At 44.6% G+C, this 72,089-nt stretch overlaps 1 protein-coding gene across 1 annotated transcript; it reads right to left on the reverse strand.

Moving 5' to 3' along the window:
• Nucleotides 1-30,515: 30,515 nt before the first annotated feature.
• On the reverse strand, nt 30,516-48,083 carry LOC123154180 (mediator of RNA polymerase II transcription subunit 15a). Its single transcript, XM_044572965.1, has 10 exons — nt 47,814-48,083; nt 47,011-47,122; nt 40,900-41,002; nt 37,740-38,975; nt 36,859-36,929; nt 32,834-34,279; nt 31,652-31,993; nt 31,275-31,469; nt 31,114-31,202; nt 30,516-31,008 (listed from the first exon to the last, which is right to left on the reverse strand). Exons 1-10 carry the CDS (start codon nt 47,954-47,956, stop codon nt 30,807-30,809), a joined length of 3,939 nt encoding a protein of 1,312 aa, XP_044428900.1. The 5' UTR covers nt 47,957-48,083; the 3' UTR covers nt 30,516-30,806.
• Between the last annotated feature and the right edge of the window lie 24,006 nt (nt 48,084-72,089).

Genomic DNA, 72,089 nt, shown 5'->3' on the forward strand with positions numbered 1-72,089 from the left:
CATCCCGAGATCTAGAATGGCACCGGAGGGAAACGGAAGAGGAAGAGAACATGTAAAACTAAGTTGCTTCTTTGACAAATGAGTGAGACCAAAGAACCTTGAAAAGGTTTGAGCAAAATGAAAGAAAGAAAGCAACGAAGAAGAACAAAGTTGAAAGCACTCCGTTAAGAAAGAGGAATAAGAAAGAACCGATTCGGGTAGTACTTCGGTTGAAAAGAGATGAAGACTTGATAAAATGAGAGAGCTTGAGCAAAAAGGGACACAACAATCCGGTTAAATGGATAAACCAAGAAAAGAACACGATCCTGACAAAACAAAAAGATGGGTTGAAGAGAGCAACATCACAATGTCTCCGGAAGAAAAGAATAGAAGATAGATAATTGAAATAAAAGAATGGAGAAGAAAATGCCATCTTATGCCACAAAAGAGCTTGAGAAGGCATCCTTAGGAGATGGGTCGAGCGGAGTTGTTGGAACACCAACAACGAAAAGAATACACTTGATATGGTCTTATGGAATACATCTCAAATTATGAGGTGACAACCTGCCACTCACGGAAAAGATTTGATTGGATTTATAAGAACAAGGAGACGAGAAACTTATTTCACCGGGAGGATAAATGAAGAACTTGGGTCATTATGAGCACCATAGATAGCAACAATCCTTCGGGAAGGCTGTAGGAGAAATATAACCCAAGATAACTCCAATGAAGAGATTGATGGATTTAAGATACCTCATTCTTGACAACATGTGAATCATGAAACATGAACTCAAGTTATGAAGAATGACATAGCACCACCTCAAATGATACGGTAGAAGGAATTGCACTCCAGATTGCAAGAAGAAGAAAGCTTGAGCTCCTGTGAAAAGAATCTCAATGGAAACTTCGAGAAGGAATTAAATCCTTGATGAACCATCATGTAGCACCTTCATGAAGAACTCCGTTAAACAAAATAATGATCAAACGGGAGGAAAGAAAGGTTGAAAACACAAGGTGAAACCTTGTAATGATTAGATGGATCTTCACGACGATATAATTGAGAGAACTTGGAACTCCAGGAAAGAAAGATGAATAATTGAGATCAGGAATTTTATGAGCCTCCGGAATAGGGAATTGAGTTCACTCGATGAAATAAGAATAAGAATTACATCATGCTTATCCTTCACCATTTTAAATTGATGACTAGCAGCGGATTTGGCATGCCACTTATTCTCGTAGAAAAGATTAAGAGAGATATAACATAAACTTGAGAATGTCTTCCACGAAGCATCGGTAGAATTAGGAAACAACGAATGAATTGATATGATAAGAAGAAGAAAAAAATCTTGAACGAACCACCGTAAGCATTGAAAATGAACGAAGAGAAGATAAAGAAACACCGGGAAGAATTATAAAATGAACGAAGATGCTTGAGAGGATTAAGATACATGAGAACGAAGAGATCACGAGCCGATTAAAGATCACTTGAACGAAGCACCGGTAAAGTTGGAGAATGATAGCTGAAAGCTGAGAATGAATAATCCCGAAATGATGGCCTTCGGAGAATCAAACTGAAAAGACTCCTGAATTACTCCGGATGGGTGAGAAAGAATTCTGACAATCGAAAACAGTTATGAGAGGATGGCAACAATCTCGAATGACGAATCTTGAAGAGAATGGAGCAAGGTTGAAAGAAGAATCTTCTTCGGTCTTCCAAACTGAGAATGACGACGAGAAATACCATCATGACTTATTTAGGCACTCCGGAAGAACCAAAACAAAGAGGTTGAGCCAACGATGAAAAGAATTTGAAAGATCTTGGAGAAACCCTCTGACTGATGAAAATTCATTCTTACGTCACACTTCGAAAAGAAATTTGGATAGCTCCGGGAAAATAAGAAGAGTCAGGTAAGATCCTGGAAAAAGACCCGTGGGTTAGGGCCCACTCAAAAGAAACACCGTTGAAATGATTACTTGAAAAGAGAGATTGCACCGGTTGAATTAAAATGCTTGAATGAGATAACAGCCTCGAGATAGGTTGAACGGATCTTGAATGACAAGACGAGCCTTCTGAGGTATCTTCAGGGCACCGGAACAATTGAATAACGAGAAGTGGATGATTATGAGGTGCAACGGCATGAGAAAACATTTGAAACGAGGAAAAGGGGATATGGTCCACAAAGCTTGACTTGGTTCCACCGGAGAAGAAAAGAATGAATAATGGTGAACTAGAAGCTCCGTTAAAATCTTCATGAGAAACACCGGGTAAGAACATAGACGGAAAAGGATGGAGAGACTTCACAAGAATAAAAGGATACTTGATTAAGATATCGGATACCTTGAAGAAAAAGGGTGGGTGGGCGGGAAAAACAAAGGCAACTTGGAGACGGATGAAACAAACAACGTTGATGAAAAACTAAGATTGGATTTTGCGGATGTTGAAATGATCGGATCCACTTGAAGAGAAGCACACCGGTTGACAAGAAATTGAAATGACAAACTCGATGATCGAGAAGGATTAGTATTCACATCGAAGTATGAGAACACCATTTGGGGGAAGGTATGGAATCAACATTTAACATTGAAGCAACTCGAATACCACAGCTCAAAACAAAACAAAGGATTGGCTTGCAGAATAAGCCGGAACAAACATATGATAGAGATTTCATCTGAAGTTTTCGTGGTGGGGCCTACAAGGGCTCTATCGTACAGCACCATCATGTACAAGGTAGTGCACATGACATACGAAGCGTCCCCAAGTCGGCATAGCCAAGGACTCTTTAAGACACAACGAGACCACTATAAAACCAACCGTGGATAGGCGGACCACTAGACATCGAACCCCAATTTGATATCATATATCCGTCGAAAAGATATCCTAAGAGCTACTTGAATTCCCACTTATAAACTCCCGAAACTTTCCGGTTATGCAATCAGGTGTTGGGGATACAGAGGAAGCATAATATCTCACCCAAAACTAGCAATTCCTACATCCAGCTGTATCCATCCTTCAACACATAACCGAGAAACCTTCGGAAATCATCTACCTCAACCTTCGAAAAGCATCTGTTATACGAGTTATGGCAATACTCCCGAACTCCCGCCCCAGTACTGGGTGGCGTCGAGGTTATCTCACCAACAACTGCATAAAAGAGATTTTTGATGTCGGCGAAACTAAACTCAGGTATTCCAGAACTGCAATGATAAAATTGTGACGACAACACCTTGGAGCTCAACTCCCGGGACACTGCCACAACCCCTAAATGATAGGAGGCACCAAGAACAATGTTCTCGTCACAAAACCATCGAAATGATTCCAAGATACCCGCGTGATCCTAAAAAAATTAGTGAAATTTGAGAAAAGAAGAGTCAAAACTCTACGTCAGGATGCCTCACCAGAGCGATGAAGGGACTGGGGAGTAAAAAGAATTCCTAACTGTTCGATATATATAATTCCTAAATGAATCAAAACATTTTTCTAGACTCAAATACACCAGCGATTCGATCAAGCAGGGGGCTCCTAAGGTCGGGGAAGGCTCTGATTACCAACTTGTAACGCCCTCGATGCGGCTATTGATGGGGAACGTAGCAGAAAACAAAAATGTTCCTACGGTTTCACCAAGATCCATCTAGGAGTTCATCTAGCAACGAGTGATTAGATGCATCTACGTACCTTGTAGATCGCGAGCGGAAGCGTTCAAAGAACGGGGATGAGGGAGTCGTACTCGACGTGATTCGAATCACCGAAGATCCTAGCACCGAACGGACGGCACCTCCGCGTTCAACACACGTACGAAACAGCCACGTCTCATCCTTCTTGATCCAGCAAGGGGGAAGGAGGGTTGAGGGAGATGGCTCCAGCAGCAGCACGATGGCGTGGTGGTGATGGAGCTGCATTCCTCGGCAGGGCTTCGCGAAGCACTATGGAGGAGGAGGGGGTGTTGGAGAGGGAGAGGGAGGCACCAAAGGAAAAGGTAAGAAGTCCTCCATCTCCCCCACTATATATAGGAGGGCCAAGGGGGGGGCGCCGGCCCTAGGAGATCTAATCTCCTAGGGGGGTGCGGCCAAGGGGAGGAATCCCTCCTCCCCAAGGCACCTAGGAGGTGCCTTCCCCTCCTAGGACTCTTCCTCCCTTGAAACCCTAGGCGCATGGGCCTCTTGGGGCTGGTGCCCTTGGCCCATGTAGGCCAAGGCGCACCCCCTACAGCCCATGTGGCCCCCCGGGATAGGTGGCCCCACCCGGTGGACCCCCGGGACCCTTCCGGTGGTCCCGGTACAATACCGGTGACCCCGAAACTTGTCCCGATGCCCGAAATAGCACTTCCTATATATAATTCTTTACCTCCGGACCATTCCGGAACTCCTCGTGACGTCCGGGATCTCATCCGGGACTCCGAACAACATTCGGGTTACTGCATATACATATCCCTACAACCCTAGCGTCACCGAACCTTAAGTGTGTAGACCCTACGGGTTCGGGAGACATGTAGACATGACCGAGATCGCTCTCCGGTCAATAACCAACAGCGGGATCTGGATACCCATGTTGGCTCCCACATGCTCCTCGATGATCTCATCGGATGAACCACGATGTCGAGGATTCAAGCAACCCCGTATACAATTCCCTTTGTCAATCGGTATGTTACTTGCCCGAGATTCGATCGTCGGTATCCCAATACCTCGTTCAATCTCGTTACCGGCAAGTCACTTTACTCGTACCGTAATGCATGATCCCGTGACCAGACACTTGGTCACTTTGAGCTCATTATGATGATGCATTACCGAGTGGGCCCAGTGATACCTCTCCGTCATACGGAGTGACAAATCCCAGTCTTGATCCGTGTCAACCCAACAGACACTTTCGGAGATACCCGTAGTATACCTTTATAGTCACCCAGTTACGTTGTGACGTTTGGTACACCCAAAGCACTCCTACGGTATCCGGGAGTTACACGATCTCATGGTCTAAGGAAAGGATACTTGACATTGGAAAACTCTAGCAAACGAACTATACGATCTTGTGCTATGTTTAGGATTGGGTCTTGTCCATCACATCATTCTCCTAATGATGTGATCTCGTTATCAATGACATCCAATGTCCATAGTCAGGAAACCATGACTATCTGTTGATCAACGAGCTAGTCAACTAGAGGCTTACTAGGGACATGTTGGTGTCTATTATTCACACATGTATTACGATTTCCGGATAACACAATTATAGCATGAATAAAGACAATTATCATGAACAAGGAAATATAATAATAATGCTTTTATTATTGCCTCTAGGGCATATTTCCAACAGTCTCCCACTTGCACTAGAGTCAATAATCTAGTTACATTGTGATGAATCGAACACCCATGGAATTCTGGTGTTGATCATGTTTTGCTCTAGGGAGAGGTTTAGTCAACGGATCTGCTACATTCAGGTCCGTATGTACTTTACAAATATCTATGTCTCCATCTTGAACATTTTCACGAATGGAGTTGAAGCGACGCTTGATGTGCCTTGTCTTCTTGTGAAACCTGGGCTCCTTGGCAAGAGCAATAGCTCCAGTGTTGTCACAGAAGAGCTTGATCGGCCCCGACGCATTGGGTATGACTCCTAGGTCGGTGATGAACTCCTTCACCCAAATTGCTTCATGTGCTGCCTCCGAGGCTGCCATGTACTCCGCTTCACATGTAGATCCCGCCACGACGCTCTGCTTGCAACTGCACCAGCTTACTGCCCCACCATTCAAAATATACACGTATCCGGTTTGTGACTTAGAGTCATCCAGATCTGTGTCGAAGCTAGCGTCGACGTAACCCTTTACGACGAGCTCTTCGTCACCTCCATAAACGAGAAACATTTCCTTAGTCCTTTTCAGGTACTTCAGGATATTCTTGACCGCTGTCCAGTGTTCCTTGCCGGGATTACTTTGGTACCTTCCTACCAAACTTACGGCAAGGTTTACATCAGGTCTGGTACACAGCATGGCATACATAATAGAACCTATGGCTGAGGCATAGGGGATGACACTCATCTCTTCTATATCTTCTGCCGTGGTCGGACATTGAGCTGAGCTCAATTTCACACCTTGCAACACAGGCAAGAACCCCTTCTTAGACTGATCCATATTGAACTTCTTCAATATCTTATCAAGGTATGTGCTTTGTGAAAGACCTATGAGGCGTCTTGATCTATCTCTGTAGATCTTGATGCCTAATATATAAGCAGCTTCTCCAAGGTCCTTCATTGAAAAACTCTTATTCAAGTAGGCCTTAATGCTGTCCAAGAGTTCTATATCATTTCCCATCAAAAGTATGTCATCTACATATAATATGAGAAATGCTACAGAGCTCCCACTCACTTTCTTGTAAACGCAGGCTTCTCCATAAGTCTGCGTAAACCCAAACGCTTTGATCATCTCATCAAAGCGAATGTTCCAACTCCGAGATGCTTGCACCAGCCCATAAATCGAGCGTTGGAGCTTGCACACCTTGTCAGCATTCTTAGGATCGACAAAACCTTCCGGCTGCATCATATACAATTCTTCCTTAAGGAAACCATTAAGGAATGCCGTTTTGACGTCCATTTGCCATATTTCATAATCATAGAATGCGGCAATTGCTAACATGATTCGGACGGACTTCAGCTTCGCTACCGGTGAGAAAGTCTCATCGTAGTCAACCCCTTGAACTTGTCGATAACCCTTAGCGACAAGCCGAGCTTTATAGATGGTCACATTACCATCCGCGTCTGTCTTCTTCTTAAAGATCCATTTATTTTCTATGGCTCGCCGCTCAACGGGCAAGTCAGTCAAAGTCCATACTTCGTTTTCATACATGGATCCTATCTCGGATTTCATGGCTTCTAGCCATTTGTCGGAATCCGGGCCCGCCATCGCTTCTTCATAGTTCGAAGGTTCACCGTTGTCTAACAACATGATTTCCAAGACAGGGTTGCCGTACCACTCTGGTGCGGAACGTGTCCTTGTGGACCTTCGAATTTCAGTAGGAGCTTGATCAGAAGTATCTTGATCATCATCATTAACTTCCTCTCTAGTCGGTGCAGGCACCTCAGGAACATTTTCTTGAGTTGCGCCATTTTCCGGTTCAAGAGGTAATACTTCATCAAGTTCTACTTTCCTCCCACTTACTTCTTTCGAGAGAAACTCTTTCTCTAGAAAGGATCCATTCTTGGCAACAAAGATCTTGCCTTCGGATCTGAGGTAGAAGGTATACCCAATAGTTTCTTTAGGGTATCCTATGAAGACGCATTTTTCCGATTTGGGTTCGAGCTTTTCAGGTTGAAGTTTCCTGACATAAGCATCGCATCCCCAAACTTTTAGAAACGACAGCTTAGGTTTCTTCCCAAACCATAATTCAAACGGTGTCGTCTCAACGGATTTCGACGGAGCCCTATTTAAAGTGAATGCGGCAGTCTCTAAAGCATAGCCCCAAAAAGATAGCGGTAAATCGGTAAGAGACATCATAGATCGCACCATATCTAATAGAGTGCGATTACGACGTTCGGACACACCATTACGCTGAGGTGTTCCAGGCGGCGTGAGTTGTGAAACTATTCCACATTTTCTTAAGTGTGTGCCAAACTCGTGACTCAAGTATTCTCCTCCACGATCTGATCGCAGGAACTTGATTTTCCTGTCACGTTGATTCTCAACCTCACTCTGAAATTCCTTGAACTTTTCAAAGGTCTCAGACTTGTGTTTCATTAAGTAGACATACCCATATCTACTCAAGTCATCAGTGAGGGTGAGAACATAACGATAGCCACCGCGAGCCTCAACACTCATTGGACCGCACACATCAGTATGTATGATTTCCAATAAGTTGGTTGCTCGCTCCATTGTTCCTGAGAACGGAGTCTTGGTCATTTTACCCATGAGGCATGGTTCGCACGTGTCAAATGATTCGTAATCAAGAGACTCTAAAAGTCCATCAGCATGGAGCTTCTTCATGCGTTTGACACCTATGTGACCAAGGCGGCAGTGCCACAAGTATGTGGGACTATCATTATCAATCTTACATCTTTTGGTACTCACACTATGAATATGTGTAGCATTACGCTCGAGATTCATTAAGAATAAACCATTCACCATCGGAGCATGACCATAAAACATATCTCTCATATAAATAGAACAACCATTATTCTCGGATTTAAATGAGTAGCCATCTCGAATTAAACGAGATCCTGATACAATGTTCATGCTCAAACTTGGCACTAAATAACAATTATTGAGGTTTAAAACTAATCCCGTAGGTAAATGTAGAGGTAGCGTGCCGACGGCGATCACATCGACCTTGGAACCATTCCCGACGCGCATCGTCACCTCGTCCTTCGCCAGTCTCCGCTTATTCCGCAGCTCCTGCTTTGAGTTACAAATGTGAGCAACTGCACCGGTATCAAATACCCAGGAGCTACTACGAGTACTGGTAAGGTACACATCAATTACATGTATATCACATATACCTTTCGTTTTGCCGGCCTTCTTGTCCGCTAAGTATTTGGGGCAGTTCCGCTTCCAGTGACCACTTTCCTTGCAATAAAAGCACTCAGTCTCGGGCTTGGGTCCATTCTTTGGCTTCTTCCCGGCAGCTTGCTTGCCGGGCGCGGCAACTCCCTTGCCGTCCTTCTTGAAGTTCTTTTTACCCTTGCCCTTCTTGAACTTAGTGGTTTTATTGACCATCAACACTTGATGTTCCTTCTTGACTTCTACCTCTGCTGATTTCAGCATAGCAAATACTTCAGGAATGGTCTTTTCCATCCCCTGCATATTGAAGTTCATCACAAAGCTCTTGTAGCTCGGTGGAAGCGACTGAAGGATTCTGTCAATGACCGCGTCATCCGGGAGATTAACTCCCAGCTGAGTCAAGCGGTTATGTAACCCAGACATAGTGAGTATGTGCTCACTGACAGAACTATTTTCCTCCATCTTACAGCTGAAGAATTTGTCGGAGACTTCATATCTCTCGACCCGGGCATGAGCTTGGAAAACCATTTTCAGCTCTTCGAACATCTCATATGCTCCGTGTCTCTCAAAACGCTTTTGGAGCCCCGGCTCTAAGCTGTAAAGCATGCCGCACTGAACGAGGGAGTAGTCATCGGTACGTGCCTGCCAAGCGTTCATAACGTCTTGTTCTGCAGGGAGAACAGGTGCATCACCTAGCGGTGCTTGTAGGACATAATCTTTCTTGGCAGCTATGAGGATGATCCTCAGGTTCCGGACCCAGTCCGTGTAGTTGCTGCCATCGTCTTTCAGCTTGGTTTTCTCTAGGAACGCGTTGAAGTTGAGGACTACGTTGGCCATTTGATCTACAAGACATATTGTAAAGATTTTAGACTAAGTTCATGATAATTAAGTTCATCTAATCAAATTATTCAATGAACTCCCACTTAGATAGACATCCCTCCTAGTCATCTAAGTATAACATGATCCGAGTTAACTAGGCCGTGTCCGATCATCACGTGAGACGGACTAGTCAACGTCGGTGAACATCTTCATGTTGATCGTATCTTCTATACGACTCATGCTCGACCTTTCGGTCTTCTGTGTTCCGAGGCCATGTCTGTACACATGCTAGGCTCGTCAAGTCAACCTAAGTGTTTGCATGTGTAAATCTGTCTTACACCCGTTGTATGTGAACGTTAGAATCTATCACACCCGATCATCACGTGGTGCTTCGAAACAACGAACTGTCGCAACGGTGCACAGTTAGGGGGAACACTTTCTTGAAATTATTATGAGGGATCATCTTATTTACTACCGTCGTTCTAAGTAAACAAGATGAAAAACATGATAAACATCACATGCAATCAAATAATAATAGTGACATGATATGGCCAATATCACATAGCTCCTTTGATCTCCATCTTGGGGCTCCATGATCATCTTGTCACCGGCATGACACCATGATCTCCATCATCATGATCTCCATCATTGTGTCTCCATGAAGTTGCTCGCCAACTATTACTTCTACTACTATGGCTAACGCGTTTAGCAATAAAGTAAAGTAATTTACATGGCGTTTCTCAATGACACGCAGGTCATACAAAAATAAAGACAACTCCTATGGCTCCTGCCGGTTGTCATACTCATCGACATGCAAGTCGTGATTCCTATTACAATAGCATGAACATCTCATACATCACATATAGATCATTCATCATTCATCACAACTTTGGCCATATCATATCACAAAGCACTTGCTGCAAAAACAAGTTAGACGTCCTCTAATTGTTGTTGCAAGTTTTACGTGGCTGAAGTAGGGTTCTAGCAAGAACGTTTTCTTACCTACGTGAAAGCCACAACGTGATTTGTCAACTTCTATTTACCCTTCATAAGGACCCTTTTCATCGAATCCGCTCCAACTAAAGTAGGAGAGACAGACACCCGCCAGCCACCTTATGCAACTTGTGCATGTTAGTCGGTGGAACCGGTCTCACGTAAGCGTACGTGTAAGGTTGGTCCGGGCCGCTTCATCCCACAATACCGTTGAAGCAAGATAAGACTAGTAGCGGCAAGAAAGTTGACAACATCAACGCCCACAACAAATTGTGTTCTACTCGTGCAAGAGAACTACGCATAGACCTAGCTCATGATGCCACTGTTGGGGAACGTTGCAGAAAACAAAAAATTTCCTACGGTTTCACCAAGATCCATCTAGGAGTTCATCTAGCAACGAGTGATTAGATGCATCTACGTACCTTGTAGATCGCGAGCGGAAGCGTTCAAAGAACGGGGATGAGGGAGTCGTACTCGACGTGATTCGAATCACCGAAGATCCTAGCACCGAACGGACGGCACCTCCGCGTTCAACACACGTACGGAACAGCCACGTCTCCTCCTTCTTGATCCAGCAAGGGGGAAGGAGAGGTTGAGGGAGATGGCTCCAGCAGCAGCACGACGGCGTGGTGGTGATGGAGCTGCAGTACTCCGGCAGGGCTTCGCCAAGCACTATGGAGGAGGAGGAGGTGTTGGAGAGGGAGAGGGAGGCACCAAAGGACAAGGTAAGAAGTCCTCCATCTCCCCCACTATATATAGGAGGGCCAAGGGGGGGCGCCGGCCCTAGGAGATCTAATCTCCTAGGGGGGTGCGGCCAAGGGGAGGAATCCCTCCTCCCCAAGGCACCTAGGAGGTGCCTTCCCCTCCTAGGACTCTTCCTCCCTTGAAACCCTAGGCGCATGGGCCTCTTGGGGCTGGTGCCCTTGGCCCATGTAGGCCAAGGCGCACCCCCTACAGCCCATGTGGCCCCCCGGGACAGGTGGCCCCACCCGGTGGACCCCCGGGACCCTTCCGGTGGTCCCGGTACAATACCGGTGACCCCGAAACTTGTCCCGATGCCCGAAATAGCACTTCCTATATATAATTCTTTACCTCCGGACCATTCCGGAACTCCTCGTGACGTCCGGGATCTCATCCGGGACTCCGAACAACATTCGGGTTACTGCATATACATATCCCTACAACCCTAGCGTCACCGAACCTTAAGTGTGTAGACCCTACGGGTTCGGGAGACATGTAGACATGACCGAGATCGCTCTCCGGTCAATAACCAACAGCGGGATCTGGATACCCATGTTGGCTCCCACATGCTCCTCGATGATCTCATCGGATGAACCACGATGTCGAGGATTCAAGCAACCCCGTATACAATTCCCTTTGTCAATCGGTATGTTACTTGCCCGAGATTCGATCGTCGGTATCCCAATACCTCGTTCAATCTCGTTACCGGCAAGTCACTTTGCTCGTACCGTAATGCATGATCCCGTGACCAGACACTTGGTCACTTTGAGCTCATTATGATGATGTATTACCGAGTGGGCCCAGTGATACCTCTCCGTCATACGGAGTGACAAATCCCAGTCTTGATCCATGTCAACCCAACAGACACTTTCGGAGATACCCGTAGTATACCTTTATAGTCACCCAGTTACATTGTGACGTTTGGTATACCCAAAGCACTCCTACGGTATCCGGGAGTTACACGATCTCATGGTCTAAGGAAAGGATACTTGACATTGGAAAACTCTAGCAAACGAACTATACGATCTTTGTGCTATGTTTAGGATTGGGTCTTGTCCATCACATCATTCTCCTAATGATGTGATCTCGTTATCAATGACATCCAATGTCCATAGTTAGGAAACCATGACTATCTGTTGATCAACGAGCTAGTCAACTAGAGGCTTACTAGGGACATGTTGGTGTCTATTATTCACACATGTATTACGATTTCCGGATAACACAATTATAGCATGAATAAAGACAATTATCATGAACAAGGAAATATAATAATAATGCTTTTATTATTGCCTCTAGGGCATATTTCCAACAGCTATATCTCCCACGTGTCGAAGCACGACTTAGAGGCATAACCGCATTGAAAGCAATGTCGCAAGTGAGGTAATCTTCACACAACCCATGTAATACATAAGGGAAAGAGATACATAGTTGGCTTACAATCGCCACTTCACACAATTACATGAATAAAGCATTACAACATCCAAATACAATCAAGGTCCGACTACGGAACCAAAATAAAAGAAGAACCCCAAATGCGACAAGGTCTCCTGATCGACCCCAAATGGGCTCCACTACTGATCAACTAGAACGAAAACAACTTAAAGGACAAGATCTTCATCGAGCTCTTCCTTGAGCTTGGTTGCGTCACCTGCTCGGTAACGTCGGCACCTGCAAACTGGTTTTGGAAGTATCTATGAGTCATGGGGACTCAGCAATCTCACACCCTCACGATCAAGACTATTTAAGCTTATGGGTAAGGTAAAGGTATGAGGTGGAGCTGCAGCAAGCGACTAGCGTATATGGTGGCTAACATACGCAAAAGAGAGCGAGAAGAGAAGGCAAAGCACGGACGATAAAAGTATGATCAAGAAGTGATCCTAGAACCACCTACGTCAAGCATAACTCCAACATCGTGTTCACTTCCCGGACTCCGCCGGAAAGAGACCATCACGGTTACACACGCGGTTGATGCATTTTAATTAAGGTCAACTTCAGGTTTTCTACAACCGGAGGTTAACAAATTCCCATCTGCCCATAACCGGGGGCACAGATTTCGAAAGTTCAAATCCCTGCAGGGGTGTCCCAACTTAGCCCGTCACAAGCTCTCACGGTCAACGAAGGATATTCCTTCTAGCGGGAAGACCCGATCAGACTCGGAATCCCGGTTACAAGACATTTCGACAATGGTAAAACAAGACCAGCAAAGCTGCCCGATGCGCTGACAAATCCCGATAGGAGCTGCACATATCTCGTTCTCAGGGCACACCGGATAGGTCAAGCTACGAGTAAAACCAACTCTCGAGTTGCCCCGAGGTGGCCCCGCAGGTTGCCTGTTTCGGACCAACACTCAGAGGAGCACTGGCCGGGGGGGGGGGGTTAAAATAAAGATGACCCTTGAGTCTGCAGAACCCAAGGGAAAAAGAGGCTAGGTGGCGAATGGTAAAACCAATGTTGGGCCTTGCTGGAGGAGTTTTATTCAAGGTGAACTGTCAAGGGGTTCCCATTATTACCCAACCGCGTAAGGAACGCAAAATCCGGGAACATAACACCGATATGACGGAAACTAGGGCGGCAAGAGTGGAACAAAACACCAGGCATAAGGGCGAGCCTTCCACCCTTTACCAAGTATATAGATGCATTAATTAAATAAGATATATTATGATATCCCAACAAGTAAACATGTTCCAAACAAGGAACAACATCTCCATGTTCCAACAAGGAACAAACTTCAATCTTCACATGCAACTAACAACGCTATAAGAGGGGCTGAGCAAAGTGGTAACATAGCCAAACAACGGTTTGCTAGGACAAGGTGGGTTAAGGCCTGGTTCAACAATATGGGAGGCATGATAAGCAAGTGGTAGGTATCGCAGCATAGGCATAGCAAAAGAGCGAGCAACTAGCAAGCAAAGATAGAAGTGATTTCAAGGGTATGGTCATCTTGCCTGAGATCCCGCAAGGAAGAAGAACGAGTCCATGAGGAAGACAAACGGGCGTAGTCGAACGGGTCCTCACAAACGCGACATTATCAGAACCAACCCGAAGAAGCAACACCGGAAAGAAGCACACAACATAGTAAACAACCACGACATGAACATGGCATGATGCACAATCAAGTATGATGCATGTCCGGTTTAATGAAGCATGGCATGGCAAGGTGCACAAGCAACCCTACAAATTAAGTGGAGCTCAATATGCAACGGAGTTGCATATTGAAGAAAACACCACATGACTTATTTAGTTCTCTCTCGTTTAGGTACCCAACAAGATTAAATGTTGTTAGCATGGCAAGAGGTGAAGCACAACAAAACTACCTATCTAGGCAAGTTTAAATGAGGCCGGAAACAACAAACAACAAGTCCGGAAACTCCTCATATTCATCTAGTAATTTAAAGCAAACAACAATTTTAAACATCTTAAAGTTGTTAACATGATGCGGATGACATGTTCAAGTTTATGCAACTTTTATTAAAAGTTGATAAGAGCATTAAGAAGCATTTGTCATCGTGGCGGAAACGAAAGGGGTGCCACGACAATGACAATGGAAATGGTGCCATGGCAACATTTCGGTTTCGATAGCTCACGGAGATACTGGTGCAAAAGGAAAAGTGACGGGAGCATGCAAAAGATGGTGGGGTGATCCCGACTACCGGGTTCCCATGGGTTAGTGGCATGGAAAACGAGTGACAATTCGGACACGGTGCAGACAAAGGGTGCACCCCATACGACACAAGCATTCATTCTTGGACGTTCGTTCTCGGCGGTTATACCTTCAAAGCGTGCAAACGGGACGGTTCGAGTTCGTCGAGGGAAGTAGAGGAAGTAGTTGTTCCGCGACTGTAGTCGTTCACGTTCATAGTGGAAGTAGCGGTTCACGCGACGGTAGTCGAACTTGACGTTCGCGTTCCATGGGTCTTCGGCGACGGTCGTCATATATGGTTCGGAGTGGTACTTGCACCTTCGGACTTGACGAATCCGAGGGCTTCGGGGTTCACCGTTGAACTTGACGAAACCCATGACGACGGAGAGGTACGCGTCGGCGGTAGTCGTTCGGGTGCAGAGCGTCGTCGAACTTGGCGTTCTTCGGACTTGCTGGTCTTGTCGAAACGAAGGGATACTTGGTACAATCCGCGTAGTCGTGCACTTGTCATCAAGGGACTTAATGGTCTTGACAAAACGAAGGGGTACTCGGCAAAACCCTGTTCTTCGGAGGTCGACGGTAGTGGTGAAGCACGGAGCAGCATCTCAAGTCACGGGAGCAGCAACTGTCACAGGCGGAGGTCAGGGCCGGAGCTTCTGGAGGGACCATGGACACAGAGGAGTCCAGGCCATGGCAGTCGAGGAGAAGCAGGGCCAGGGGCGTGTCGGGCCGAGGAGCTCCTGGCGCAGTGGCGCGGCGCCGGAGCAGGGACCAGCGACGAGGCAAGGCAATGAGGAGGAGCCTATGAGGGACCCTGGCGAGGAGGCAGTGGAGGACGGTGCTGGCGACGCTGGCCTTGGCGAGGAGCTCAGGGGCGGCGCTCGCCCGGGCGGTGGCGGCGGGGCCAGCTTCGAGGAGGAGGGCGCGATGCAGAGGGAGAAAGGAGGCGGGACTCGGCACGCCGGCGGGACGGCAGCGGCTGCATGGAGCGGGCGGCGGCCAAGGCGCTCGGGAAGGCGCGGGGAGGAGAGGGAAGGAGGTTGCTGAGGGCGGTCGGTGCTCGAGGAGCTCTCTCCTTGGGCGCTCGGCGACATGGGGTTCTCGCTCCTCTTTCTCCCTCTCTGTGTGACGGTGCAAGGGAGAGGACGAGAGGAGTGCGATGGGATTGGAAGAGAGATGGGTATCGGGTGCGGGGCGTGTGTGGCGGGGGAGGGAGGACGAGCGAACGAGGGGAGGTGCGTGTGGGGATCGGGCTAGGTGGCACTAGGGTTAGAGATGGGCCTTGGGAGGCCGGCCCAGTAGAGAAGGGGGATGCGCCTAGGCCTTGGGAGGTGGGGAGAGGGAAAAGGCCAGTGGGCCTACTGGCTGGATGGATGTTGGGCGTCTTCTCTCTCTCATAAAACTAATTTGACAGAAAACAAAAGAGAGAAAGGAAAAAAGAAGAGGGGTTTAGGGAACGAATTTGAACATGACGGTAATTTTATTGGACTCACAAAAATAAGCTTGGTCCGTGAAAATTAGAAAAGGCCAGTTTGAACGATAAGAATTCAAACTCATTTGGATTTAATTCAAATGAGTTTGAACTAGGAGAGGTTTTTGGAGTATCCAAAAATGTTGAGAATTTTGGTAGAGCTCCGGAATAAGGTAAAAGAATTATCGACAAAGTTTGAGAGTCGAAAATCGGAAGAAGAAAAGGTCAAGGATTTAACATGCAAGTGGGTTGCGGATAATTCCAAATTAATGGAATACTTTATACTAGCTCCCTAAATATTGGGAGTGTATGTTATAAAGAGAATCACCACGTGAATTCCCTCGATTAAAATGGATCAAAGATCCATGCCATTTGTTTAGTTGAGTTAAGAAAAATAAATGGCATGATGGCATGATGACATGATGCAATGCACATGATGCAATGATGAATGCAAAGAACCAAACAAATCACACAACGAAACCTGGAAACCCTGGAAGGCATCTGAAGCTCCGGTCTTGGGGCGTCACAAAGCACCATTGCCCAAAGGCCTCGGAAGCGATCTCGTGTTCTCAATGACCGAGAGCTTCTCGTCGCTCTACATCAGAAACAGGATAAGCATCATGACTGGCTTAAGCGTCAGATGCAAAGCCTCTTGGTGGACGTCAATCTCATTCGCAATCTTGTCACCAAGAATGCCTTTGTTACACATGAAACCTGTCGAAGGTCCTGGAAGAGTTTGACATTGCTCACTGCTGAAGCGGATCTTCAAGACGATGGCTTCACAGAAAGATTCAAGTTTGACTCCACTCCTCCAAGGAATGCTCACTTGCGTCGGACTCCCTCACTTGAAGACTCTGACTATTCTTCCTCAGCTGCAACGGTGAATGCCAGAGTCATAGATGATCAAGATGATTCCACTTCACCACCTCCACCTTCAGCGCGTGTCGACACTGCAGCAAGTTCTTCTGCACCACCGAACCTCAACAACGACCCTGCTGCTTCACCTCCTCCTCATGGGAACGAGTAGAAGCTCTATTTCTTCAAACCTTTTTGGTCATTACTGACAAAAGGGGGAGAAGCATATGAGTTGATAGTCTTCAAGCGGGTCCATATGGGTGGTTGTTTTACTTTTGCTACATTTGCCAAGTGCTTACAACTCTCGTTTTTGATACATTTGGTTCGTTTTGAGTTGTAACACTTAAACTTGATGATCGTCTGCTACCTTTTCGACACTATGTGATGCGACGATAAATTCCGCACGAAGTCATTTTGCAGACGTCCATTCTTCATTATGCATGTCATTATCTTCATATATCCTTTCATGCATGATGAATTGTCTTCTTAAGTAGAAGAGGAGCTCCGCAAGTACAACCTGCCATGTGCATTTGCATTCAAAAGCAAAATACATGCACATCTTCAAGGGGAGCCTTTCTGCTACTTAGGAAGACAATACCTAAATCCTTTACAATTTCACATACTTTTATCCCCATTGAAAACTTCAACCAGTTTGTCATCAATCACCAAAAAGGGGGAGATTGTGAGTGCATCTAGTGCCACCCCTAGTTAGTTTTGGAGTATTGACGACAAACCTGGTTGAGGGACTAATGTGTTTGTAAGAATTGCAGGACAACACAGGTAGAGTTCCCTCATTGATTCGGTTTTCCTACCGGAGATGACCCCTAAAAATGTATGAAGACATTGAAGACAAAGGTGGTATGTGAAGACATTCACGTTGAAGACTATGACAAGAGAAGACATCGCATGAAGACTATGGAGCGCGAAGACTTAGTTGTTTTGTCGTTTCCTTTTCTTCTTTGTTGAGTCATAGGAACCACCGTACTGTTAAGTGGGGTCCAAGTGAACCAGTCAGAATGACTGAAGTGATGCTTAACCAAAATCCTATGTCTTCGAGCGAAGATAATGAGAGCAAATCTTATCCAGAGTTGGATAAGTCAGCCTTGCTTGTAGCCCAAGTAAAGTTGTCGTGTGTGTTTGAAATCTGACCGTTGGAACACGTGTCAGTTCCTTAGTGACCCAGGGTCATTTCGGACAAATCAGGTCGGGTTGCCTAGTGGCTATAAATAGCCCACCCCCTACACCATAAATTGGTTGGCTGCTCAGAGTTAGTGCACGACTTTTGTCGTTTGAGAGCAACCCACTTTGAAGCCTTTGAGAGAGAAATCCTTGCGAGGACAAAGCCCTAAACACCCAGAGACAAAGAGTGTTAGGCATCACTGAAGTCTTCCTGTCTGTGTGATCTGAAGACTTATTACACTTGAGGACTGTGAATCCTCCAGCCGGTTAGGCGTCGCGTTCTGAGCATCCAAGAGTCATTGTGGATCGCCGGTGAACGAAGTCTGTGAAGGTTTGGAAGTCTACCTTGAAGACTTGCCAGAGTGATTGGGCGAGGACTGGGTGTCCTTAGCTCAAGGGGAATAAGATGAAGACGCGGTCTTCTGAGTTAAATCTCAGCCTCCCTAACCACACGTACAGTTGTCACAGCAACTGGAACTGGTCCAACAAATCATTGTCTTCAACGAGCTACTGGTTCTATCCTTCCCATCTCTTTATTTGCAGTTGGTCCTTGTGAAGTCATTGTCTGTCTGCATTATCTTTTGTCTTCACTGAGTGACTGCTTGTTCTGATTGGCTTCATACTATCTTCCATCCTGATCCATACTGCCTAGCCGCTATTAGTCTTTGTGCTTTCACTTCATTGAATACTTGACTATGGCTTGCCTAGTGTAGTCTACCTTCCGCTGCATGGTAATAGGTTTATTGCTATCGTTTGTCTTCGAAACTTCCATGTTTTGAAGACTTTCATAAAAATCGCCTATTCACCCCCCTCTAGTCGATCACTAGCACTTTCATCTAGACATTAGGACAAATTGCTAAACTTCAATCCGAGGGCCATAGAGAAGGCACCCAAGGAGAATTCTGCAATGTTATCCATTCGATTTGCTTGAAATCAATGTCAGGATAATGAGCCAATGGTTTCGTGTGAATAAAGCACACACTTAAGACCATCATGTAGATATGTCTTTCAGAACCATGGAATACCTTAATAGTCTACTCAATGGTTGGGAAGAGACACTTACCTCGACTTGATGCATTCAAGGAGTCTGAGTGGTTCAGCATACACTTTTAGGTGTGCGAGCCTTAAAATTTGCCTCCCTATATCACATGTAATGCACACAAAATCCAAATATTGTTAGAATTTAGCATCATAATAATCATAAACCATTGGAATTGCTGATAGTTTTGGTTTCAACCCAGTGTCAATGATGACCAAAGCGGGAATGCCAAGTTTGTCATGCAAAATACACTCTAGAAAACTATCTCGTACGCAACATGTGCTACTGGTTTTGTAGTGTGTGTGTAGTGCAATGCCGATGATACATAGAGAATGTGCTTGTCATATCCGTTGCATATGGTAAAGAGAAGATATTCCTCTTTGTTGTCATCATAAGTTTTACTATGGAAACTATTTTGACGGATACCTCTATAGTTTAGTAGGGTACACCGGGAAGCCATAAAGCATCCTGATGTTACTCGAGTACCCACAGGGACAGTAAATATGACTCAAGTTGAGCCAACAAATACCTCATCGCGTCTATTGATTTTAAAATATCTCTTTTCTCTCAACGAGAGTGGAAACATTTCACTTCCCTGAGTATAGAGTTCATGGTGCATATGTCCACATGGCACAAATCATCTTTCATCAGATTGACCCCCGTAAAAGCCTATATATAGACATGAACATTCTCAAGAAAATCACTTTCAGATATATAGAATACGGACAAATGAATTTGTACCAAAGTACTGATACAATATATTGTGATATACAATATATGATGACAACAATACTTATATTGTTATTACCACAACATAAATGGACACCAGTCAGGAGACAGAGCGAATATTCATAGTCCCCAAACATGTCGGTTGAGGCATATTCAACCTTCACGTTCTCCGTGCCCATAGGGTCCCATCACCGCTGATGATGTCGGGTTAAAGGGGGAAGTAAGATTCAAACATTTTCCCTTGAGTTTCATTGTGTCACATGAGTTGTTGATACAGAATAACTAGATGCAGAGATCTAAATCAATATAATGCCTTATGATGTATAAGACAATATTTTTCTGTCAGCAGTGTGATTCCGACCAGAGATGAATATCGTGGTCTTGGATTGCACACATCATCCCACAAGAGGTAGGGTAGTGATGGCCATTGAGGGCGAATGCCTCGTAAATTAAAGACCATCATGGTAATGTTGCAATGAATTTTGTAAAATTAATGGATATTTCAAGAAGTTAGCTTGAAACTATTAGTGTGAACTTCAAATTGTTAAGCATGACATGTTGTAGATAATCTCCAAAAGAAATTTTGGAGTGCCCTATGTCATAACTTAATTAAAAATGTATGTGAGAGCATATTGTAAAGCAATCATAATGTCGAAACGACAAAATGTAGGCTTTTATCGATAGTCATCAATAATCAGCATAGGCAATAGATCCACATGACTACTTTGTGATCCCAAACATTAATTTGAAGAAATCACCTTGAATTTTGCATCTGTATTTGCAAGAAATTAAAAATCTCAATTATAAATAGATGTATTAATCTCGACATGTGACGAACATGAAAAAAATATACATCTTAGAAAGATTCCGGAATACATCGTACTCATCAGAAAAATAGTACTATAAGCTACTGAATATGCTTTGCAAGATATTAAAATCTCAATTGCAAATAGACGTAATTAATCTCGACACGTGACGAACGTGAAAATATATTACATCAATTTAGGATCGGAATACATCGGTACTCACACAGAACAGTAATGAAATATAACATGTCTAAAACAGGAATAAAATCACTCCTAGAACTACTGGTAGGTGACATATCTGCTAATATGCTAAATCAATGGAGCAAATAAGCAAAGATAGTAATAGCTGCTGGTTGCCTGAGTTTGCAGTGCATGCAGATAGGCCACGCAAGGCAGCACTGGTCAGCCCGAGTAGATAAGGGAGAGCGACGAGAGGAAAGAAAATTTCCCCAGCTAATTCGATCCCAAATCCACATCGAGACAGGCGGAGGCCCCCACGACCGGCCGGCCGCATCACCGGCAGCGAGATGATCTCCCGCCGCGCTCGCCCTCGTCGGAAGAATCTCCAACAAGGAGGGTGTAGGGGGCGACGCCGTTGGAGGCGCCATTCGTGAACCCGAGCGCTGCCGGGCTCCATGTGCTAGCGCGGCCGGAGCGGCTGCTCGACGGTGGGTACGCCAGCGGGACGCCGAGCGCCAAGAGGAGGCGGCGACCGGCGAGCTTGTTAGAAGGGAGAGAGGGATTTGGTGGAATAGTTCTATATATTGCTTGAGCCTCGTGGGCATATATATATGAGTACATGATCTACTTGGACTACAAGGCAAGCCAGAATATTTCCTAGTCTAACCTATGTTTCCTAATACAATCACGTTACTCAACATCCCCCCGCAGTCACAACGGTAGCGACGCAGACAGTGAGACTGGAGAAGAATCCGAAGGCAAGCCGACGGACCCCCCCCCCCCACACACACACACAGTCGTAACGGTCGACGCATCGCGGAGTCATGGCTGGAGTGGAAACCAACGAGGTTGCTCAAGCAGGCGGTAGCCCTTTGTGCCATTTGTCGAGGTAGCCGAGAGCCGAGGGTGGTGTAGCCGTGGTCGAGGTAGCCGCGCGAAGAATGTCGTGGTCGATGTCGAGTCGGGGAGCCGGTGTCGAGGATGTCGCCATGGAGCCGCGGGCGCAACAGGGCGCCGAGTTAGCATGGGCGCAGTGGTGTCGAAATAGTGGTGCGCCGAGAAGAAGACGTTGTTGACGACGCGTCGCGGCGGGTTTGCCAAGCCCGGGGACACATCGTAGACGAAGGCGCACACCGGTGTTGCCAGCACCGGGCATGCGTAGATGGACGAAGATGAAGTTGACGAAGCGCTACACCAGGCTTGCCAGGCCCGGGGAAACGTCATGGACGAAGGCACGCATCGGTGTTGCCAGCACCAGGCATGCATAGACGAGGACCTGCACAAGTTGTATGCCATGTCGGAGGAGTCGAAGAGGCTAGCAGAGAAGGACTCGACGACGGTTGCGGCGTCAATCAGCGCGGAGCCGATGTCGCCTGCGGTTGTCGGAGTAGACGAAGTGGTCGGGGTAGATGACGGCGATGCTGGCGACGGGCCGGTGCTGGACGAAGACGAAGGAGGTGGACGAGTGGCGGCGGCTACGTGGGTAGCGGCGGCGGCCAAAGAAGAGCGGCGGCGGCGGCCTGACGGCGGCGGCGGCGGCTAGGTGAGGAGCGCGGCGGCGGTGCTCGAAGTAGGCGTTCCCGCGCCAAGGAAGGTGGCGTGACGCATACCATAGGAAGTCAACGCGCGTGGACGACGAAGTGGACCGTGGGCCGCCGCGCTACGGCCCGAAGGGGCGACACATCGGCAGCGGGCAGGTCGGGGTGACGGCGGGAAGACCTCGGGGCGGCGGCAGGGACCGCGGGCCGTGGCGCGACAGCCCGAAGGGGCGGCGGGCAGAGGAGCGCGGGTCGGTGCAACCGCGGGGACAACCTCTAGACGGCGGCGTGGACCGCGTGCCACGCTCGCTACGGCCCGACGGGGCGACGCAGTGGCGGCGCGAGGGTCGGTGCCGCCACGGGGACGACTTGGAGCGAACGGCCTTTGGGCGGCGGTGGACCGCGGGGCGCGGTACTACGGCCCGAAGGGGTGACGTAGCGGTGACGCGGGTCGGTGCAGCTGGGAGAAGAACCACGGGGCAGCGGCGCTGCGGCCGATGGGGCGACGCAGCGGCAGCCCGTTACTCGATCGGTAGAGGGGCGCGCTGAACTCGGGACGGTCTTCACAGGGCCTGCGGAGGCGCGCGCAACTGACGGGCCAGGTCGGTCGCACGGCGTAGATGAGGCGGATCGCGGCGGCGGCGGGTGATCAATCCGATCGCGCGCGAGGTCGGGGATGCTGCTCGGTGGAGGCGCGGTGGCGACGGAGTCCAAGATGAAGCCGGCGGCGGCGGGCGGCAGGGCGGCTATGATTGGTCCCCACATGGTGCGAGGCCGTCGGGTCGGGGTGATGCAGGTGTCCCAGTCGGAGCAGGGCGGTGACGGCCGGTGTAGATTGACGGGTGGGCCGTCGCACGAAGGGCGGCGGTGTAGAGCCGCCGCATGACGCGAGGCCGCCGGGTCGGGGCGACTGGCGGGCCGACGCAAGGACGCCGCGCGAGGCCGCCGGGTCGTGGAGACCGACGGGCAGACGCGCGGACGACGCGCGAGGCCGTCGGATCGGTGAAGAAGCCGGTCGATCGCGCCAGTGTTGGAGTAGAGGCGCACAGAATCGACGGCAGCGATGAGCGACGCAAACCGGATCACATAAACCGGAAAACCAAAAAAAAGACGCGATCAAAGCGACCGACGAGAGAGAGAAAACTCGGATCAAATGATCGGGAAAAAAGACTCTCTAGGGCAGACGGCCAACACGGCCGGCGGACGAACCCTAGGTACGGGCGGCGCGGCCCCCGACGGCAGTCATAGAGGCCGACCGCGCCGAGGGCGGCGCACGGGTGCGGAAGCGGCGGCGGCTAGAGTTTAGGATTGACTTGCGATAGATACCATGTTAGAAGGAAGAGAGGGATTTGATGGAATAGTTTTATATATTGCTTGAACCTCGTAGGTATATATATAGGAGTACATGATCTACGTAAAGTACAAGGCAAGCCAGAATATTTCTTAGTCTAACCTATGTTTCCTAATACAATCACCTTACTCAACAGAGCTCCCGCGCGCAGCAAAGATGGAGGAATGGCATGGAAACCATGGCCGTGGCGTCAAGGTCCGCGCAGTGCTGTGCGTCAGGGCGACGCCGATTGTCGCCGTTGCTCGGACTTGAGCGCAGGGCCATCTCCACCGCGTGATGCGGCTGCGCTACGGAGAGCCGGGCCGAGCTCCGCTCGGAGGAGCGGCGTGTCGTGGCTGTTGTCTCCGCTGCGCCCGGAGGACTGATGCGTCTGCGCGCGTCCTCGGCGAGGTTGTTGCCGTTGCAGTGATGGCGAGACGGCGACCGCTAGTTCCAGTTCAAGAAATTAGAAAAAGACATGGTACCTTCTTCTTCCCTTTGCAGGACTTCCTTGGTCAAGGATCTCATCCGGTTGATGCTTCAGACAACTATTCATCTCACCATGTTCACATACTATGTGCAGAAAAAGCAGTTAATCTCCAGATCACGGGAAGAACAAAAATTAAACGGAATCATTGTTCCCTGATTGATTTCCCTATGCTCGTTCAGGCAGTCAATAGGCAGTCGCTGTGTGCTGACGCCGTTTAAGGCGTTCGTGCTTGACGTTGGCTGCGGCCGCCGCCGCCGACTGGAAGAGTCCCGCTGATGGTGTCCGCGCCGCCGGAAGGAGCGAGGCCGCATCACCCCGCGCTGGAGGACGCCCCATGCGCCGCCGGACGAGGCCTGCGGCGTCGCGCGCCCGTCGGTGGCCACCGCGCTGCAGGGCTGCATCACAATCGAGAGGCGTCTTCTCTGATTTCGTGGCCTTCTCGCTCTCGGTAGAACCGAGTGCATGATTAACGAGTTGAAAGTAATCCAGAGACAGATCGAGAGACATTCAACTGTTGTATTGTTTATTGATGATTGACAAGCTATTTATACAAGGGTTTATCTAAGTCTAAGTCGACTAAAACTTCGCGAAGTCTAAATCACTGACGTCATTATTTTTTTTTCCTTTTGAGAGTGTCATCCATGTTTGTACGCAGCCTATTGTTTGTGCGTTCTCCTGGCCATTACTTCTTCCTGTGTTTTGGGTTGGGCCCGCCCCTCTCTCTCTGTATCCTTTTCTTTTTTTGTACTTCCTTCGTTTTGAATTACTTGTCGTAAGTATAGGTGTATCTAGATATATTTTAGTTTTAGATATATTCATTTTTGTGACGAGTAATTTGAAATGGAGGGAATATTTTCTATTATTAGGCTGGACTTGTCTCACCGCAGATTTTTGTTGGGCCGGTTTGCCTTTTCTTTTTCTTCTATGTTGAATCTTCATTTTTCTGTTGGGCCGGTTTGCCTTTTCTTTTTCTTCTATGTTGAATCTTCATTTTTCTTGTTTTGCTGACAAACCACCGAGAGGACCAAAAATATATTCACTCACTTTGTATAAAGAAGTTCCGAAGAAAAAGGTAAACAACAGAGAATAAGATGGGAAAAAACTGGAGGAAAAGGACATACAAGTTGAATCATTTTGTATCATTTCAAAAACATTTATGTAACTGAGAAATTAAAAGGCAACAGAAAAAAAGTAAAAAGTAAGAAAACCAGTGTGTACAAATAGATGACATTTCTTTTAAGGGATAAGTACATTTTTCTTCCCTCAATTTTTTTAAAAATATAGAAATAGTCTCTCAACTCCAAAATCAGCAAACTGTAGTCCCTTAATTTTTAAAACCAGATAAGTTTAGTTTCTCATACCACTTTGGCTGATTTTTTTTGCTGATGCGGCCTGGTTTTTGTTTGGAACTATTCATTTTTGCGACGAGTAATTTGAAATGGAGGGAATATTTTCTATTATTAGGCTGGACTTGTCTCACCGCAGATTTCTGTTGGGCCGGTTTGCCTTTTCTTTTTCTTCTATGTTGAATCTTCATTTTTCTTGTTTTGCTGACAAACCACCGAGAGGACCAAAAATATATTCACTCACTTTGTATAAAGAAGTTCCGAAGAAAAAGGTAAACAACAGAGAATAAGATGGGAAAAAACTGGAGGAAAAGGACATACAAGTTGAATCATTTTGTATCATTTCAAAAACATTTATGTAACTGAGAAATTAAAAGGCAACAGAAAAAAAGTAAAAAGTAAGAAAACCAGTGTGTACAAATAGATGACATTTCTTTTAAGGGATAAGTACATTTTTCTTTCCTCAATTTTTTAAAAGTATAGAAATGGTCTCTCAACTCCAAAATCAGCAAACTGTAGTTCCTTAATTTTTAAAACCAGATAAGTTTAGTTTCTCATACCACTTTGGCTGATTTTTTTTTGCTGATGTGGCCTGGTTTTTGTTTGGAACAGTGGGACCAGCCTGTTAGTGGTCGAAACTTGAACAGAGTGTGGTCTAAAAAGTAAAATACGTGCAAAAAACATATCATCCGTCGACTGACTCGAACGGGGCACCTCGTGCTAAGTGCAAGCACGGGCTAGCCACCCAGCCAGTAAGCATTTTTGTGATACGGACAAACACACTATATTTCATATTTATCAAACTGCACCTGATATGATAATGGATAGAAATAGAATTCAGCTTTATTATTTCATATATCCTTATAGTGAGAGATACTTTCTTATTTTTTTTCTTATACTCGAACATGGAATGCTGGTGCAGACGAGTCAACATGCTTAATATCTGCAAAACTACAAAAGATTTTATACTTGTCTGTGTAATACTACATAGTATCCTTGGTGTGGTGGTTACCTACTGATCTAGCTTGTTTCTGGTATTAAATTAAAAATCTGTGCAAATGCATTTTATTTTAATCTATTATTCTTTCTCCCTAAGGCTGACATGTGGACCCTGCAGATTTGTACACACTGATGTGACCGCCCAGCCTGTACAATGCATCTAGTTTTAGTCAAAACCACTCCCCGTCCGAAAAAAAACAGTCAAAGCGGTATGAGGGACTAAACTTATCCGGTTTGAATAGTTGAGGGACCAATTTTTGTTGGTTTTACAGTTGAGGGACCATTTCTATACTCTTGAAAGAGTTGAGAGACGAAAAATATACTTTTCCTTTCTTTTAAAAGTTGCACGCTAACAATGAGAAATGCAACTGCGTCATTGTCGATGTGTGTGCATCCAGGTGGTGGTACCTTTTAAAATAAAAACAACTAAATTGCATATATACTTTAGACATGCAAATGGGCGTGGATAATAGACATATATTAAGTTGCACAAGAATGGTAGACATTCAGACAAGATGCATACAACCGACTGGCAATATTTTTTTAAAAAAGCTGCACACATATGGTAGGCATGTAATTGAGTGTAGTCGTCGAACATGCAACTACGTGCGACTGAGTGTATAACTAGTGGCACATTTTTTTGAAAATAAAAAAAATGTGTTAAGTTGCACATGGGCAAAGTTGTCTCTTTTATTAAAAAAACATAACAGCGCTATTTAGAAAAATAATACAAATCCAAGACACAAAATATATACATAAATAAAACAAAAAGTAGAAAAGTAATAATGAAAAGTCAATAATAAAACAACATACGAGGCCGCCCAAGCACCCAGCCACACGCCCCTAGTTGCGCCCGGTTAGTGTCGCTTGCACTTGCATGCGAGTACAACATGGACGATGTTCAATTGGTTGTTGTCGGGCTTGCAACTGGCCCAACCCCTCTACCGGCGCCCCCTCCGACAGAACAAAAAAATTTAGTTGAGGTCGAGTTACAAGACATACAGTTGCGGTCGGGTGCGACACTTGCAGTTGCATTCCTAGTGTCGGACATGCAACTGGCCCGCCCCCTCTCCCGTCGCCCCCTCCGACAAAACAAAGGTTCGGTTGCAACCATGTCGGGGGACATGCAATTGCGGTCGGGTGCAACGCATGCAGTTGCGAGGCTGTTGTCGGGCTTGCAACTGGCCCACCCCCTCTGACAAAACAAAAAAGTCTAGTTGCGGCCGGGTTACAAGACATTCAGTTGTGGTCGGGTGTGACACTTGCAGTTGTATGCCTAGTGTCGGACATGCAACTGGCCCGCCCCCTCCAAAAAAAGGTCCAGTTGAAACCATGTTGGGGGACATGCAGTTGCGGTCGGGTGTTGCGCTTGCAGTTGCAGGGCTGTTGTCGGGCTTGCAACTGGCCCGCCCCCTCCGACAGAAAAAAAAGTCCAGTTGCGGTCGGGTTACAAGACATGCAGTTGCGGTCGGGTGCGACACATGAAGTTGCATTCCTAGTGTCAGACATACAACTAGCTTGCCCCCTCTCGCACCGCCCCCTCCGACAAAACAAAGGTTCAGTTGCAACCATGTTGGGGGACATGCAGTTGTGGTCAGGTGCAGTGCATGCAGTTGTGAGGCTGTTATCGGGCTTGCAACTGGCCCACCCCCTCTACCGGCGCCCCCTCCAACAAAACAAAAAGGTCCATTTGCGGTCGGGTTACATGACATGCAATTGCGGTCGGGTGCGACACTTGCAGTTGTATGCCTAGTGTCGGGCATGCAACTGGCCCGCCTCCTCCGATAAAAAAGGTCCAGTTGAAACCATGTTGGGGGACATGCAATTGCGGCCGGGTGCGTCGCTTGTAGTTGCGGGGCTATTGTCGGGCTTGCAACTGCCCCTCCAGCCCCCTAACAGAAAAAAGTCCAGTTGCGCTCGAGTTACAAGACATGAGCTGCGGTCGGGTGCGACACTTGAAGTTGCATTCCTAGTGTCGGACATGCAACTGGCCCACCCCCTCTCCCGCCGCCCCTCCGACCAAACAAAGGTCCAGTTGCAACCATGCTGGGAGACATGCAGTTACGGTTGGGTGCAGCACTTGAAGTTGCGGGGATGTTGTCGGGCTTGCAACTGGCCCGCCCCCTCTATCGGTGCCCCCTCCGGCAGAACAAAAAAGTCCAGTTGCGGTCGGGCTAGAAGACATGCAGTTGCAGTCGGGTGCCACACTTGAAGTTGCATGCCTAGTGTCGGACATGCAACTGGCCCGTCCCCTGTTCCGCTGTCCCCTTAGACAAAACAAAGGTCTCGTTGAAACCATGTTAGCGGACATGCAGTTGCGGTCGGGTGTGACGCTTGCAGTTGCGGGGATGTTGTCGGGTTTGCTACTGGCCCGCCCCCTCTACCGGTGCCCCCTCCGATAGAAAAAAAAACTTTCCATTGCATTCGGGCTAGAAGACATGGAGTTGCGGTCGGGTGCAACACTTGCAGTTGTATTCCTAGTGTCAGACATACAATTGGCCCTACCGATCTCTATTCGAACTAGAAACAGAGTTAAAAAAACTCAAACCAGAAACAAAATCTAATTGGCCGGTGACAAATATTTTTGAGAAGGAAAAAAGATAAGTTACATGTCAATGACATACGTACAATTGTGTGTGACCGATGTGCATGAAACTATGTGTACTCGACAGGCGTTTTGGCGATAATATTTTTGGAAAGAAAAAAAGTTGCATACGGACACAAACAATAAAACATGTAATTGTGTGCGATTGACGTATGTGTAAACAAGGGACAATATTATTTTAAATAATAATAGCAATAGAAAATAAAATATAAAGAAAAAACAAAAAGAAAATGGGAACAAACCAAAGCGAACAACCCTATTAATCCCTCCTGTCCCCAAGCAACGGGAGCACTAAAAAAACAGCCTAAAAGAAAGCCCAAAAAACAGAAAAAGGAAAAGCCACACCACCCGTCACGGCCACCCATGGGGCATCTCTGTCCAACACAAAGAATAGAAGAGAAGGCAAGAAAAGAAAAAAGAAACAAGGCAATGGGTCGGCGACACAACTAAAACAGGCCGGTACAACACAAGGAAATAACGACCCCGAATCTTAAACAGAAATCGATCGAAGGCTAGATACATCGACTTTGACTTCCTTAAAACTCAGTCGACTGAGTTTTAACCGTCCCCTTTATACAATGGGAACAGTCGCCTAACAGGGACACGATGGCTTGTAAAGGCATCGTTCCAGGAACCATCGCCGTACGTGTGACGGTTAGGGAGCAGGGATTATCCCCTATAACCGCAAGGGTTATATTTCAACACCTTTTTCGCGTGCCCGTGTGTGCGGCAACTATCGATGGCAGCTACATGATCGTTGTGCCAATAGCGACAGGAACATTCTTTTCCTTTCTGAGCAACATTGCGGCAACAACAGTGTCAAAGCGAGAAAAACATTGCGGCAACAACAGTGTCAAAGCGAGAAAAACATATCAAGACGGTATCATTCGCCGGTCAGCTACAGGTGCAATGGTCTTTGTATTGATGTATAGTTTGATTGCGAACTGGTTACCTCTAAACTACTCCCTCTATATCAAAATGTAAGACGACATCTTACATTTTGTCAATATTTTGTTACGGAGGTAGTAGTTTGCAAGACCCAACGAATATTGAGGGCGGATTATAAAATATGCTAGGAAGGGGCAGCTTATTTTAAAAGCCGCCAAAAGAACTAGCCCCTAATCAGGCCTACCTGAAACCAAACACGGTAACGGTTTTGCATAGCACTGTACCAAAAAACAGTGAAACAAACACGTCTTTTAGTAAAAGAAAAGAAATTGTTAGCCAAGTTGGTCGCCAGAATAGTTCAGTTGAGGTTGCCAGTTCACCTCCCTACCTACTTTTTAGGTGAAAAATATCCTGAGAGCAAAGTGGTCGAGAATACCTCTAATAAGGGTAACGTTCATCATTTAGATTTTCCGTTTACTACTAATATATTTACTCACAACTACTCATAACAAATATGAATAATATAGCACAAAAGGACCTCTAACTATCAAGCCAACAGTGAGCTTGTATAAATACAATCACAAATACAGCACACGTGTATTTGCTCAACTGTTGTATAAAGGTAACTATAACCACCAAGGGATCGGAACTGCACTTGAGCACGTAAAATGAAGTTTGACGCCAACACAAAACATAAGAGCCGGATCAAGCACCTACACAACTTTCCCAGCAACCATAACTCGAACTGAAACTTCCTCCGCCAGTCTTCTGAGCATACTCTGCAATGGTTTTGCGTGCACAAGCATCCCATGTCCTTGCGATTTCTCGCAGCGACATGGGCTCAGCTAGACCCCGCAGTAATATGCTAAACTTTGACTTTGCTTTCATAGACAGGTCTTCCGAGTTTCTGGTGCGGGTCCATTGCAGCACAGTTAGTTCAATCTTCACTTAATAATAAGCTACACTAGGACATGGTGTTACACGGGGACTAATGGACAGAGTGACTACGGACCTTTGTTCATCCGGAAACTTGTCGAGGAGCACCGGGGAGCATTTAGGGTAGCTAGCAGGAACAAGCAACCTCAACGGCATAATTGGGCTCTAGCACATTCCAACAAGAAGAAATGAGCAGATGAAATAGATCCACAACATAGTGTGCTTTCAAAAGCTTACCATCTGTGCAGATGCAAAAATGGACTTCAAGCTCGGACTAACAGCCACAGCAGTAAATGTGCATTTGATGACTGTCCCTTCAGCTCCTTCACATGTACCAGCGAATGACTCGGCATCGTCCTCGCATACATGGAGCTCCGTGTCTATGAGCTGTTGGTTTATCTCCTGGATCTCCTCCAAGAGAGCATGATTTACCTGCACAAACATGGACCAAATGCCAGTGAAAATGCAAGGTAGCCAACAATTACCAGTCAAAGAACTACATTCCCTTCCCTTCTATAGAAAAAGTAAATAAATAAATAACCACTGCTTCAAGTATAACTACTGGATAAAAATAACGTTCTCTTGTTTCTCAACAGATAATCTTAATAACATACCTCAATTTTTTGCCACTTGGCCTGTGAGGTTGCAGTTGATTGTAGATCAGGGGTATCTACACTAAATGTTTGCTTGAAGCTATCGTTGAAACTTCCAGCTGATGACACATTAAGAGGCATGGCACTTGTATCACGCTTCATTTTCTTCGATGCACCACTTCCATCATTTGTTATAAAATTCCTGGCTTGTAACCGGCACTTTGTCATAGCAACTAAATCTTCACCAACAGCAGCTCTCGAGCCATTACCAGGTGCTGACCCAGCAATCCTGTCAATCATGCTGACAACAGATCGAATGTCGCTAACTGCAGCATTAAGAGACTCGCGCTGTGTTGTTCGCAACTGCATGTAACACACCGTTGAACATAAAACAGGCAAAAGATAATAACTGGAAGACCATGTATCAACTAATTTAAAGGACTAAACTGAACAGTGTAAATGGCTTCTTATGTATTTACCACAAAAGCAGAACAGACTACCAGACAAAAATTCTGGATCCTTTACAGTAAAAATCAACAGAAGTAATGAAACCAGGTCAATTCTTTTTGTTTTCACATGAACTTTCAAATATTAGGATAGCAAGAATGGACATGGATAGGCAGCATCGCCATCATGTGAAAAACTAGTTGACCGAAGTGGAGTAACATATTTTCATGTTACACTTAACATGCTTTCAGATCTTCAGATGGTAAGAACAAAAATGATTATGTGAAATTCCTATCATTTGAGCAACTAGTTAATTTTAGTGGACCAGTAAAGGGAATGATATATCTAACTCCTATAATCGAATTGCCATTCTTGGCCCTCATTCTTTTTATGCCAGTACGCTTCAGAACAGTCTGGCTATCGTCAAGTTTTACAATACTCCCTCTTACTCCAAAAGGAGGACCTGCACGCTTTTCAAGATTTAACTTCGACCATCAATTAGAACAATATAATATATAAGTTATGTAACTTTACCATTAGAAAATTCTTTCCGATACGAATTTAATGGTATAACTTATGTGACATGTACCCACATTTCATTCATTAAGTTTATGGTAAAACTTGAATTTTGAAAAGTGTGTGTGCCTTCTTTCTGGAGTCGGGGAGGGGGGGGGGGGGGGGGTACATTCAGAACAACACCAATTAAAGCACAAAAGAATACACAGAAAGTAAATATAAAGTTCACAGGATACTTACTGCTTTAAGTAAGCGAACCAGAGGCCTTTCTACTGCACTTGATTTGGTTGGAGCTTGAGTTGGCATGTTAGCCTGACTTCCATCCACGCTTGTAAATTCTGCTAGCAAGGGCGATGCTGATATCCCTGGTGTGTTCACAGCAATCGATTGTGTTTGTGGCACTAGGGATGTTTGCTGATGTCCAGCCTGCCCAGTATTAGTAAGTGATGATATATTGGAGTGTGGTTTGTCTGAATCCACTGTTATAGGAGAAGGGGCGATAGACGGGGATGGTGATGGAACAAATGGTGAGTTAACTGAATGCAAGGGTGTCCCAGTCTTGACTTGAGATGGCAATGGATTGTGCTGATCAACCTGAGGAGAATGGTGAGAAATTTGTGGGGATGATGCTTGAAGGTTGTTTTGTGGTGACGAAATTGGGAAAGCACCACTCTGTTTCAACTGCTGATGATAATAGTTACTGCGTTGGCCCAAGTGCTGTTGATACATACCAGGTTTCATTGCAGTTCCTTGTCTAACCTTTACCTCGTTAACGTCATTTCCAGCATGAAGCTGTGGAATCTGCATCTGTACTGGCTGCTGTTTCTGCAAGTGTTGCTGTACTGGGAGCTGCTGTTGAAGCATTTGTTGCTTTTGCTGGTACTGTTGAAACATCTGACGCTTCATTTGCTGACTCTGCATCATTTGATGATCCTGCTGTTGCTGCTTCAGCTGCAGAAATGAACTTGCATTTGCTTGCATGGAGTTACCGTTAGGTTGCATCGTACTCATTGAGTTGTGAGATAACATGCTACTACTTGTCTGCAGTTGTGTATTCATTGTTCCCTGCATCGGCACAGTGCTTCCCTGTTGTAATGCACTACTCACTGAACCATGCTGCAAAGAATTGAAATTGCCTCCTTGAGCAGTCTCCAAATTAGAGTCAGCCTGATGCTGTATGTTTGCACCATTTTGCTGTGTGGGGGCACTGAAGTTCTTTGTTGGAGGCGCAGGTACATGCTGGATACCAGCTGCACTAGAGGACTGTAACCCAGTGCTCATGCTTGACAAACTTGCTTGAGGATTAGTATGACTATCATGCTGCTGCAAAGTTTGGGAAGGCTGTTGCTGCTGTGAAATGCTAGAATTAGGAGCTTGTCCTGCAGGTGGCTGGAAGTGTTGCTGTATTTGTGGCTGTACTGGCTTCCTTCTTTGTGAATTCAAGATACTGATAATCTGTTTCTCGTATTGAGGAACTTTGTCCCTCATAGCAGGTTGGATGGTACTCTTGCTAATTTGCAGCATTTGTAATATACGTTCCAACATTATTTTAAAGCTCTTCATTCTATCATACTGCTCAGATGGCTTTTGAGGTGGTATAATGCTGTCAACATGCTGTAGCTTCACAGATATCTTATTGAACAATTCACTGAGTTCTGCAAAGTATTGGTCCTTCAAGCTCTTAATCTGTTGACAAAGACCACATATACATAAGTTTGGCGCAGAAACTATATAGAGATGAAAACAGAACAGCTAATAGATCATGGTTTGTCTAAGTCAGCAAATATGGCTCTGGCAAGGTACTTCAAGTACTTTTAGAAGCATACAGATCTAAAATAACATAAGAAACTATGATGCCCATTAAATAAAATCGCTTTAAAAAAGATTGCTAACTGCCTTGAGGATTTACTACACCTACATACTCTATGGATGTATGCTCCATACCCCCCATTCATACAGAATTCCATGTACATATAATCTATACCTACTAATAAAGGGGCTATTGCTTCTTACCACCGTAAATTCGTCCGTCCTTGGTCAAACAGGTTTCGTCCGTCGTCCCCTTGGTAGACTGGGCGAGGCATCGTAATAGTTTCGTTAAAAGAAAAAAAAGAAACGTGATGTCAGCGGCCCAACTCAGCCGGATCATTAACTGAGTACCCAAAAATTGTTTGCGAGTACGTAGAATCGAACTCGCGCCCTCCGCACCAACTAATTAGCTTGATGCCAGCTGAGCTAGAATGATTCTGTTGCTTCTTGCTTGGAAGGTTTCGTCCCATTCTAAAATAGTACCACCTCGACTCCTTGTGTGCAATCACACCAATTTATATACGTGCAGAACCTGCACATATTCAGAAGCTGGCTGCTGGATGATTCTACCTATAGATGATAAAAGAAAGCATGTAGCAGATTCTCAATGAGAGATACGATGCAAGACCCGGCTGATTAGATATACCGACGCAAGGGAGGTACATTTATACTTTATTATTATTTCTTACCATTAACCTGATCATACTTGAATTATTTGTTAGATAAAATGCTCAACACCTCAATCTTATCAGCAAGGCAACAAGAAAAATAAGGTGGTGCCCGGACCGGAACCACAAACACATCGACCGAAATCGGAGAGGGAGATGACATTGTGTAGACCTTGAGCTCCTGTAAATAAGGTATGCCAACATCATCGCCACCATGAGCAATTTCCCGAAACATTCATGATCAGATGCGAAGATACCACCTTATCAAACCCGATGAATATTTGCAGTGCTATTTCTCGATATCCCTTATGATGTATTGTGTACAACTATATACAAATAATATATGGAGTTGTAAAAACAGGTGCTTTTTTTCTTTCATGGTGTTGTAACGAAGGAGTCCATGAGGTATGAGCTAAGGACATGAAAAGTTTTTTTTTCTCCCGTTGCAACGCACGGGTATGTTTCCTAGTATATATACATATATATAGGACCGCGCTAAGTCCCAAACGTTCAGATTTTGCCCATGGCAAATCGAAAGTTTTTTATGGCAACTTTAGTTGACGCAAGGATGGCAAGTTCAGTTGGTAAGCATGGCAATTCCACCCGCAGTTTTTTTTGCCAGGAAATTGCCAGGCGTGTGAACTAAACTTGTCATCCTCGCGTTAACTAAAGTTGCCATAAAAACCGGTTGATTTTCCATGGGCAAAATCCGAACCTTCGGGATTTATCTTTTCGAGGAGGATTTTCTATCATAGCTTACCCTAGAAAGAGCTATCGGTACAGTTGCCTCGCTTCGTGATTCGCACTAGCTGCCTGGTGTGGTACCGTCTGAAACCCATGTGATGGGCTAACTGAGCTGTGGTGGCAAGCCGGTTCTGGCCACTTTATGCATAATGGTCTGACAAAAAGCCTGCCCAGTGTGTGCTGACGAAGGATTCGCCGTCACAAGAATCTGTACATCACAGGTTCCACCGGTCGACCAGCATGTTGTGTAGGTTTCGATATGTACGGGCAGGCCGTTACGTCCCGTTTTCACAAGTGACCGCGTCGGCGAGACAGACACAGCTTTGGTCCGCTAGCCGTGACAGGTCCATGTGTATGCCTGGGAGGAACCTATGACAGCCATGCGTTGAACCTACGCATCGTATACGTATCCTTCTGTATATCGCGCATATCCTTGTGATACGTAGCACGTCAGTCACGTGTCTGTGAACCGCATTTGTCTGTCCGTGTACGGCTCGTGTGATATAGTCTCATGGGTGTCGTGCAGTAGCTTCAGATTCATGAGAGCAGGGCAGTCTCTCTTTCAATGCATAGACAGAGTCTCGCGAACTGCCGTAGTAATGCATGCCGGTTTCGGCTCGTTGGCAAGCACTTAAGGACACATGCGTAAGGGCCTGGCGAGCGTCAAGGGTCTCGTCCGATGACGCAATTCAAAGCCATCTGTATGCTTTGTTCATATATATGCTACCACGACCTCCCCCGTCGAGCGGTGCAGCCTTGATAGTAGCCAGGCATACAGACAGATGAGCCAGGATCTTATAAGAAAACTGCCAGAATGTTCAGACAGATGAGCCGGGATCTTATAAGATTGCCAGAATGTGGTGCACCTACACACTAGACTATTGCGTTGTATGAAATTCCGGTTCCAATTCCAGAAGAGGAATTGGCAGGTTGTTTCATCTTCTAACCTCTTTGTTCTAGGGGCCACTGTCTACGAATTTTAGGAAGTTCCATGAAAGGGAGTACCAAAAATGACGATATCAGTAATTAAGTATGATGTCTCACCATTTGATATATCTCCTCTTGCCAATCACCTGCACCTGCATGGCCTGTTTGAGCAGTAGAGTCCGCAGATGCTGCATAACAAGCAAGATTGTCAAAGAGTACCAGGATACAATGAACAAGCCAACAAATAACAAGCTAGAAGAACATTGTAGGATGGAATGCAGGGGCAATTGGAAGACTTGTGAACCAAAATGAAGAATCACAGAAGATCAATATGGTCCGCTTTGTCATCATGATCATTGCACAATACAGTATCATTTTCAGAAACAAATCCAACAAACAAGAAAAAACAATGTAGTGAACGAGAGTAACAGAAGATCAATAAGGTCAGTTTAGTCAACATGATGATTACAGAGTACTTGATCACTAAATATCATAGTACATAATTCCATCTTCGAGCTGTCATTCTATCCACCTTACTGCAGGTAAAAAAAGAGTGAAATGCAGTTTTGAAGCTTTAGGGATAACTTGACACCCCCTCGATAGTTCTAGGACCTGTGGTGCATTTTACTCGTCAAAAGCATATAAATACATCTGAATTATGAATCTGGTTGTCATCTCCAAAGAAGTTTCATTAATTTCAAGCTAGTTCATGTACCATAAACATTAATTTCATAATCTGTTTGTTGCAAGAGGATTGCTGCATGGAGGATTAGGGATAATCAGCCTAACCAACTACAACAGCAAATACACCTTACATAAAGGAACGGAGGGAGTACTATGTAAGGCGAAAATAATGAGAGGCCAGATCAATAAGTTAGTTTGAACTGTACAAGAAAGTAACACAACAGGAAGATAGACACAAGAACAAGGAGGGAAAAAAAGGGAGAACAATAAGAGCATACAATGGATCTACAAACAAAGCGCATGTGAAAACTTACTACTAGAGGAAACTTCTTGAAGGCCCCTATGTGCCTGAATAAATTGTTTTTGCTGATCCATGTTATTTTGTTGCAAGAGCATGCCTCCTGAAGTTTGAAGTCTTTGCTGCATGGAGGATTGCTGCATCCCTAATTGCTGTTGTAGTTGGTTAGGCTGAGACTGGAACTGCGACATAAGATGCTGTTGCGATTGTTGAAGTTGGTTGTGTTGAGACTGAGGTTGCATCAAACCCATTGGTGGCTGCTGAGCATGCTGTTGTTGCTGAACTTTTGTTTGGAGCATATGCATCCGCTGCATGTTTGAAACATTAGGTACAGTCCCAAGAAGCTGCTGCGGCTGTTGATTTTGTTGCTGCTGCTGTAGACTCGACATGTTTGACTGAGAGCCCAATTGTTGCGGCTGATGCAAAGGCATAGACGTCTGGTTCAACATCTGCTGTGTTTGCTGCACATTCAAGAGATTATTTGACTGAACTGGTAGCCTCTGTTGCTGCTGCATCTCCATAGCACCATTCTGTTGTCCAATTAGCTGATTTTGTTGTGCATTTGGTTGCTGTCCCATCAACTGTTGATGCTGCTGTTGTAAAGGAATATTGGGCTGCGGACTCTGCAAAGAAGGCTGTTGATGCATGGAGGGCTGTGCTTGTTGCTGCTGCCTCCCAACAGATTGCTGAGGTTGCTGGAGCAATGATTGCACAGATTGTTGTACGGAATTCAATTGATTCTGTTGAATACCACTCTGAGTAGCTGACTGCATGGCCATTGGCTGCGTCTGTGGAACGGTAGACTGCCCAGGGTGAAGGCCAGATGACATTTGCATCATGGATTGCTGTGAAGATTGCGTCTGTGTTGGCTGCAACAAAGACTGCTGCTGCTGAATATGCGGTTGCATAAGTGAATTCTGCTGCAATTTCTGCTTCATAAGCATTTGCTGCTGATGATAAATTAATTGTTGTGATTGTTGCTGTTGCTGCCTTCCTGCCATTTGCCTTTGTGCAGCATAAATATCTTGTGAAGTACCTTGCACCAAGCCATTATTCATTGTGTTCTGTGGCATGACAGACGCGTTCTGCATCGTTGATGTTTGGTTGACACCTGGCAAGTTCTGTCCGATATTAGCGAGGGAAGAAGCTTGTACAGATGTAGAGCTATTTGGCTGCCGGGCCTGTTGCTGAGACATCAAAGGAATTACTGATGTTTGTGCTTGATTGCTGCCTTGTGGTGGGAGTCCATGAGCTGTTTTAGAAAAGGTGTCATATAGTGTGTTAAGAAAGTATCTTGTGAATAAATACTTCTTGCGGAACTGTAACAGGCACACAAAGCGCTGAAAGCAGCATCTTACAGATCAAATTAGGAAGTTCTGCATTTTCAATGAGAAAAAAACATGTGCCAGAGCAATTAAAGCCTTAAAGGGCTGTCAACCTGATTTGTTTTAGTGAGCATGCAAACAAGTGTTTGCGTATCTTTTCGTTAAGACGGGAGTCAACGTAAGTACAGCTCAGAGCTGATCAACTGATTTAACAGCTAATGGCTAGTTCCTTTGCGACAAACTGAGAAGCAGATCACAGCTGAGTAGTAGCAAGGAGAGCATAAACACAATTCTACAAAGAGCAGAAGATGGTCCACATGTTACTGTAACTGAATGGTCGCAGCATTGCAACCTAACTCCAACATGAAGCTAAGTTACATTTAACCTATCATATGGTATAATCAATCCATGAGTGTGTCGTTCACTGGCGGAGCTATGTGTATTACTGCAGGCGCCATGCCCCCCCCCCCCCCCCCCAGCTCTTGGATTTTTTTTGTGAAGAAGCAATGTATTTCAGTATTTGGGTGTCACAAATTGAGAGAAATATAGTTTATGGTCCCTTTAGAAAATTATATTTCGTCATTTGCCCCCTCAGTTATCTGTCGCTAGCTCCACCACTGGTGTGGTTTCACAACATTAATCAACTTCCTGGAAGAAACCCACTTTTTAATTCTGAACGGTTGCAGAAGTTCACTTTCTAATCTTAACTCTGAAATCAGTTGTTTTTAACCTTGAACTGTTCAATCCATTCATTTTACCCCTTTTGTCCTATCACAAGTGGTTTCTGCTGACTCAGAAGGCACATTGTAGACATATGCCATTGGCATCACAATATACCTCAGCAACTTAACTAAAGGTTATGCTTAGAATATAAAAGAAAAAGGAAATTAAAAATAATTTTCTTTGGTAAAATCTTAATTATTTTGAAAATTGAGAAGGGTTCAATAGTCAACTGATGACTTGTTGCTAGCCAGTGTGAAAAACTGTTCTTCGAGTCCCCTAGTTAAAGAAAACGTTTTTCCAAATAGCCAACCTGAATATCCTTTTTTTTAGAAGAACACTGGTTATGGGTTTTTTTTCTGATGTTCTCAAACTTTTAATATTCTATTTCTTAAATTGCTGCTAAGGTGTATAAGTTGATGCCACATCAGCATAAAACCACCATGATTAGGGCTAAGGGGGTAAAGAAAACTGATTTGGTAGTTCATGGTTAAAAACAACCAGTTTCCGAGTTCAAGATTGAAAGGGAACTTTTGCAATAGCTCAACTTAAAAAATGGATCTTTTTCAATACTCATGCTGACACATGCATCCTTATTAAAAACGACCAGACCACTGGTCTGGCAAGAATATACCAGAACCAAGCCGTGTTCCAATCCAGTTCACAGTGAAGGCTGTTCATCCAATCAGCCTGCTGTGAACCGGCGAAAACCCGGTTGAACAACCCAATCGAGCGCTGGATCAGGGGTCAACAAAATATTCTGTATGTGCAAAGAATCAGACCATCTTTAAGGTAGAAAGGGGGACTGCCCCAATCGAATAACTAACTAGGCTGTTTGTTTGTTATCTAGCAGAAAAAACCGTGCAATAATATTTATTGAACCAACAGGTTGGACCGCGGAACCGGAGGTCTGACCACTGAATTGAGGCACTTACCGTATCGCTCCGGGTTCAATAACTACGTACACATGACACAAGCTAGATGCAAAATTCTTGTACATTATGCTGAAGGGTGGAGGGTGATTTTATGTAATAAAGCACATAATCTCAGCACATGATGCAATAAAAATATTGACATTCAAGTGAACAATAAAATATGCAACCTCTATTTACTATATATATGGTACCTTACCAGAGTTGTTTTGATTTGGTATCACTTGAACATTTCCAGGAGCCTGTTGTGTCTTCGTCTCCATAGAGAGCATTTTCAGAGAAATCTTCCGCAAATAATCAGACTGAATAATACAAAAGAAAATGATGTAAGTTATATACCAAATTATTGCAACCAACAGTTCTGGTGTGATTAGAAGTTTAGCACAGTCGAGAAGATGTTTCAGCTTTAACATTTGAATTCAAAAAAAGTCACCTAGGCAGCAAAACACACTGCCTCAAATAAGTGATGTGAACAGAAAACCCAAATCAAAACAGTGTTCCCTAACTTTATCAAATAAACAAATATTCACCATAACTGAGTTGGGCAATATGATGAACAGTCGTAGGCTGCTCCAAGGTTTGCCACAAATAAGCCAGAGGAACAGAAATTCAAAATGGAAATAGTGATAATTGATACACCACAACCAAAATAAATACATTTGATATTTCTTTACCAGCCTGGAGTACATGCAATTACGATGAAGGTTGTTCAAACAGAGGGAAGGAGGGAGTAAGGTCTTGTTTGATTTTCGGTCCAAGATAAATGATTGTATACCATTCTGTATCCCGTGGACTTGGGTCTATCCTTTTAACAGAAGAAAGTTTTATTTCATTTTATAACAAATTTGGATGCATGGACACATCAAACACAATAAGCGTCGCGGTAAGGGCGACTCCTCGCGGTGTTCACCTGTCTATTTTTACTGCGCCAGGTTTTACCGAACGAACAAAGACATACAAAAAGAAAACAAAAACGAGTGCTTCTCCCCTCGCACCCGGCTAGGGTTACCGCCGCCGCCCTCCCTTGCGCTCATGCCCTCTCCTCCTCCTGCCCCAGGCTCCACAGCAACGACTGGATGCGGCTGCCGAAGGAGCGGCGGTGGCCGACGGCCTCATGGCAGCAACGACAGGCAGAGAGCTGCGGCGGCCCGCAGTGGAGGAGCAGCAGCGGCCAACGGCGACGCGGACATGGCGGCCATCATGGGCAGAGCCGAGCCAAGACAGCGCGGTGGCCGAGCGTGATCTGGAGAACCGGTGGGCAGTGGTGCGAAATCTGGGCAGGCGCGACCTGCGCAAGTTGGAGGCGAGGTGATGGCGTTGACCAGGACGTCGTCGCAGATCCTCATCTTGCCGCCGGGAGAGGAGCTCGTCCAGGATCCCCTCTTCTCCATAGATCCGCGACAGAGGTGCTCGAGGAGGAGCTTCTTCTCGGGACGCCATGGAGATCGTCGAGGTGCGCCCCCATGCCTGCTAGGTAGTGCGTTTCTTGTTTCCTGTCATGGTTCTCTGCAGTTTTAAACGCCTATGAACAGGTCGCACTCCAGATCCCCCGTTGCCGCAAGGCACCACCTTGACACGGAGTGAGCTTTCTTCTTCACTAACCAACACATACAGGTAACTCTGTTTCTATTTTAGAGATGATGCATACAGATGTAGCAAAATCTAAAGTTGTTTTTGTATTCAGAATAAATTTAGAGAAACACGCATGTGCAGGTTGCCAGTTTAGAACTCAGGTACAACCACTCTTTGCTTGTCTGCTACCCGTGATAAAATTAATACACATTACATATTGTTCCACAGCTCTCTATTTTTAGCTATGATTGTGTTGTGGCAGTACTTAGTTCTCATCACGTTTCGCTCGATGGAAATTCAGGGAGTGCTGGTGATGTGCTTGAAGATGATCTCGTTGTGAGTCTGAAAGTGTAGGTCTCCCTCGGCATAAGCAGCATGGGCCGCAGAGACAACCAGCTCTGTCCTGCTCCAGCGTCACCATCCGTCGACCCAACGAACAAGAAGGCATCAACAAGAGAAGCACGACACATGTACATGTACACATGCACTTCTTTCTTCCTGATTTTCCGTTCCACTTTCTTCCAATGCCTTACTGTTAGAGCTTCTCTTCTTGGACCATCAATGGATAGTTGTATGCATGCACTTTCGTTTGTCTCACCCTTCCTCTCCTTTCTGTGATTGCTAAATATTATTTAAGATAATTCCTCTTGATAGCATCTTTTGCCATGATTGTTGTTGTTTATTTAACCGAAAAATAGATTCTTCTTAAGTTTAACATTCCAATGGAGTATGTATTTATGTGCTTGCCTAATTATATCATGCCAATTGCTTGAGCAGCGGGCACTGGTAATTATTTTCCCAAGATGATATTGAGTTTCAGTAACGTAGACCCATCTGTTAATTTCAGTCTTTGGTGCTTTTGCAGATATTTAATGTTGTTGCAATTGGTAAGATAATGGGATGCAACACTTATTTACCAGTTCTAAAGCATGGCTAAATATGGAAAGACCAGAGGCAAGTGTTATTTTCTCTTGTAAGCTTCTTTTGCTTGTCTATCTCCCTACTGGTGTGCAGGTCTTTAATTGACAGTATTATATAGAGTTTGCTTTACATAATTTTTAAACAAATTCTCAATGAGCTACTACTTCATGGGAGGAAACCGTTTGGCTATTTTAGTGATGGATATATTTCTAACTCTTGATCCTCATCAATAATCACCAGGCCTTGGGAGTTCCCGAGAAGTCCTGGTCAGACTTGGACCAGGCACTAGGCGCCCCAAATGTCTAACCACGCTCGACTCCAATCGCGGAAGCCACCAATTTTAAATAGTGAGCTTGCATAGTTGGAGACTTTAAATATACTTTCTGGCTTGATTTGCTTCCTGTTCTAACATCTATTCTTATGGGAACGCTTATAGGCTGAAACTCCACTCGACAGTTTTCTGAAATCACTTGGGACTTGAGAAGTATTCTATTACCTTCCAGTCAAAGGAGGTTTGACTATTTAACTAAATCTTTGCATTGTTTTCTTCTTCTTTGGTTGACAATTGTTGTGTTGCAGGTTGACATGGCGGCCATATGTCACATGACTGAAAGTGATCTCATGGCGTTGGGCATCCTGATGGTAAGTGCATTACCTATCATGCCAGATCATGAATTTTGCAAGAATAGGCATTTCTTGGCTCCTCACATCCTCCATCCGAGAGCAATCTCAGTATGGTCTGGCTATCCTTTACATAAACTGTAGACTCAACTGTTAAACAAGTACACAGAATGACAGAAGTACTTAGAATGCACCATTTTGCTAAGGAACTGGACTGAACTTGCTTTACAGAAGTACTGCATGCACTACTATTTTTTGTCCAACGATATGGCACATAAGTTAATGCTAAATTCAGTGCAAAGTAATTATTTTGTAAGTCGGCATCCTTATTTTTGCATACGTATATTTTGATTCGAGATGCAAAGGGCAAGCTTACAGTGCATGTTCTTTTAGGGTCCTAGGAAGAAGAGTAACTTTGCCTTGGAATCGAGAGCGTAGGGATGGCCATGGGGTACAATGTTGAAAAATAGGGAGATGTGGTAGTTTTTTTTTGTTTGGCTCATCTGAAGTTCGGCAAGTTTTATTGGCATGTCTTGTAAGGCTACAGGTAAAACAATGTGGGGTCTCTTCTATTGGCATGTTTCTGTCTTGGTAAGCATGCATCAAACATGCTTAGGTTGGTTAGAACAAGGTGTGGCGGTCAAGAGATGATGCTGTAAGATTATTAGACTGCTGTTATTTCTGGTCTGCATGCATGTCTGGCCGGACCAGCTGGCTAACTGATGCGGCACTGTGTCGGTGAAACTGGGGCAATATTTTCATCGCTGTATACTATTGTTACACATATGATTTCATAGTTTGGCAAGTGAATTTGTGGTTGAGTACTTATATCCAAAATCATCGTGTTTGTACTGAAGTTAATTTATGTATTTGTTATTAGAGTTGCCTTAATGTTTCCCATGCTATCAAGATCCACCTATGCTCTATTTTGTATAACCATCTAAAGTCGCTAAAGCTGGCAGTACAAACAAATTGTGACATGTCATGTTTGATTAAATTTATGTCGTTATTGTGATTACACATTTGTTGTGATAATCATAGTGGAGTAAAAACAAAATTTTCAGTTGGATGTTTCCATACTGGTTTTACGTTATTCACATACCAATCCATGTTTTTCTGTTTTAATACTGTCATTATGATAGATGAAGCTCATGAAAGTTCCATTCAACCGACATGTTGCTGGGACTCCTGAAAAAAGTTCGCAACTTTAAATGTGCATGTCTGGTTTCTCTTTAAGTCATCTGTGAATAATGTTTAGTTTCCCACTTGGCATGTTTCTTTACATCGATCGATCAGATTCAATGCCGTTGGCCAGAGTTGCGCCTAATTCATACTGATGTTAAAAATGAATTCTTTGTTTTATAATAGGTCATACTGGATTCTATGTTGAGTACAAGATCCACACTGAGCATAGCAAGTCCACTAGAGGAGCAAATGTTGTTTATCACCGTGTCTCTTCTCATGTTGACAAGCCAGCTATCTATGAAGGTACACCTTTGTGCTTGGTGGTAAACTTGTATCTTTTTCACTTATGTTCAGCATTTCCTTGATCATTTTGTATTAATATTTTAGTATTTTGCTCTGCATTAAGATTTATGCACGGTCTGGTACTTAGAAGAATATACTGCTGGTTTGTCGATGATTTTCTCCTTGTTTGATTTTGACATTAATTTAACAATGAGTAATTAAATTCTGAAGAGCATGGCAGCTATATAGATTCATTATTATTCGGTTTGAGCTATGCGGCAGAAATAAGCTTCATGCTTCTCTCAACATACTAGGCACCATACAAGGCGGCGGCGGCAGCCCCTGGTATGGACAGGAGAAGATGCTGAGCTTCTCGGCCTCGACGACGTCCTCGTGCCCCTCTCTACTATAGCAGATCTGCTTGTTTCTCAGGTGGGACTGCAGTTCTTTCGAAGCTTTGCTTTTCTGTATGACATGTTTAGTACTTTAGTTATGCTTCTCGAGCAGCATTGGAATGGTTCTCAGACTACTTTCTCTTGTTATCACTACAGCGATGAGGAAATTGGAGTGCATCTTAATTATTGACATCTCATTCTATGACGAGCTCGGCAAGAAAGGCGGCAGCTGACAGGAGGATGTCACCACCAACAAGACCGAGGCCACGTCAACGGACTCAGGTATGTGTGCTCATTGGTGGTTTCAGTTTCATAATTCTCATTACAACTAGCCTCTGTTCGCTTAATCTTTGAGAAAGATTGCCTGTTATTGCATTGCTGAGTACGTGCAGCAGGATGGAAAGCAGCGAGCAGCAGCGCATCATTCACGGAAGCGGTCAGCATGGGGCTAAGCCTGCTGTTTCTCCTCGCCAAGACCTAAGATAGCATGAGGTCTGCCCAGATAGAGGCCCTCATGCAGGAGAGAGATGAGGGAGCAGCTGGTGGTCCGGACGCCGAAGATCAGCTGAACGTTGGCTCCCATGAAGTTGATTGATTGTGCCTCCGCTTTTGTGCCGCGTGCATTGCCTTTAAACCACTGTCATTTGTGTCGTCGGTGATGTAAACTATAAGGACATATCAATAATATCTATGACTCCTAAGGCTGATCTCTTATCTCCTGTTTCCACTGTTGTGTACTCATGTTAGTTTTCAAGTCAGAACCATGCAATAACGTGGAAGGGGGGCACTCAACCTGGCAGCGCCCAGCTTTCTCTCAGGCGGTGCGCCATGGGCGCGCCCCAACCGCTAGTAGACTAGAAACATGGATTGGAAGAGTAACTAACTGAAGACACTCAAGGTACACAATACTACAAGATTCAACATGTGATCGGTGATAAGATCATGATCAGCGTTTTGTCTATCATTATGTAACTAGCATTCAAAACATAGTAGCTTATTAACTTACATTGCGTATACATACAAGTGTGAAAATGCTAAAATAACTGGGATGTGCTCCAGATGGTTTGAGTGTGGACCTTGACACACCCATGGCCCCAATTCAAGTCCCGGCAGCACAGAAATAATGGACTTATTCCCAAGCATGAGAAAAATCAGGAAGCTAAAAAGCCACACAAGGTCTCACTGGGGGGCTGCTAAAGGCACTCAGACATGATGTAAACAAAAATTACACCAATTGGGGACAGGTCTGCTCTACTATTATTGACTACTAAAAGAAAAAACCCATAACTAATGCGTGCTCTGCTCCGAGAAGTTGTTAAGATAGGTTGAATTACCTGATTGGTTGCTGCAGTATAGATCTTCTCTTCGAATCGCACAGCGATTTTTTGAAGTTCGTTCAGTCCCTCTGGCACAGATACTGGCAGATGCTTCTTGAGAGTTTCCATTCTGCAGACATGATGTAAAAATGTGAATAAATTTGGGGGATGCATTGCTTTTAAAGTGTTGTGTAGATAAAATGTGTTGCATCAAAGTGGAACGAGTAGGCAGAGCAGGCAAGGTAGATCTCCAATTCTCAATCATATTCCTATAAGCAAGGCGTAATTTCGGGGTTGATTTAGTCATGACTTGTGATCATGTGCATATTATCCTTGGGAAAGGATACGAGAAACTCTAGTTTCAGAACAGAACAAAATTGCATCCCGGAGCAGTAGTAGTAATAGAATGGTTTACCCTAGGTAATCAAACGTTGTGATACTCGGTAGCATGACAAATTAGCACTTCTTGGTGAATAAACGTGTGTAATTGTTGAGATATAATTCTAGTTAATGAAGTAAATACGATGGATTCAAAGCAGGCGTAGTACAAGTTGATTAGTGAATTCCCACAGCGGGGAATTTGACGGCGCAGAAATTGGGAGCTTGTGTGTAGATCGACGACGAATCTGTTGGTGCCGCTATGGATATGGCTAGATCAAAGCTATCAGATGGATCGATGACAAAACTGACCCGAAAACACACGCAGGAAATTCCTCTTTGTTTCTACTGAAACGAAAGGCGGAGGAAGGATCGAATCAAACCAAATCAATTATAGGGAGAGGGAGAGGAAAGTAAATCAAATCAATTAGAGGAGTCACTACATCTTATTGACGATCCTGCTGCGCGCCTCGGGCTGGAGCTGGGCGCGCCAATCACCTCCGGCGGCGGGCAGGGCGTTCGGGTCAACGCCGGCGGCCGCCGCGGCGGGGTCCGACCCTTGGGTGGGCCGCCAGTTGGCGTCCATGGTCGGGATCAGCGATTCGTAGGTCTCGAGGAGATGGATGGAGGTGGATTTGTGTATATACAAAACCGGAGGACGGCGACGAGGACTTGCAGCGTGCCTTCGCCCGAGTGGTGTCGTGTGGTTAACTTGACCGTCGCAGTCACCTTAAGGCTGGTCATAGCACGGAGTAACTTAGACTAATGTTACTAGTCTTTTTTTAAGAAAAAACATCGGCCTTTATTAATCAAGCAAACGTATTACAGAGAGTCTCCCGGATGCAATTCGGAACAAAGTGATAAAAACAAAGGCTCAAAGAGCTCAAACTAGACCTAACAAGAACATGAGGTAAGACAACACGGTGCCGACGAACATGCATGAAGGACACAAACGACAGAGCTCCACAAATCGCCTTGATATTAGAGATAACTGATCCCACCATGGAACGGTCTCGGACTGATGATTGCAGCCTTCGGATCACCGAAAGATAGTCAGAGTGGAAGATCACATGCGAGAAACCCTTCCGGCGGGCCAGCGGAGCGGCCCGTCGCAGGGCCAGCGCTTCAGCCAACTCCGGGGAAGAGACACCAGGAAGGGGTTCAGATGACGCGGCCACACACTGGCCAGAGTGGTCCTGCACCACAACTCCAACTGACGACGAGCCCCGCTCCAAGTCCACAGCCGCATCAGAAGAAAAAAGAAGAGTACCATGCGGGGGAGGAGACCACTCAGAAGAAGAAGAAGCCGGTGTCGCTCTCGGAGCCGCACGCCCAGGTTTGAAAAGGTGCTGGAAAATCATCTCCGAGTAAGCCTGCGCCTTAGCTGCTGTGCGTTTCGGATCAGGAGCAGTCGGCTCATTGCGGGCATAGTTCCTTGCCTCCCATATATGCCACAACGCCACCGTGATGGTGGAGATGTCACAATGGGAGTCTCGCGCGAGCAAGTCGAACAACCACTGTTTGTGAGAGCTGAAAGATGAACGGAACAGTCTGATCCCATAAGTAGCCTTGATCTCATCCCAAACAGCCCGAGCGTGGACACAGAAGAGAAGAGCATGCTCAATACTCTCCGAACGCCCACAGAAAAAACAGTCTGTCCTCGTCGGGATCTGACGGCGCAGCATTTGAGCACCCCGAAGGTAAACAGTCATGAGCGAGCCTCCACAGCACAATCTTCATTTTATTTGGAGCTTGCACCTTCCATAATTTCTTCCACAGTCTGTCCTCAAGAGCCCAATTCGAGGATTGACCCCCGCCCCGAGCATTGCGATCAGACAGGAAACGGCGTGTCCTGGCCATGTTATAGGTCAACCGGACAATGTATTCTCCAAACTTGGTAAAAGGCCACCGAGCATAGTCTGGACCACCCTCCCAGTTGATGTGAACCTTGAGAATATCATTAGCAACCTCATGAGGGAAAAAGCTCTCACCGTATCCTCGTTCCAGCAATCATTTTCCTCATCAAACAAGCAATGAACCGTAGCTGAAGCTGGAATCGGGGTCAAAGGTTGCAACAAGGCCGGAGGAGTGGAAGGGATCCAATGATCGGACAGAATATGTGTGCGCCTGCCATCACCAAGGCCCCATTGCACCCCCTGCTTCAGAAGATCTCGGCCATGAGGCACGCCAAGTGGCTAATGCCGCGCGGGGAGCCGAAGCATTCCAAAAGTCAGTGAAAGGAAAATACCTTCCCTTTAGAACCTGCGCGCAAAGCGATTTGGGCTCAGTCAGGAGGCGCCAGCCCTGTTTACCAAGCATCGCCTGGTTAAAGAGCGCCAGATCCCTGAACCCCATGCCACCGAGAGCTTTTGGAGTGGAAAGCCAGTCCCACGAGTGCTAGTGCATCTTCTTCTTTCCATCCTCACGACCCCACCATTGATCATACACGATTTGCTTGAACTTTTCACATATTGCTACCGGTAGGCGGAAACAGCTCGAAATAAAGGTGGGGATTGTTTGAGTCTTCGATTTCAGCAATGTCTCAGTCCCTGCTCTAGATAGAGGCCGGTCCGCCCAACCAAAAATATTCTGCCATGCTTTATCAGTCAGGAACTTGAACGTATTCGTAGGAGAGTTGCCCATCTCCGTAGGCATACCCAAATAAGAGCCATTAAAATTCTCATTCCTTATGCCCAGCTGGTTTTTCACTCTGTCATTGACTTCCGTTGGACAATGGTTGCCAAAGAAAACAGCCGATTTGTCACGATTGATTGCCTGCCCCGAACACACACAATAAGAACCGAGTGTTGCTTCCAAGGATGCCACACTCTGAGGATCACTCTTAACAAAGAAAATGCTATCATCCGCGAATAGGAGGTGTGAGATAGACGGGCCATGACGGCCGTTTTGAATCCCATGTAGCTCGCCACAAGCCTCCTTTTGGAATAGCAGACTAGATAGACCTTCGGTGCATAAGAGAAAGAGATAAGGGCTGATCAGGTCACCTTGCATAATGCCCCGTGATGAAACCACCGGTTGCGTAAGCTCCCCGTTGACTCTGACAGCATACCGGACATTAGTCACACAACGCATCACAGTGTCAATCCAGGCAGAGGCAAAGCCCAGCTTAGTCAAGCATTAATGGAGATAACTCCACTCCACACGATCATAGGCCTTCATCATGTCAATCTTGAGAGCAAAGAAAGGTTTCTTCACGCATTGCTTCCTGATTGTGTGAAGGCATTCATAGGCAATCAATGCATTGTCCGTGATCAACCTGCCGGGGACGAAGGCACTTTGAGTCTCAGACACCACCACAGGCAGAATGGCCTTCAGTCTGTTAGCTAAGACTTTGGAAGCAATTTTGTAGAGCACATTACAGAGGCTGATGGGACGGAAGTTCAAGTGTTTGGGCTTGACAGTCTTTGGAATCAAAACAATGATGGAATCACAAAAACCCTCTGGAATCGGCCTCCCCTCCAAGAAACCCTGAACCTCCTGACAGATGTCCTCCCCCAAGAACTCCCAATGAGTCTGATAAAAGAGGGCAGGGAAACCGTCCGGTCTGGGAGCCTTGGTAGGACCCATCTGAAACAGCGCCGACTTAATCTCGTCGTCTGAGTAGGGCCTGCACGGATCCGAATTCATCTCTCTAGTTACCTTGCCTGGGATAGCCCGCACCACCTCATCCGCAGACGGTTGGGGTTCAGACGTGAAGAGATCTTCATAGAAGGATTGAACCATGCCCTTGATCTGCCCTTGAGAGGTACAAGCCGAACCATCCTCCCGAAGGAGCGAATGGATCCTGTTAGTCCTTCGCCTAGCCGACGCTCTGGCCTGGAAGAACTCTGTATTACGATCACCTGATTTGAGCCAATCCACCCGTGAACGCTGCCTTTCCATGGTTTCCTCCCGTTCAAACAGCTCACAGAGTTGAGCCTCGATATGTCGCTCTTTAGATAAGGAAGCTGGGGAAGGCGGAGAGGACCTGATAGACGCCAGACGGCGTTCCATCTTCCCAATATGCTTGCGAATGGAGCCAAAAGACTCCCTGCTCCATGTACGAAGAGAGGATGCCACACTTTTCAAGTTTTCCCAAGTAGAACTCAGAGAAGAAAGCCCAGCCCTTCCAGTGGACCACGCATGTTCGAGAGTTTCTTTATAGTCAGATGCCCGCAGCCACATAGCTTCGAACCTGAAACCGTGTTGTACCGGAGTCGAATGGCGCTGCTGGGACAGAATATCCAGAGAAATACGGATGGGGTAATGATCGGACGTGGTAGCAATGACATTCTCCACGCTGCAATCACAAAAGAGGCTGTTGAACGCAGCATTAGCCACAACACGGTCAAGACGACATCAAACATTGCTATTGGGATCTTGCTTGTTGCACCATGTAAACTTCGGGCCCGAATACCCCAATCAGATAAGCCACAGTCCAGCAGACACTCCCGAAAAGCAGCCATTTGCGAATCCAGCCGGTCCCGAGGACCACAATGTTCCTCCTGAAGAAGGACTTCGTTGAAATCACCACAACAGATCCAAGGACCCGACCAGGAAGGTTGCATTCGTCAAAGGAGCTCCCAAAAGTGAAACTGATGCTCTCGCTTTGGTTCTCCGTACACAAAAGAAGCCCTCCATGGCACCCCTTCCTTCAGTTGGACCACAACATCAATGCATCGCTTATTTGCAGCCTGACTGTCACCGCTGCCGAATGTGACCAGAAAAGAGCCAGGCCCCCACTGAGACCCTCGCTGCTAACAGCAAAACAACCAAAATAACCCAGAGACCACATAAAGTTTTTGACTCTCGAATCCCTCATCTTTGTCTCCGAAAGAAAGATGAGGGAGGGTCGGTAAAGCTTCACAAGCCAGCGAAGCTCGCCAACTGTTGAGTCCGACCCCAGATCTAGACAGTTCCAGCAGATGATACTCACTGCGTTTGGCAGGGCTGCCTCGCAGCCTCCACCGGATCCGCCGATCGAGGGTCTGATGTACGGTGTTTCTTATTGGACTCCTTGTCAGTCACCTGCTCCACATCAGAAACGGCAGGTATATGATCTGTAGACAGGACCAGAGCAAGGGCGTTGGGATCAGCTAGAACATGATCTTGGGCCGAAGCCGCTGGGAGTGATTTAGCTGATTTCCTCTTCTGCCCCGAAGATCCATTCTTCTCTTGACCACCCGAGAACAGCTCCCTGCCAGTGGCACTTGACCTCCCCCTCCCTCGCCCACGGGAGGAGGGAGCCCGACCACGGCCCCGTCCAGTATGTTTGTGAGGAGAGGAGACTTCATCATCCACTGCATCAGAGGCCCGGGCCACCCCCGGCGCAGCACGTCCTGAAAAGGCCGAGCGGGAGCCGCTCGATTTGTCCGCCGTCCCGATAGTGGAAGAGGCAGACGAAGATCTCGAACCAGCAGACTTTCTGTGCCCCTCATATGGTACGCAGAGCTTCTCCGCAGCATATGGTAAATCTCCATTCTCGTCTCCCAGGCCCGGGTTTGGGCATAGGACCGAAGAGTGACCCAAAATCCCACACGAGAAGCAGTGAAAGGGCAGCCTCTCGTACATCACAGAATAGGTATCTGTAGACTGGAGTGATACGTCTCCAACGTATCTACTTTTCCAAACACTTTTGCCCTTTTTTGGCCTCTAACTTGCATGATTGAATGGAACTAACCCGGACTGACGTTGTTTTTGGCAGAATTACCATGGTGTTATTTATGTGCAGGAGCAAACGTTCTCGGAATGACCTGAAACTTCACCGAGACACTTTTCAGAAAATAAGAAAAATGTGTGCCAAAGATGAAGGCCAGGGGGCCCACCGTCTTGCCACGAGGGTGGGGGGTGCGCCCCCTACCTCGTGGGCCCCCTGTTGCCTCTCCGACTCCAACTCCACCTCCATATATTGAGTTTCGATGAGAAAAAAAATCAGAGAGAAGAAATCATCGTGTTTTATGATACGGAGCCGCCGCCAAGCCCTAAAACCTCTCGGGAGGGCTGATATGGAGTCCGTTCGGGGCTCCGGAGAGGGGAATCCGTCGCCATCGTCATCATCAACCATCCTCCATCACCAATTTCATGATGCTCACCGCCGGGCGTGAGTAATTCCATTGTAGGCTTGCTGGACGGTGATGGGTTGGATGGGATCTATCATGTAATCAAGTTAGTTTTGTTAGGGTTTGATCCCTAGTGTCCACTATGTTCTGAGATTGATGTTGCTATAACTTTGCTATGCTTAATGCTTGTCACTAGGGCCCGAGTGCCATGATTTCAGATCTGAACCTATTATGTTTTCATCAATATATGAGTGTTCTTGATCCTATCTTGCAAATCTATAGTCACCTATTTATGTGTTATGATTCGTTAACCCCGAAGTGACAATAATCGGGATACTTACCGGTGATGGCCGTAGTTTGAGGAGTTCATGTATTCACTATGTGTTAATGCTTTGTTCCGGTTCTTTATTAAAAGGAGGCCTTAATATCCCTTAGTTTCCGTAAGGACCCCGCTGCCACGGGAGGGTAGGACAAAAGATGGCATGCAAGTTCTTTTCCATAAGCACGTATGACTATATTCGGAATACATGCCTACATTATATCAATGAACTGGAGCTAGTTCTGTGTCACCCTAGGTTATGACTGTTACATGATGAACCGCATCCGGCATATTTCTCCATCGCCGATCCATTGCCTACGAGCTTTCCATATATTGTGCTTCGCTTATTTACTTTCCCGTTGCTATTGCTATCATCACTATAAAATACCAAAAACATTACTTTTACTACTGTTACCTTTTGCTATCGTTACCACTACTATCATATTACCTTGCTACTAAACACTTTGATGCAGATATTAAGTTTCTAGGTGTGGTTGAATTGACAACTCAGCTGCTAATACTTGAGAATATTCTTTGGCTCCCCTTGTGTCGAACCAATAAATTTGGGTTGAATACTCTATCCTCGAAAACTATTGCGCCCCCCTATACTTGTGGGTTATCAAGACCATTTTCTGGCACCGTTGCCGGGGAGCATAGCTCTATTCTTTGAGTCACTTGGGATATATATCTTCTTATCATTATGAAGAACTTGAGAGATCCAAAAACCAAGATCTATCCCTCAACTACGAGGGGAGGTAAGGAACTACCATCTAGCTCTGCACTTGATTCACCTTCTGTTTTGAGTAAGCTTGCGACACCTACACCTGCTTCTGCTATTCGTTCTGATATGTCGCATGTTATTGATGATGTCACTTCTGCTATGCATGATGCTTATGATGAAACTACCTCTATGCCTGATACTACTATGCCACTTAGTGATTTTCTTGATGAACAACTTGCTAGGGCTAGAGAAATTGAAAATATTGAATCTGATGATACTGATGAAAGTGATGATGAAGATGAAGGAAATATGCCCTAGAGGCAATAATAAAGTTATTATTTATTTCCTTATATCATGATAAATATTTATTATTCATGCTAGAATTGTATTAACCGGAAACATAATACATGTGTGAATACATAGACAAACAGAGAATGATATGATTAGGAGAATAATACTAGTATGCCGGTACTTGACTAGCTCGTTGATCGAAGATGGTTATATTTCCTAACCATAGCCATGAGTTGTCATTTCATTAACGGGATCACATCATTAGGAGAATTATATGATTGACTTGACCCATTCCGTTAGCTTAGCACTTGATCGTTTAGTTTGTTGCTATTGCTTTCTTCATAACTTATACATGTTCCTATGACTATGAGATTATGCAACTCCCGTTTACCGGAGGAACACTTTGTGTGCTACCAAACGTCACAACGTAACTGGGTGATTATAAAGGTGCTCTTTAGGTGTCTCCAAAGGTACTTGTTGGGTTGGCATATTTTGAGATTAGGATTTGTCACTCCGATTGTCGAGAGGTATCTCTGGGCCCTCTCGGTAATGCACATCACTTAAGCCTTGCAAGCATTGCAACTAAATGAGTTAGTTGCGGAATGATGTATCATGGAACGAGTAAAGAGACTTGCCGGTAACGAGATTGAACTAGGTAATGAGATACCGTCGATCGAATCTCGGGCAAGTAACATACCGATGACAAAGGGAACAACGTATGTTGTTATGCGGTCTGACCGATAAAGATCTTCGTAGAATATGTGGGAGCCAATATGAGCATCTAGGTTCCGCTATTGGTTATTGACCGGAGACATGTCTCGGTCATGTCTACATAGTTCTCGAACCCATAGGGTCCGCACGCTTAACGTTTCGATGTCGGTTATATTATGAGTTTATGATTTTTGATGTACCGAAGGTTGTTCGGAGTCCCGGATGTGATCACGTACATGACGAGGAGTCTCGGAATGGTTGAGACATGAAGATTGATATATTGGATGACTATATTCGGACACCGGAATGGTTCCGGGGGTTATAGGATATATACCGGAGTACCGGGGGGTTACCGGAACCCCCCCGGGGGTTATTGGGCCTTATGGGCCCAATGTTGGGGAACGTAGTAATTTCAAAAATTTCCTACGCACACGCAAGATCATGGTGATGCATAGCAACGAGAGGGGAGCGTGTTGTCTACGTACCAACGCAGACCGACTGCGGAAGCGATCACACAATGTAGAGGAAGTAGTCGTACGTTTTCCCGATCCGACCGATCCAAGCACCGTTACTCCGGCATCTCCGAGTTCTTAGCACACGTACAGCTCGATGACGATCCCCGGGCTCCGATCCAGCAAAGCGTCCGGGAAGAGTTCCGTCAGCACGACGGCGTGGTGACGATCTTGATGTTCTACTGTCGCAGGGCTTCGCCTAAGCACCGCTACAATATGATCGAGGTGGAATATGGTGGCAGGGGGCACCGCACACGACTAAGAGTAAGATCACGTGGATCAACTTGTGTTCATGGGGTGCCCCTTGCCTCAGTATATAAAGGATGGAGGAGGAGGAGGCCGGCCAAGGCTAGGTGCGGCCAGGATGTGGAGTCCTACTAGGACTCCAAGTCCTAGTAGGAGTCCACCAAGAGGGGAGGAAGGGAGAAGGAAGTGGAGGAGAAGGAAAGGTGGCCGGCCCCCTTTTCCCTAGTCCAATTCGGACCAGAGGGGAGGGGGGCGCAGCAGCCCCTTGGCCCTTTCTCCTCTTCCCACTAAAGCCCATCAAGGCCCATTGCTTCTCCCGTAACTACCCGGTACTCCGAAAAATACCCGAATCACTCGGAACCTTTCCGATATCCGAATATAGTCGTCCAATATATCAATCTTTACGTCTCGACCATTTCAAGACTCCTTGTCATGTCCCCGATCTCATCCGGGACTCCGAACTCCTTCGGTACATCAAAACTCATAAACTCATAATATAACTGTCATCGAAACCTTAAGCGTGCGGACCCTACGGTTCGAGAACAATGTAGACATGACCGAGACACATCTCCGGCCAATAACCAATAGCGGGACCTGGATGCCCATATTGGCTCCTACATATTCTACGAAGATCTTTATCGGTCAGACCGCATAACAACATACGTTGTTCCCTTTGTCATCGGTATGTTACTTACCCGAGATTCGATCGTCGGTATCCAATACCTAGTTCAATCTCGTTACCGGCAAGTCTCTTTACTCGTTCTGTAATACATCATCCCGCAACTAACTCATTAGCTGCAATGCTTGCAAGGCTTAAGTGATGTGCATTACCGAGAGGGCCCAGAGATACCTCTCCGATAATCGGAGTGACAAAACCTAATCTCGAAATACGTCAACCCAACATGTACCTTTGGAGACACCTGTAGTACTCCTTTATAATCACCCAGTTACGTTGTGACGTTTGGTAGCACCCAAAGTGTTCCTCCGGTAAACGGGAGTTGCATAATCTCATAGTTACAGGAACATGTATAAGTCATGAAGAAAGCAATAGCAACATACTAAACGATCGGGTGCTAAGCTAATGGAATGGGTCATGTCAATCAGATCATTCACCTAATGATGTGATCCCGCTAATCAAATAACAACTCATTGTTCATGGTTAGGAAACATAACCATCTTTGATTAACGGGCTAGTCAAGTAGAGGCATACTAGTGACACTTTGTTTGTCTATGTATTCACACATGTATTATGTTTCCGGTTAATACAATTCTAGCATGAATAATAAACATTTACCATGAAATAAGGAAATAAATAATAACTTTATTATTGCCTCTAGGGCATATTTCCTTCAGTCTCCCACTTGCACTAGAGTCAATAATCTAGTTCACATCGCCATGTGATTTAACAGCAATAGTTCACATCACCATGTGATTAACACCCATAGTTCACATCGATATGTGATCAACACCCAAAGGGTTTACTAGAGTCAGTAATCTAGTTCACATCACTATGTGGTTAACACCCAAAGAGTACTAAGGTGTGATCATGTTTTGCTTGTGAGATAATTTTAGTCAACGGGTCTGTCACATTCAGATCCGTAAGTATTTTGCGAATTTCTATGTCAACAATGCTCTGCACGGAGCTACTCTAGCTTATTGCTCCCACTTTCAATATGTATCTAGATCATTACTTAGAGTCATCCAGATCTGTGTCAAAACTTGTATCGACGTAACTTTTTACGACGAACCTTTTTGTCACCTCCATAATTGAGAAATATTTCCTTATTCCACTAAGGATAATTTTGACCGCTGTCCAGTGATCTACTCTTAGATCACTATTGTACTCCCTTGCTTAACACAGTGTAGGGTATACAATAGATCTGGTACACAGCATGGCATACTTTGTAGAACTTATGGCTGAGGCATAGGGAATGACTTTCATTCTATTTCTATCTTCTGCCGTGGTCGGGCTTTGAGTCTTACTCAATTTCACACCTTGCAACACAGGCAAGAACTCTTTCTTTGACTGTTCCATTTTGAACTACTTCAAAATCTTGTCAAGGTATGTACTCATTGAAAAAAAACTTATCAAGCGTCTTGATCTATCTCTATAGATCTTGATGCTCAATATGTAAGCAGCTTCACCGAGGTCTTTCTTTGAAAAAACTCCTTTCAAACACTCCTTTATGCTTTGCAGAATAATTCTACATTATTTCCGATCAACAATATGTCATTCACATATACTTATCAGAAATGTTGTACTGCTCCCACTCACTTTCTTGTAAATACAGGCTCCACCGCAAGTCTGTATAAAACTATGCTTTGATCAACTTATCAAAGCGTATATTCCAACTCCGAGATGCAGGCACCAGTCCATAGATGGATCGCTGGAGCTTGCATATTTTGTTAACACCTTTAGGATTGACAAAACCTTCTGGTTGCATCATATACAACTCTTCTTTAAATCCATTAAGGAATGTAGTTTTTGTTTATCCATTTGCCAGATTTATAAAAATGCGGCAATTGCTAACATGATTCGGACAGACTTAAGCATAGATACGAGTGAGAAAATCTCATCGTAGTCAACACCTTGAACTTGTCGAAAACCTTTTGCGACAATTCTAGCTTTGTAGATAGTAACACTACTATCAGCGTCCGTCTTCCTCTTGAAGATCCATTTATTTTCTATGGCTTGCCGATGATCGGGCAAATCCATCAAAGTCCATACTTTGTTCTCATACATGGATCATATCTCAGATTTCATGGCCTCAAACCATTTTGCGAAATCTGGGCTCATCATCGCTTCCTCATAGTTCGCAAGTTCGTCATGGTCTAGTAACATGACTTCCAGAACAGGATTACCGTACCACTCTGGTGCGGATCTCACTTTGGTTTACCTACGAGATTTGGTAGTAACTTGATCTGAAGTTACATGATCATCATCATTAGCTTCCTCACTAATTGGTGTAGTAGTCACAGGAACAGATTTCTGTGATGAACCACTTTCCAATAAGGGAGCAGGTACAGTTACCTCATCAAGTTCTACTTTCCTCCCACTCACTTCTTTCGAGAGAAACTCCTTCTCTAGAAAAACTCCGAATTTAGCAACAAAAGTCTTGCCTTCGGATCTGTGATAGAAGGTGTATCCAATAGTTTCCTTTGGATATCCTATGAAGATTTACTTCTCCGATTTGGGTTCGAGCTTATCATGTTGAAACCTTTTTCACATAAGCATCGCAGTCCCAAACTTTAAGAAACGATAACTTTGGTTTCTTGCCAAACCACAGTTCAGATTGTGTCGTCTCAACGGACTTAGATGGTGCCCTATTTAACGTGAATGCAGCTGTCTCTAATGCATAACCCCAAAACAATAATGGTAGATCGGTAAGAGACATCATAGATCGCACTATATCTAATAAAGTACAGTTATGACGTTCGGACACACCATTACACTATGGTGTTCCAGGTGGCGTGAGTAGTGAAACTATTTCACATTGTTTTAATTGAAGACCAAACTCGTAACTCAAATATTTGTCTCCGCGATCAGATCGTAGAAACTTTATTTTCTTGCCACGATGATTTTCCACTTCACTCTGAAATTCTTTGAACTTTTCAAATGTTTCAGACTTCTGTTTCATCAAGTAGATATACCCATATCTGCTCAAATCATCTATGAAGTTCAGAAAATAACGATACTTGCCGTGAGCCTTAACACTCATCGGACCGCATACATCAGTATGTATTATTTCCAATAAGTCAGTTGCTCGCTCCGGAGAACGGAGTCTTTAGTCATCTTGCCCATGAGGCATGGTTCGCAAGCATCAAGTGATTCATAATCAAGTGATTCCAAAATCCCATCAGCATGGAGTTTCTTCATGCGCTTTACACCAATATGACCTAAACGGCAGTGCCACAAATAAGTTGCACTATCATTATTAACTTCGCATCTTTTGGTTTCAATATTATGAATATGTGTATCACTACGATCGAGATCCAACGAACTATTTTCATTGGGTGTGTAACCATATAAGGTTTTATTCATGTAAACAGAACAACAATTTATTCTCTTACTTAAATGAATAACCGTATTACAATAAACATGATCAAATCATATTCATGCTCAACGCAAACACCAAATAACACTTATTCAGGTTCAACACTAATCCCGAAAGTATAGGGAGTGTGCAATGATGATCATATCAATCTTGAAACCACTTCCAACACACATCGTCACTTCACCCTTAACTAGTCTCTGTTCATTCTGCAACTCCCGTTTTGAGTTACTACTCTTAGCAACTGATCCAGTATCAAATACTGAGGGGTTGCTATAAAGACTAGTAAAGTACACATCAATAACATGTATATCAAATATACTTTTGTTCACTTTGCCATCCTTCTTATCCTCCAATCACTTGGGGTAGTTCCGCTTCCAGTGACCAGTCCCTTTGCAGTAGAAACACTTAGTCTCAGGCTTAGGACCAGACTTGGGCTTCTTCACTTGAGCAGCAACTTGCTTGCTGTTCTTCTTGAAGTTCCCCTTCTTCCCTCTGCCCTTTTCTTGAAACTAGTGGTCTTGTCTATCATCAACACTTGATGTTTTTCTCGATTTCTACCTTCGTCAATTTCCGCATTACGAAGAGCTTGGGAATCGTTTCCGTTATCCCTTGCATATCATAGTTCATCACGAAGTTCTACTAACTTGGTGATGGTGACTAGAGAATTCTGTCAATCACTATCTTATCTGGAAGATTAACTCCCACTTGATTCAAGCGATTGTAGTACTCAGACAATCTGGACACATGCTCACTAGTTGAGCGATTCTCCTCCATCTTTTAGCTATAGAACTTGTTGGAGACTTCATATCTCTCAACTCGGGTATTTGCTTGAAATATTAACTTCAACTCCAGGAACATCTCATATGGTCCATGATGTTCAAAATGTCTTTGAAGTCCCGATTCTAAGCCGTTAAGCATGGTGCACTAAACTATCAAGTAGTCATCATATTGAGCTAGCCAAACGTTCATAACGTCTGCATCTGCTCCTGCAATAGGTCTGTCACCTAGCGGTGCATCAAGGACATAATTCTTCTGTGCAGCAATGAGGATAAACCTCAGATCACGGATCCAATCCGCATCTTTGCTACTAACATCTTTCAACACAATTTTCTCTAGGAACATATCAAAATAAACACAGGGAAACAACAACGCGAGCTATTGATCTACAACATAATTTGCAAAATACTACCAGGACTAAGTTCATGATAAATTTAAGTTCAATTAATCATATTACTTAAGAACTCCCACTTAGATAGACATCCCTCTAATCCTCTAAGTGATCACGTGATCCAAATCAACTAAACCATGTCCGATCATCACGTGAGATGGAGTAGTTTCATTGGTGAACATCACTATGTTGATCATATCTGCTATATGATTCACGCTCGACCTTTCGGTCTCCGTGTTCCGAGGCCATATCTGCATATGCTAGGCTCGTCAAGTTTAACCCGAGTATTCTGCGTGTGCAAAACTGGCTTGCACCTGTTGTAGATGGACGTAGAGCTTATCACACCCGATCATCACGTGGTGTCTGGGCACGACGAACTTTGGCAACGGTGCATACTCAGGGAGAACACTTCTTGATAATTAGTGAGAGATCATCTTATAATGCTACCGTCAATCAAAGCAAGATAAGATGCATAAAAGGATAAACATCTCATGCAATCAATATAAGTGATATGATATGGCCATCATCATCTTGTGCTTGTGATCTCCATCTCCGAAGCACCGTTATGATCACCATCGTCACCGGCGCGACACCTTGATCTCCATCGTAGCATCGTTGTCGTCTCGCCAATCTTATGCTTCCACGACTATCACTACCGTTTAGTAATAAAGTAAAGCATTACATCGCGATTGAATTGCATACAATAAAGAGACAACCATATGGCTCCTGCCAGTTGCCGATAACTCGGTTACAAAACATGATCATCTCATACAATAAAATTCAGCATCATGCCTTGACCATATCACATCACAACATGCCCTGCAAAAACAAGTTAGACGTCCTCTACTTTGTTGTTGCAAGTTTTACGTGGCTGCTACGGGCTTAAGCAAGAACCAGTCTCACCTACTCATCAAAACCACAACGATAGTTTGTCAAATAGACTCTGTTTTAACCTTCGCAAGGATCGGGCGTAGCCACACTTGGTTCAACTAAAGTTGGAGAGACAGTCGCCCGCAAGCCACCTGTGTGCAAAGCACGTCGGGGGAACCGGTCTCGCGTAAGTGTACGCGTAATGTTGGTCCGGGTCGTCTCGTCCAACAATACCGCCGAACCAAGTATGACATGCTGGTAGGCAGTATGACTTATATCGCCCACAACTCACTTGTGTTCTACTCGTGCAAATAACATCAAACCATAAATCCTAGGCTCGGATGCCACTGTTGGGGAACGTAGTAATTTCAAAAATTTCCTATGCACACGCAAGATCATGGTGATGCATAGCAACGAGAGGGGAGAGTGTTGTCTATGTACCAACGCAGACCGACTGCGGAAGCGATCACACAACGTAGAGGAAGTAGTCGTACGTTTTCCCGATCCGACCGATCCAAGCACCGTTACTCCGGCACCTCCGAGTTCTTAGCACACGTACAGCTCGATGACGATCCCCGGGCTCCGATCAAGCAAAGCGTCGGGGAAGAGTTCCGTCAGCACGACAGTGTGGTGACGATCTTGATGTTCTACTGTCGCAGGGCTTCGCCTAAGCACCGCTACAATATGATCGAGGTGGAATATGGTGGTAGGGGGCACCGCACACGGCTAAGAGTAAGATCATGTGGATCAACTTGTGTTCATGGGGTGCCCCTTGCCTCAGTATATAAAGGATGGAGGAGGAGGAGGCCGGCCAAGGCTAGGTGCGGCCAGGATGTGGAGTCCTACTAGGACTCCAAGTCCTAGTAGGAGTCCACCAAGAGGGGAGGAAGGGAGAAGGAAGTGGAGGAAAAGGAAAGGTGGCCGGCCCCCTTTTCCCTAGTCCAATTCGGACCAGAGGGGAGGGGGGCGCAGCAGCCCCTTGGCCCTTTCTCCTCTTCCCACTAAAGCCCATCAAGGCCCATTGCTTCTCCCGTAACTACCCGGTACTCCGAAAAATACCCGAATCACTCGGAACCTTTCCGATATCCGAATATAGTCGTCCAATATATCAATCTTTACGTCTCGACCATTTCGAGACTCCTCGTCATGTCCCCGATCTCATCCGGGACTCCGAACTCCTTCGGTACATCAAAACTCATAAACTCATAATATAACTGTCATCGAAACCTTAAGCGTGCGGACCCTACGGTTCGAGAACAATGTAGACATGACCGAGACACGTCTCCGGTCAATAACCAATAGCGGGACCTGGATGCCCATATTGGCTCCTACATATTCTACGAAGATCTTTATCGGTCAGACCGTATAACAACATACGTTGTTCCCTTTGTCATCGGTATGTTACTTACCCGAGATTCGATCGTCGGTATCCAATACCTAGTTCAATCTCGTTACCGGCAAGTCTCTTTAATTGTTCTGTAATACATCATCCCGCAACTAACTCATTAGCTGCAATGCTTGCAAGGCTTAAGTGATGTGCATTACCGAGAGGGCCCAGAGATACCTCTCCGACAATCGGAGTGACAAAACCTAATCTCGAAATACGCCAATCCAACATGTACCTTTGGAGACACCTGTAGTACTCCTTTATAATCACCCAGTTACGTTGTGACGTTTGGTAGCACCCAAAGTGTTCCTCCGGTAAACGGGAGTTGCATAATCTCATAGTTACAGGAACATGTATAAGTCATGAAGAAAGCAATAGCAACATACTAAACGATCGGGTGCTAAGCTAATGGAATGGGTCATGTCAATCAGATCATTCACCTAATGATGTGATCCCGCTAATCAAATAACAACTCATTGTTCATGGTTAGGAAACATAACCATCTTTGATTAACGGGCTAGTCAAGTAGAGGCATACTAGTGACACTTTGTTTGTCTATGTATTCACACATGTATTATGTTTCCGGTTAATACAATTCTAGCATGAATAATAAACATTTATCATGAAATAAGGAAATAAATAATAACTTTATTATTGCCTCTAGGGCATATTTCCTTCACCCAAAGTAGTGGAAGAGGAGAGGCAGCAGGAGGTGGCGCGCAGCCCCGCTTGCCCCAATCCGAATTGGGAAAGGGAAGGGGGCGCGGCCCCCCTTCTCCTTCCTTCTCTCCACCTCCTCCTTCCCCCTTCTCCTAGTTGGAATAGGAAGGGGGGCAAAACCTACTTGGAGTAGGATTGCCCCCCTTGGGCGCGCCTCCTCCTCTTGGCCGGCCCCCTCCTCCTCCAATCCTTTATATACGTGGCCAGGGGGCACCGCATAGACACAACAATTGATCTCTAGATCTCTTAGCCGTGTGCGGTGCCCCCTTCCACCATAATCCACCTCGATCATATCGTAGCGGTGCTTAGGCGAAGCCCTGCGACGGTAGAACATCATCATCGTCACCACGCCGTCGTGCTGACGGAACTCTCCCGTGAAGCTCTACTGGATTGGAGTTCGCGGGACGTCATCGAGCTGAACGTGTGCTGAAACTCGGAGGTGCCGTGCGTTCGGTACTTGGATCAATCGGACTGTGAATACATACGACTACATCAACCGCGTTGTGCTAACGCTTCCGCTTTCGGTCTACGAGGGTACGTAGACAACACTCTCCCCTCTCGTTGCTATGCATCACCATGATCTTGCGTGTGCGTAGGAATTTTTTTGAAATTACTACGTTCCCCAACAAGTGGTATCAGAGCCAGGTTTTATGCGTTGATCTTATATGCACGAGTAGAACACAAGTGAGTTGTGGGAGATATAAGTCATACTGCTTACCAGCATGTCATACTTTGGTTCGGCGGTTGCTAGATATATCATAGGCGGTTCCCAAACAGAAAATTAAGTCTATTTCTTTTCCCACCATACTTTCACTTTTCATGGCTAATCATATACACGGGTGCCTTCCATACCAACACTTTCCAAGGAACTTATTATTTGACAACATAAAGTAAATTAATTTTTCATTTTGGGACTGGGCATCCCTAATACCTTTTCCATACTCTCGTGCAATGACAAGTGAATAAACACTCATGTTGAGAATAACATACCTAGCATAGAAATATATCAGCCCCCCTACCGTTTAATGAGTGGTACGAGCACACAAAAGAGAAATTTATTTTGAAAATTAGAGATGGCACATAAAATTTGCTTAGAACGGCAAAAGAATACCGCATATAGGTACATATAGTGGACTCATGTGGCAAAACTGGTTTAAAGGATTTTGGATGAACAAGTAGTGATCATACTTGGTGCAAATGAAGGCTACCAAAAGATTGAGAAGCATCCAACCAAGAAATGAAAAGTTTCATAAGCGAGCATTAAGCATAAGTAACACCGAATAATGCACCACAAGTAGGATATAATTTCATTGCATAACTATTGACTTTCGTGCTTGCATAGGGAATCACAAACCTTAACACCAATATTCTTACTAAAGTATAATTACTCATCAACATGACTCACATATCACTATCATCATATCTCAAAACTATTACAAAGAATCAAGTTTATTTTGTCCAATGATCTTCATGAAAGTTTTTATTATATCCTCCTTGGATATCTATCACTTTGGGACTAGTTTCATATGTTGCTTTTAATAAGCTCAAACAAATATAAGTGAAGAACATGAGCATCATATTTCTTTCTGTCAAAATAATTTAAGTGAAGTAAGAGAGAATTTCTAAAAAAAACTAACTCTCAAACAAATCTAAGTGAAGCATGAGAGTATTTCTTCAAAAATATTAAAGCACACCGTGCTCAAAAAGATATAAGTGAAGCACTAGAGCAATTCCATAGCTCATAATGATTTAAGTGAAACATAGAGAGCAATTCTAACAAGTCATAGCATAATTTTGGCTCTCTCAAATAGGTGTGTCCAACAAGGATTCATGACTTAAAATAAAAATCAAAACAAGCTAAGACTCATATCATACAAGACGCTCCAAGAAAAACTCATAGTATGTGATGAATAAAAATATAGCTCTGAGTAAAATACCGATGGTTGTTAGAAGAAACAGGGGATGCCACTCGGGGGCATCCCCAAGCTTAGTTGCTTGATACTTCTTTAATATTATCTTGGGGTGCCTCGGTCATCCCCAAGCTTAGCCTTTTGCTAATCCTTATTCCTTCATCCATCGTGATCTCACCCAAAACTTGAAAACTTCAATCACACAAAACTCAACAAAATTTTTGTGAGATCTGTTAGTACAAAAAAGCAAATAACTACTTTAAGTACTGTTGCAAACCCATTCATATTTTATATTTGCATTATATATACTGAATCCCAACTTTTTCTATGGAAAAAACTCTTCAAAACAAGCACACAACGCAAAGAAAACAGAGTCTGTCAAAAACAGAATAGTCTGTGTCAATCTGAATATTTCGCATACTTCTGTAACTCCAAAAATTCTGAGAAATTAGGACAACGTGAGCAATTTGTATAATAATCTTCTGCAAATACAATCAGTATTTTAACACACTTCTATTAAAAATTAATATTATTTTTGTGAGTGCAGAAGTTTCTGTTTTTCAGCAAGGTCAAATCAACTATCACCCAACATGATCCTAAAGTCTTTCCTTGGCACAAACACTAATTAAAACACAAAAAACATAATCATAACAGTAGCACAATTGTGCAAACACTAAGACCAGAAAGAAAAAGACAAAAATAAATTTTATTCATTGGGTTTTATGTCCCTAGCTGGGCATAAAGTAAAGATCTAAGTGTTGTCATCTTTGTTTTCCAACTCTTCAATCAAATTCTTAGTATTCTTCAAAGATTTAGCATATAAATTTTCAACAACAATACTTTTAGGAACGAGTTTGAGAAAGTCATTGTTGCCGGTAGGGTCCCTTACCATTTCGATAAAATCGAGGTGAACAATAATCATCTTAAGATCTCCTTTATTATTACTAGAAGTTGCACCCTTGTTCTTAGTAACTTGAGTAATCTTGCCAACTTTTATGGAGTTTTTACAATAGTTTTAGCGGAAGCAAAGGCTGTGCTTAAATTACTAAATATTTCTTCCAGTTTATCAATCTAAGACGGGCTTTCTTCAATTCTTTCATTAATTATGACCCCCTTTCTTTTAACAACTTAAAAACTTCTCCCGCTTTTGACCCAAATTTACTAGCAAAATTATGCATCTTTTTATCTAAGTTTTCAAAATGTTCTTTGGTAAGCATTTTCTTTTCAATAGCATATAGTCTTTCCATAACATGCTTGAGAGTCAAAGTTGTTTCATTAATCATAAGCGATGGTGAACCAACTAAATTTCCCATAGCATTAAAAGCATCAAGAGAGGGACACATCAAGAAATTTCCACCGGTAATCGTATCAAGGATGAATCTATACCAAGTGGTGATGCCCATATAAAAACAACGAAGAAGAACAACAGTAGATTGCTTATGGATAGATCTATTATGAGCATTGCAAATCCTATACCAAGCATCTTTTAAATTCTCCCCTCCCCTTTGTTTAAAGTTAAGAACCTCGTTTTCGGGAGTGCACACAATAGAGGAAGAACTATCCATAATGGCAAAAAGTGGTTAACAAGATTGCACAAAAAAATAGACCTGACAAGAAAAAGTGACTAAAAAAGAGGGCTAATAAAATGGCAATTTTTTGTGAAGTGGGGGAGAGGAAAACGAGAGGCAAATGACGAATAATGTAAATTGCAAGGAGATGAGATTTGTGATTAGGAACCTGGTAGATGTTGTTGATGTCTCCCCGACAATGGCGCCAGAATTTCCTTTTGATGCGGCTTGAACTACGTCGGTATTTCCCCAAAGAGGAAGGGATGATGCAACACAGCTACAGTAGGTATTTCCCTCAGTGATGAGACCAAGGTTATCAAACCAGTAGGAGAACCACGCAACACTATGTGAACGACACCTGCACACAAATAACAAATACTCGCAACCCGACGTATTAAAGGGGTTGTCAATCCCTTTCGGGTAACGGCGCCAAAAATTGGCAAGTAGACAGGATAAAAATTGTGATAGATTGATAGATGTAAATAAAAGCAAATAGAATTCAACGAGCTATTTTGGGTTTTTTGATAATATAGATCTGAAAATAAAAGCAAATAAAAATAGATCGCGAAGGCAAATATAATAAAGAAGAGACCCGGGGGCCGTAGATTTCACTAGTGGCTTCTCTCGAGAAAAATAGCATACGGTGGGTAAACAAATTACTATTGGGAAATTGATAGAACTTCAAATTATCATGACGATATCTAGGCAATGACCATCATATAGGCATCACGTCCAAGATTAGTAGACCGACTCCTGCCTGCATCTACTACTATTACTCCACACATCGATAAGGTAATTCGTAACGGGTAACAAGTAACAAAAGTGAACAAGGTGCAGCAAGGTGGCCCAATCCTTTTTGTAGCAAAGGATAAGCCTAGACAAACTCTTATATAAAGGAAAGCGCTCCTGAGGACACATGGGAATTATCGTCAAGCTAGTTTTCATCATGCTCATATGATTCACGTTCGTTACTTTGATAATTTGATATGTGGGTGGGCCGGTGCTTGGGCCCTTCCTTGGACAAGCATCCCACTTATGATTAACCCCCCTCGCAAGCATCCGCAACTACGAAAGAAGAATTAAGGTAAACCTAACCATAGCATGAAACATATGGATCCAAATCAGCCCCTTACGAAGCAACGCATAAACTAGGGTTTAAGCTTCTGTCACTCTAGCAACCCATCATCTACTTATTACTTCCCAATGCCTTCCCCTAGGCCCAAACAATGGTGAAGTGTCATGTAGTCGACGTTCATATAACACCACTAGAGGAAAGACAACATACATCTCATCAAAATATTGAACGAATACCAAATTCACATGACTACTTATAACAAGACTTCTCCCATGTCCTCAGGAACAAACATAACTACTCACAAATCATATTCATGTTCATAATCAGAGGGGTATTAATGTGCATAAAGTATCTGAACATATATTCTCCCATCGAATAAACCAACTAGCATCAACTACAAGGAGTAATGAACACTACTAGCAACCCACAGGTACCAATCTGAGGTTTTGAGACAAAGATCAGATACAAGAGATGAACTAGGGTTTGAGAGGAGATGGTGCTGGTGAAGATGTTGATGGAGATTGACCCCCTCCCGATGAGAGGACCGATGGTGATGACGACGGTGACGATTTCCCCCTCCCGGAGGGATGTTTCCCTGGTAGAACAGCTCCGCCGGAGCCCTAGATTGGTTCCGCCAAGGTTCCGCCTTGAGACGGCGGCGCTTCGTCCCAAAAGTTTCCTTCTAATTTTTTCAAGGGCAAAAGACACCTTATACTAGGAGATGGGAATCGGGGGGCTTCTAGGTGGCCCACGAGGCAGGGGGTGCGCCCAGGGGGGTAGGGCGCGCCCTCCACCCTCGTGGACAGTGGGTGGCCCCCCTCTGGTGCTTCCTTCGCCAAATATTTTTTATATATTCCAAAACTGACTTTCGTGGAGTTTGAGGACTTTTGGAGTTGTGTAGAATAGGTCTCTAGTATTTGCTCCTTTTCCAACCCAGAATTCTAGCTGCCGGCATTCTCCCTCTTCATGTAAACCTTGTAAAATAAGAGAGAAAATGCATAAGTATTGTGACATAATGTGTAATAACAGCCCATAATGCAATAAATACCGATATAAAAGCATGATGCAAAATGGACGTATCAACTCCCCCAAGCTCAAACCTCGCTTGTCCTCAAGCGGAAGTCTATATCGAAAAAATATGTCGACATGTTTAGAGATAGAGGTGTCAATAAAATAAAATACGGACATGAGGGCATCATGATCATTCTTAGAATAGCAATATATATATATAATATAGTCATATGATTTCTTATGCTAAAGTAAGAATCTATTCACAATGTCAAGTATGAATCAGAAACTTCATTGAAAAACTAGCAAACTATAATCTCAGTCATTGAAAGCAATTGCAATTTATCATAACATCGGAAAGAGTCAATATAAGAGCTTTTCAGTAAGTCCACATACTCAACTATCATTTAGTCTTTCACAATTGCTAACACTCATGCAATACTTATGGGTATGAAGTTTTAACCGGACACAGAGAAAGATAGGGGCTTATAGTTTTGCCTCCCAACCTTTTACCTCAAGGGTAACGTCAACAATAATGCTTTATGAAACCCACATCCAATTATATATATTAGGATCTTTCCAACACATAGTGCTTGCCAAAGGATAAAGTGTAAAAAAGGAATGGTGAAGATCACCATGACTTTTGTATAAGGTATAAGACAAAAATAAAAGATAGGCTCTTCGCAGAGGGAAGCAGAGATTGTCATGTGCTTTTATGGTTGGATGCACAAAATCTTAATGCAAAAGAACGTCACTTTATATTGCCACTTGTGATAGGGACCTTTATTATGCAGTCTGTCACTTTTATTTCTTCCATATCACAAGCTCGTATAAAAGCTTATTTTCTCCACACTAATAGATCATACATATTTAGAGAGAAATTTTTATTGCTTGCAACAATGACAACTTACTTGAAGGATCTTACTCAATCCATAGGTAGATATGGTGGACTCTCATGGCAAAACTGGGTTTAAGGATATGTGGAAGCACAAGTAGTATCTCTACTTGGTGCAAATAATTTGGCTAGCATAAGGGGGAAAGGCAAGCTCAACATGTTGGATGATCCATGACAATATAATTTATTTTGGATATATAAGAAAACATAACCCATTACATTGTCTTCCTTGTCCAACATCAACTTTTTAGCATGTCATATTTTAATGAGTGCTCACAATCATAAAAGATGTCCAAGATAGTATATTTATATGTGAAAACCTCTCTTTCTTTATTAATTCCTATTAATTGCAATGATGACCAAAACTATGTTTGTTAACTCCCAACAACTTTTATTCATCATACTATTTATATGTGAAGTCATTACTCTCCATAAGATCAATATGATCTCTTTATTTCTTTTTATTCTTTCTTTTTTTCTTTTATTCCCTCAAGATCATAGCCAGATAACCAAGCCCTCTACTCAAGACTAATCTTTATTATATATAGCTCACGGACTTGATTAAATAGATAAGGATCAACACAAAAACTCAAAGCTAGAACATACTAAACTTTATTCTACTAGATCAAGATATAACCAAAAGGATCAAACTAAGAAAAATGGTAAAGATAGAAGTGTGATGGTGATACGATACCGGGGCACCTCCCCCAAGCTTGGCAGTTCCCAAGGGGAGTGCCCATACCCATGTATTTATGTCTCTTTCCTCGGAGGTGGTGATGATGGAGTTGTTGATGATGTAGGCTTCTTCCTTAATTTGTGCTCGAGGATAGAATTTTGCTCCCTTAGGTCATCAATCTCCTGCTTAAGGCTTAATATCTTTTTGGGTAGTTTCTGTTTGTTCTCCTGCAAGAGGCGAAAAGGGATAAACTCAATCTTAGGTTTCTTTGCTCTATCTGGGAAGCTTGACTTTTTGAACTCCACATGCATGTCCCCAGGTTGAGGTAATGGGACTTCATCTTCATCCGAGCTCGTCTCCTCCTTTCCCCTAGGTTCATAGTCTTGTTCTTCCTCCATGGTCCAACCACAATGCTCCAAGTCCTCGTAAACCTTAGGGTTTGCAAAGTAATCAACCACATAGCTTTCTCCCTTCGAATCCCGGGACGACATATTGCTCTAATCTGCGGTAGAAACAACTCAAAACAAA

The sequence above is a fragment of the Triticum aestivum genome, chromosome 7A, assembly GCF_018294505.1.
Source record: "Triticum aestivum cultivar Chinese Spring chromosome 7A, IWGSC CS RefSeq v2.1, whole genome shotgun sequence".
In the NCBI taxonomy this organism is placed as follows: domain Eukaryota; kingdom Viridiplantae; phylum Streptophyta; class Magnoliopsida; order Poales; family Poaceae; genus Triticum; species Triticum aestivum.

Bases quoted from the DNA above. Each gene is read 5' to 3' on its own strand.
- LOC123154180 (XM_044572965.1), bottom strand. From the start codon at position 47,956: ATGGACGCCAACTGGCGGCCCACCCAAGGGTCGGACCCCGCCGCGGCG. The intron at 41,003-47,010 runs GTAATTCAACCT...TGTATTATTCAG, and splicing joins ATACTGCAGCAACCAATCAG to TCTGATTATTTGCGGAAGAT. The intron at 31,009-31,113 runs GTCCGTAGTCAC...GACCCGCACCAG, and splicing joins AAGTTTCCGGATGAACAAAG to AAACTCGGAAGACCTGTCTA.